Source organism: Mercenaria mercenaria, chromosome 3 (assembly GCF_021730395.1).
Source record: "Mercenaria mercenaria strain notata chromosome 3, MADL_Memer_1, whole genome shotgun sequence".
NCBI lineage: Eukaryota > Metazoa > Mollusca > Bivalvia > Venerida > Veneridae > Mercenaria > Mercenaria mercenaria.
In genome coordinates, this window is record NC_069363.1 from 4,240,967 (window position 1) to 4,313,055 (window position 72,089).

The window sequence follows — 72,089 nt, forward strand, 5'->3', positions numbered from 1 at the left end:
AGAAAGGTAACAGAAGGTTGGTTTCCAAGAAAGGAAACATGTCTCCTCCAGTGACCTAGCAACGGAATAGAATCTCCGAAGTTGGCAGAATTCCAATCTTTTAAAAAGCTGCATATATATAAGAAACAGGCAAAATACATTGTCCTGAGTCGCTCGCCCGCACCTAGTAATAGATCAAATTATTAATTCTAGAGTGTTCACAAGTAAAAAGCAATAATTTGACTTAGTGACCTACTTTTAGATGTCACGTGATCCAGTTTCTAATTTGGTCTAGATATTATTGAGTTAATTATTCTGACCAAGTTTGATGAAGATCATCGAACCACAATTACAACCGCTGGAGTGTTCATAAGCTTTTTTTTTTCACAAAACTGACCTAGTGATCTAGTTTTTGAGTTCACGTGACCAGGGTTCGAACTTGACCATCACCAAGATAAACATATTGACCAAGTCTGATGAAGACAAGACCAAAATTTACGACCTCGAAATTGGTAACAAGGTTTTATATGTTTTGACCTCCTGTCCTAGTTTTTGACCTAAAAAAAATCATTTTCCATATTGACATAGATATTCTTAAGATAATCATTGTGACCAAGTTTAATGAACATCCAACCAAAAATGTGACATCTTGCGAAAACCAAGTTTTTGTCCATAATTTCACCTCTTGGCCTAGTTTTTAATCAAACATAACCGAATTTCAAAGTTGACATAGATATAATCAAGATAAACATTGTGACCAAGCCTGATGAAGATACGACCAAAAATATTACATTTAGCGTTGTAACAAGGTTTTATCATTAATTGAACTTGTAAACTAGGTTTGACCCAACTTGACCCAGTTTCGAACTTGACCTAGATATCACCAAAATATTTATTGTGATGAAGATCTGATAAAAAATGTTACTACTAGAGTGGTAACAAGGAAATGTTGACGCACACACGGACAGACGGATGCTCAAACGGACGACGGACGAAAGGAGATCACAAACACTGACCTTGTCACTCTGTTACAGTTGAGCTTAAAAGCTCGTCTGAACATGACCCCCTACGGCCGGTCATCATACGCGCGGAAAGTTTGGAGATGACTTCAGTGAGACTAGGTATTTGCGTTCACCCACGTGGCTGTAGGCTAAGATGCACATCATTTACCTCGGCAATAAACTTCAGCGTGCAAGCGGCCTAAATCCGAGAGCCATCGGTGCTTTTAATTGTGCATTGGCAAAGCTCGTTAAGTTGTGTAAGTTTTCATTCATTGTACAAGAATCGGCATTAACACTTAAAGAACCACCAAGAATTATAAAAACGACTATCATCGAGGGATTCTCTGTAAGCATTTTAGAAAACCAAACTTAATAAAACTACCATATATGGACGTACAGTTTGACTTCAAACTCATTTGTCATAATATTTTTGTATAGGTTGAAGCGTTGTATTTTCAGCTGTGATCTACTCACGGGTTTGGCTGTTAAATAGTTATGACTTCTCTGACTTTGTTTGATTTCATACCAAACAAAAATGCCTATTGATGTCCTTAAGGTAGCTATCGATAAGTTTGTTTTACCAGCGATGAAAACTTACAAAAAGTTTATATCTTTAAAACTACTTGCAATAAGTGTATATGAGTATACATTTTCTGTAAGATCTTGAAAAGCCCTTTTACATGGTGATATTGAGAATATACCTAAATTATTGAACAAAAAATGTTGGTCAACCAGTTATTTTTGAACGGGCCTTGAAATTTCATCATACCCCTATAATGTAAATTCTTTTTGCTATTTGTAGCAATTAAATAGCTTGAGGGAATCTTGTTACATTTTTTGCATCTGCAATGTAACAAAATGTACAGGCTATTGAGTACAGAAATCTTGAAAAGTACTCTACTCTGTAACAAAAATGTGTTTATAATTGAATGTATCATTTTATCAAATAACTGTGTAACGATTCCCTAAAGCTATCTTTATGCAATATTTTGTAAAAGATTTTTTTAAATATGGAATAAGATGGACTTGCAAGCTATAAAGGAAGACCCGTCAACTGATATTTTGCAAATAGTTATTGCTCAATATTAATTTACCACTGCCTTAAAATAACTATATAAGCATGTCAAATGATAGAACTTTCAAAGACCTTTCCAACTATTTATACTTCGTATACTTGTTTAAAATACTTTTAAAGATTAGAACAATTTTCTGATTTCCAGTTGCCACTTTTCAAAACTTATCTGTATTACCCTTTTCAGTAGTTTTATTATCAAAGTACGCACATGAAGTATACATTAGTACAAAGACAGTTTTTGGTCTGTTTATGTTTAATCAATTCTCGAAATTAAATTGTTCAACTCAGTATATGTGTAGTCGTAGTGCTGATTCATCGTCCAATGGCATCTGTAGGTCTGGCTTCAAAAGATGTGCTAATTCTTTGAATTCCACACAGTGCCTATTTGGATATGAATACAAACTTTGCAAACTTTTACGTCACTCGAGTCTTTTGCAGTGCCGATGTCGTTAATTTCAAACAGATCTGGTATAAAGAACAGTGTATCAGGTTTTCCACCAATAACCTGAGAACTGGTTTGTTCCCTTATCTCGTGAACGTTCCATTACTGTGCAATCCGGTCTAACTCGGTTTGTATGAGATCCATAAAACAAATTTTAAATTCTCACATTGTATTGCGTCCAGTTCATTGAATGTCCCTGTATCGCGTAAGTCTTTCCAGATTTTATTTGAAAAGGTTAATCCACCAATGGACTCCATTTTGTCATAATGTACCGCCACCACTTCACACTGCGCTGGTTAGATGTGCTTTTTCCAACGACAACGCAAACGGATCAGCAGCATCATACCGGACGTATTGCTGCAAAAGTAAAGCAATGGAGTTTCCGGTACCACCATCAGAACTTGGTATTCGAGGGACTTTTTATGCTCATTCAATGCATCTAAAAGTATATTGCAAACAAGTGTGGGTCATTATTTAAGTCCAAAATCTCTAACCATATTATTTTTCTACTAAACCCATCCACCGCACCATGAATACAAAATCCATACGGTTTAGTTAGTCATAACCGTCTATATGCTATATAAAATTGGGTCCTTTGGCACAGTGGACGCACTGGTGGAGACGATGTGCTTTCTGCAGCTCCACACCAACTGGATCCAGCACTGTCATTATTTCCATGACGTCGTTCCTTTTGACGCACAGATCTTAAAGCCTTTCGTAAAGTACTCTGCAATGAACATAGTTTTGTCGGTTATAGATGTTGATGGTAGGTACCTGGGCTCAGTAGCCTGATAATACCGAGCAGTATTATGAAGCAGACACAAAACACCATCCAAGTTTTCATCTTCATATTTTTCAGTCTAGTAGATGAGTCTGAAATACATGTTTATCTATGATATTAATCTCTGCATGGTACAAAATAGGTACAATTATTAAGTCCAAAATATTCCAGATCACTGACACGTGGGGTTCGGACCCCCACATACCCTATTTACCTCCGCTCCCGGTTAAATTTAGCCAATATTTTTTAGCATTTTACCATGTATTGAGCGTAGGTGACGATCATTAAACGCATTTTGTAACATTTCAGCGTGTATTTTTTTTTAAAATTTATTTTTACCATCAATGCTCTCAATATGACAAAATTTGAAACATCGCACGAACAATGGGAACACTTGCTTGCGCTGGACCCTCGCTTTGTTAGCGAATGTCATAAACCGGATACCAAAATTGATTCTCGTACGGCTGTGTTAAACCAGATCATCACTTTTTTATGTAAACAAACCTCGTGTAACACGTGCTGAAGCGATAATCCGGTATAATGTACACATGTAGTCGAAACGGTATCAATTTTAGTATCCGGCAATCATATGCGCAGTTCAAAGCTGGGACATACGAGTATCAACACGAAGTATGTGCTGAAAAAACAATGCTGAGGTACTAAACTGAACAAACTAAGATGTAAAACAATTTTCTGAATTGATATTGTTGAATGAGCATGAACATCTATTACATAGAACATGGGTATAACAGTAATTGAACAACTCCCTCCTTGTGTACTGATATTGTTCTAATATGTCTTGGCCAATTAAGCTATAATAATGATAGCTGTTACAAAGGGAACGTGGACTTTCTGTGGTATTTCTGATATATGATAAATGCTTTGTTGAAATAGCGCATTGCAGTTTAACAGTGATAAATATTTGTCTAGATCTGTTATGACCTAGATTTAGAGTCTATTTAGTTACTGATAAAATATATTTAGTTATTTACAACCTAATATTCCTCCCATAGGAGAGTAGAATATGGTCTTTGTTGACAGGCGATCTCTCGACTCAGTGAACTTTACAGTTACTATGGTTCAACCGGGAGGAGAAAATAGCGGCTGTATATATACGAGCATCCTTTATTCAGGGAGTGATTTGATTGTATAACAAATGTTTTCAATTATCTTTAAAGTGCTTTAAAATATAAAATCGTAAACCACGTGTCCCTCATTTCTTTTCCACCAGTTGCACCGATAATAAAGTTACTACAGTTTTTCCTTTGTTCTTTCAAACATTTCATGGCCCTATAATTATTGGTTTCCATGTCTTTTTCTTCAAGTGTTTTGTACTTTAGCCCCTGTACATTATGCATAACATAACCAAACAGTAACACATCATCATAGGGATAAAAGGGAGTTTTAGTTGCTGATTTGTACAAAGACGGCATTATGTCATTTGTCATACTAACAAATTTCCCTTTGCAAAATGGTTTGTAGAATTTCTCACCCCTGAAATGATTCTCACTGACATACCACTTATCTTTTTTATTTCTGAAAATTCTACCGGCTTTATAGTCACAGTAAACATTTGTTGGCAAGATCGACGTGTAAAGATTCCGAAAATAGATGAATATATTCACTAAAAAGTCATCGTCACTTTTCACAATCAATTTTGCATTTCGACAACGTTCCGTTAGCCATTTATATCCCATTACAACCTTGTGTGTAAGATTTAAGTAAGCGTCAATAAAATCTCCCTGTAATACATCTTTGTATTTTTTAAACTCCTTTTCTACACCTGCTTGAACAGATGGGTTTACGTTTCTACCAAGAAGGAATAAAACCCTGACGGTGCCCAAATGAGAATAATACGTATCATTAGTCCAAGTTTTCCTTATAGCTTGCCTCTGATCAAAGTGGTCTGTTGCTGAATTCACTACCACAAGCACGGTCAAATTTTTCACAGATGAACAGAGTTCCTCATTCTCAGTTAGATATGTAACGTTCATAGGATACTCTGGATGTGTCCAGTTGATAAGTTCAGTCAAATTGGGTTGCATTTCGACAGGATACTTAAGTCCTTTTTTCACCTCTCCGTGTCTGTAGACAGCCGTTGTAGGTTTTGTTTTATTCGTTTCCTTTTCATAATATACTTTTTTACTTTCAAGATTTTCATTTTTAGACTCAATAAGTGTAGTCAGTGGCTTGCTAAGCAGATTCTGAGATATATCCAAATTAGAATAAAACATGAACATTAATACAAATACATGAACAGAGCACAAAAACAATAACCAGTTTTCTTGTGAAGATATTAACTCCCATCTTTCTATAAGTTTGTAAATATGAGCAGTCCGCATGTGTTGATACACATTGTATCCTGTTTCCAATATCAATACAGCACTAACATCTTTCTGATGTTTACACATCAAGAATCCTCCGTGAATTGTCGATATAATTTAAGTCTTTTAGCGAATTTATAATCTCACGCAAATCGAAAATCTAGACATAGTACTAGAGATCAATCAATGACACAAATAATAATCCTTCCCTGAATTAACCTGTATGACACCTGTATGATACCAGTTAATAAGAAAAAATGAAGTAACTACATTTGTATATGGTTTAAAACTTAGTGATAAGTCATTTCATTGTAATTTCAGATTTCATGGTAAATGCTGAAGAGTTTTTTCTTGTTTTTATATATGATGTGTGATATAGTAGAAATACCATTATATCTAAATTTCAGCTTAAATAGTGGATCTGAATTCTTCTATTAGACTTAAACCATTTTCCGATGTCATACAATAATCATGTATTTGACCACATTTTTGCATTGAGTTAAATTATTCCTGCAGTAATCCAAGTATAATTGGGAATTAGATATTGATGTATGATATTTCCTACCAACATGAAGCCCCTATCTCGAATTGAACATAGTCTCTTGGATGCATCAGAACATGCCGAAGCTCAATACTGACAAAACTGAGGTCATTTTGTTTCACACAAGTCACACAAAAATACCCGAAGATATCTGCGTGAAAGTAGGACCCTCTCAGATTAAACCATCAATTTGTGTGAAGAATCTAGGTACTAGAATGGATTCAAACATGGTCATGACACAGCATGTTAACTCTCTTTGTAGAGCTAGTTATGCACATTAGGCAGTACATCACAGCTGATTCTACCAAGTCTCTTGTGAACTCTCTGGTTACATTGAAAGTGGACTACTGTAATTCGCTGCTGTATGAAATTTCCAAAGACACACTGCAAAAACGTCAATGTGTACAAAACACAGCGGCCCGCATCATAACCAAAACTCCACGATACGATCACATCACGCCGGTCTTGAAGGAGTTGCAGTGGCTTCCGGTTCAGCACCGCATTGAGATCAAAATCTTGACACTTACATACAAAGTCATGCACAATGAATCTCCGAAGTACATTGTCGATATGCTGGACATGTACAAGACTCGTAGAGACTTAAGGTCGGCGAATGGCCCGGTATCTTTGGTTGTACCGAGGAGTCGAACAGTAAAGTATGGTGACAGAAGTTTCAAGCATGTAGCTCCAAAGCTTTGGATTGCCCTACCAGCAAGCATCAGAGATTCAAGCTCACTGTCCGCATTTAAAAAATCTTTAAAAACGTATCTCTTCACACATGTTATATAAAATAACAAAATCTGAAATACTGTTGAAAATGGCGTTAAACCCAAAACAAACCATGACATGTTTGTTTCGTGTTGGGAAACGGATTGCTCTCGTATGTAATTTAACGTTGAACATAGTTTATGGATGATCTTGTTTTAAACTTTTTACTATTCCTTTTAATCTTTTACCAATATATTTACATGTATGTATATGTATGTATGTGTTCTTTATGTTTTTGTAAAGCACTTTTGAACGTACATATTTTGTATGAAAAGAGTGCTATATAAGTGTGATATAATAATAATAATAATTATGCTTCAAAATGATTAAATCAAGACTTATGTATTGTATTCCATTTTAAACAACCAAAGTTATTTTTTAATTGCGTTCCATAATTTAAAATTTTAGGTACTTTGTCTAGTAAATCGTAATCGATCCTTGTACGCAAACACCGAGATATTTCAGATATCAAAGTATCTTGTAAATGAAAAAGATGGAGCTTTGGTTTAAACAATGGTCATGTGCCAACCTCAGTGAAATTTGGGATATGCATGAACACACTTGCTTTTATTTATTTGCAGAAGGCCAAACTTAACACTTGTATCATCGGATTTATTTACGACATGAAACATTTTAGAATTTTATGAAACGGTGTATAAACACTGTCAGAATAATTTGCATTTTGAAGATGCATAAGCAGTAATTAAGCACAGATAGTGCATGACTCAATCTGCATTTTATTATTGCTTTAATTATAGTGGATTTGTTGTAAATAATAGAATTGGGGTCATTTAAATGGCTAATGTGGGTTAATTATGGTGATAGCGATCACTGCATCACGCATCATGTTATAAACTATTTGTTAGAGCAAGTACTCATCGTAAAATAATTTGTACTTTGACCAACAAGAAACAAGTTTTAAATAGCACCAATCAAGGTGCACTTCTACTAGGGTATAAATAGACAAACGGATGACAATGAATTCATTAAATCAGACGCAGTGGTCCAGTAGTAACAATGTTTGACTACGAAACCAGGGGTCGTGAGTTCGAGTCACCGCTCCTCCAACTAAATTACTTACACTGGGATAAGGGTCCCGTGTTGCTAGCAGGCTAAAGAACCAGGGAAGCTTCTGGAATTGGAGTGTCTTCTGTATCTTGCACTATCCTCCGACTAACATTACTATAGATAGATAGATTTATTCAGGTATAAGATCATATATACAATTTAAAATTACAAATATCGCATGAAGTAAGATAAGTTTTGTACCATAACAGTCTTCTGGATTTGAAAAATAGCGTTCATTGCCTGGCCTGCAATTATATTCTGTGCTTCAGAAAACCTCCTGTTAAAAATACTATACCTAAATATGTAAACTTGTTAACAATGTCTATAACGAAATCTTTATATATAATATGAGTACCTGCAGGTAATATGTCACCTTTCCTAAAATCATTATTTTTGTTTTAGTAGCGTTAACACTAAGCTTCCACCTATCGCAGTAGTCTGAAAGAATATTAAGACTCTTTCGTAAATCTTCTTTGGTACTAGCAAAAACTACAATATCATCAGCCTGTAGTGTGTCAAATGGTCTACTGATGCGTCTAGTGTGGTGTGCTGTGTGTTGTGTGCTTGTCACCTTCCGCTTTCAGCCTCTGCCGCTGGCTAGCCCCTTGGGCAAAAAGGGGGCCGAGTGCGTAAGTCTTCCCTGCCAGTACATAGCCTCTCTGTAGACAAGCCCTATGCAGTGCCTTCTCGTGGCGACACACGGATACTGAGCACTCTGCGGCCTCAGGCAGAACTGTATAGGACTTGGAGGAGGTCTGGCCCCAGACATGCTGCATGCAAGGCCCACCGGTGCGTGGATATGTCCTGCTGCCCATGAACAGATTCCCTGTGATTCCAGGGTAGGTTTTTTTTGGCCAGAATCTAAGGGAGAGGTAACCCCGACAAATTACCTAGACAACTGAAGACAGATGTACCAGGCCAGTTGGCGCTCTCTAACAAACCATGGTACAATGCGTTTACTACACCATGACTACACAATCACCTAGATTTAGTTGTGATGGCGCTGGTTCTTTGAGATCCTTCCAGGCAGAATCAGTGCCGGGCTCTGAGCCTCGACAGAGCCCACCTCATACTACTGGAGGTAACTCCCATCGCCTTAGAACTAGAAGACGAGGGAGGAAATCTACTGACCACACGGGAACAAAAAAGAAGCCAGTGCAACCTTTCAAGGCTATGCATTGGAATGCAGAAGGACTCCTCAATAAGAAAATTGACTTAGAGAATATCTGATTGATGAGGACATTCAGGTCTGCTGCATCCAAGAGACTCACCTTAGAGAGGAAACATCCTTCAAGGTTAGAGGCTACCAGTGCTTCCGTTGTGACAGGTTGGGTAGGAGCAAGGGAGGAATCCTAACACTGGTGAGAAACAACATAGCAGCAACGCAGATCACCGTGCACATTGATGACTCCGAGTATCAGGTGTTACGCCTAAAACTTAAAGATGTGGAGTTAAATGTTGTCAGCCTCTACTCCCTAAATGACAAACCTCTATCCCTTGACACGATCCCAGTGGAGGACTCAAACTTCCTAGTCATTGGCGATTTCAACAGCCAGTCACAGAGCTGGGGATATGACCACATAGACATGCGGGGAGAAGAGGTAGAGTCCTGGCAAGATGATCACAACTTGTTGCTGATCAACAACCCCGACGACCAGGACACTTTCTATTCCAGACGTTGGCACACCACTTCCACTCCTGATCTTGGTTTCTGCACTGAAGACATCCACAAGAACATTGCAAGAGAAGTAGGACGGCAACTAGGCGGTAGCGATCACCGTCCTGTTTACCTCACCTTGCAATACAGGACCATACAGGAACCAAGCTTACCTCGCTGGAACTACAAAAAGGCTAATTGGAAAAATACAGAGAGCTTACAGATGAAACCTGCAGACAGATTCGAACTGAAGGCAGGGACATCAACAAAGTCACAAAGGACTTCAATGCAGCCCTACTCCAGGCAGCCAAAAATGTATTCCTAGAGGTTCCAGGAGAGATTACAAGCCATACTGGAACAAGGATCTAGAGGGCCTTCAGGAGGAGTTGTCAGAAGCCAGACGAGAGGCTGAAACACAACCGTCCCAAACCAACAACATAAAACTCTAAAAGGTAAGGGCCAAGTTTCTGAGAGCAAAGATCCAGGCCAGAAGGGAGAGCTGGAAAGAAAAAACTGCCTCACTCAATTTAGAAAGAGAGTACAAAGCTTTGGAAACTTACACGGCAACTGAATGATGAAGGCGGAAGCGAACAAGGCACTACATCTGTAGATGAAAATGGTTCTCTGCTGACTGGAAAACAGGCTGCAAATAAGTTTGCCTAAAAACTACGAAAAAGTAATTAACATCACAGTCAACAGAGGACGGCAAAGAGAAGTTAGAAGGGAGGAAAGAGAGAGAAGATCCAAAAAGTCCAAGGAAGAAGTGATGGAAACAAGCCTCACACTAAATGAGCTACTTACAGCACTGAAGAAGCTCAAGGCCAAGAAATCACCAGGACCAGACCACATCACCAATGAGATGCTGACCCATATGGGAAGTTTTGCTACGAAAACACTTCTAGATGTCTTCAATCTGAGCTGGAAGGAGGGGAAACCTCCACAGGTCTGGAAAGAGGCGATCATTGCACCTATCCTAAAACGTGGAAAGGACCAAAAGGCAAGTAGCCAGCTATCGCCCTATTAGTCTCACCAGCACAGTGGGGAAGACTATGGAAATCATCATAAACCAACGCATGAAGTGGTACTTGGAAAGTAACAATATCTTGGCCCACCAACAGGCTGGCTTCAGGTCATTCCGGTCAACAGAGGATCAAACAACATACCTTGCACAAGAAATCGAAAATGCCTTTCAGGCAAAAATGGTTACTCTAGTGACATGGGTAGACCTTCAGAGAGCATTTGACAAGGTACGGGTGGATGGTCTTCTGATGAAACTACAGAGGAATGGTGTTGGAGGCACCATGTACAGATGGATAAAGTCCTATCTCTTCAACCGAAGGGCTAGAGTGAACCTTGATGGAACCTCTAGTCATAAGTTTCTGCAGAGAAATTGAGTTCCCCAAGGAGCAATACTCTCTCCTACTCTCTTTCTTCTCTTCATCAACGATATGGTGGCTGAACTTCCAAGAGGAGTCAAAGCTGCTCTCTACGCGGATGATTTGGTGCTTTGGTGCTCAGAGGAATATGCAACAACTGCTAACTACAGGATGCAAGAAGCCACATACAGGCTTTCAGCCTGGGCAGAAGAATGGTGTGTTCAGATCAACACTGAGAAGTCCTGCACAACCCTGTTTTCACTGTCACCAAAGCAGACAGATGCTGGCTATATTAAGATTTGTGACACCCCACTTGCAGAAGTGGAGGAGGCAACATATCTGGGAGTAACGTTCGACAGGCGCCTTACATGGAAGGCACATCTAACCAACGCAGAAAGCAAGGCACGAAAAAAGCTTCCCATTCTACGGAAACTTGCTGGTACAAACTGGGGAGCACACGAAAACATACTCAAGACAGTATACCTTGGGACCATCAGACCCATCCTAGAGTATGGCTCCTCGGTTTGGATAACAGCAGCCAAGACAAATCAGCAGAGGTTAGACAAGGTGCAAAATCAGGCTCTTAGGATCATTACGGGAGCACTGAAATCAACACCCATTAAGGCCATGGAAGACGCTACCGCCATCCCTCCACTTGCCAAGAGAAGAGAGTCCAAAACTCTGGTACAAACCAGCAAATACCAATACCTTCCAGATCATCCCATGAAAGCCAAATTAGAAGGGCTTACCAAAAATCGTTTAAAAAGAAGCAGCTTTGCACATGAAGCCAAGAAGCTCAACAAAACCTTTGCAGAGCATCTTGGACAACCCACTACTCCCTTCACTGTTCAAAATCTACCAGAGCCATGGAATTATGACCAATCCAACTAGACTATACGTACCAATGTTCCTGGTCTTCCCCCAGGTACTTCAGATGAAATGACCAACTTGTCCTTTACACAGGCCATGATCCAAGACTCATATCCGTCAGAGACATGGACACATGTGTACACAGACGGCTCAGCCTCAGCTGCAATAAAAGGCGGAGGAGCTCGCATCTTCATACTGTATACCTCGGGAAGATCAGAGACAAGTAGTATCCCAACCGGGAGGCACTGTACCAACTATAGAGCAGAGGTTGAGGCCATCAAACAAGCTATTATACTCATTGAGGAGTCTCCAGAGAGCTGCACTAACGTGGTTATCTTCACAGATGCTCTGTCAGTACTTCAAGCACTGGAAAATTCCAAACAAACATCCATCTCCAGGGCACTGTTCAGTCTATGCAAAACAAGAGTTGTGTCCTTACAATGGATACCTGCACACTGTGGTGTACCTGGAAATGAGAATGCAGACAGATTAGCCAAGCTTGGAGCTACAGACAACCAGCCACAAAATGCCATTACTCACGAGGAGAAGGTGACAATGATCAAAGCACTTACAAAGCCAAGGCCAACCAAGGATGACTACCACCTACTAGAAAGATGGGAACAAGTCATCATCTTTAGGCTCCGCACAGGACATAACAGGTTAAATGCCCACATGTGCACAAAGCTTAAATTGTCTCCCTCTCCGATGTGCCCCTGTGGTCTGGAACAGCAAACTGCTGAGCACATTCTGCAGAGATGCCCACGTCTGGAAAACCAAAGAAAAAATGTGTGGCCAAACAGCACCCCAATGAAAACCAAGGTGCACGGCAAGAAGGAGGACCTGAATAAGACAGCATCCTTCATTGCTGGATCAGGGGTGACAGTGTAGGCGGTGAACGCCAAGAAGAAGAAGAAGAAGATCAGCCTGTAAAATCAAAAACATTTTGAACATATCAATATCTATTCCAGGCATATCGCGGCTGATAAAACTATCTTCTAAGTCATTGAGGAACATTGGCAAAAGAAAGGGAGATAAGCACTCCCCGTCTTACGCCGAGTGTACATATATACTCATAACTAAGTTCATTACAATATTTTACTCTTGTTTTTACTGATGTATACATTGAACGTATAGTATTCAAAATTTGACCACGTGTTCCAAGCTTAATCATTTTATACCACATATTGTCTCTAACAATGTAAAAGCCTTTGTGAAAATCAATAAAGACACTAGAGTTGTCTCAACATTATTAATCATATGGCTAATCAAACCATGTAGCAAAAAATGTTATCATACTCGGCCTAAAACCTGCTTGTGCTTCAACGTATACACTGTATTTTTCTGCCTAATTAGATAGTCTGATATTTATTATGCGGGTAAATAATATTCCCAGAACGATAAGTAATACCCTTTTTTGGTTAAATAATAGAAGTAAAGATGGGATAAGCACCTATTTGCCGTGTATGATAAATTCATTTAATAAGCTGGTTAATTGCTTTTGTTACTTCTAACTTACTTATTTGGGTATTCAGTTCATCAAACATAATACTAAATCTTCCTTTTCATATTTCTCTATAAGATATATAACATCTTCATCTGGTGAATAAAAAGGATATTCTGGGTTGTTCACTGACTTAAAATATTGAGCAAAAATATCTAACTGTACATTTGACTGCTTTATGCATGCATTTCCTTTCAACATATTCCAGTAGAGTTTTGCATTTTTGAATTCAGATTCGGTAAGTTTCAAAGATTCAGCTTTGTCATAATCAAACCTACATTTCCTTAAACATGTTTTACTTTTAGATCAAGCATTACCTAAATTGAATCTATTTTCTTCATTTTTGTTTAAACTGTAGTCATTCAAAATTCTGTTAATTAAAAATATTTTTCTTCTCATAGCATTCTTCGTTAAACCATGACTGGTCAGAAATTATTACACTTTTTTGTTATCACTAATATTTCTTTTAAATAAAGGGGACGCAACTTCATCTATTATATTTGAAAAACTATCAATAAAAGCGTCAATATCCTGACTATCAACGGCTGACATTATTTTAACATTTAAACTGTTCAGTTTTTGTTCACAATTTTCATACAGCAGTTGATCTATATAATCAGATTTTATATCACCTGACCATTTATACTTATAATTAACACGTGAGAAAGAGGTTTTTATCAAAAGATGTATTTAGAACTGTATAAATCGCGACTTCAGTGCGAAATGATTTCAATGCTGAATGTATAACAGAAGTCAATGCGACAATTGTGCTTAACATACTGATCATATCATTTTTTTAAATTCGATTTGAATATAGCTTTTCAATATAATAAAGGTTATGCTTTCATCTTTTTCTCATTCAAATAAACACGTTTTCCGTTTAGTACATTGCAAAATAAAAGAATTAATGCATATATAGTCATATGGGGAAATTAGACCATCAATTATTCCCGCACCAGTGAAAATATCTTACACAGCGCAAAGAAGGATTCAGGCTCTTTAATCATATTTATGGAAAAAGTGTTATAGGTATTATAGCTTTGCAAACGGATGATATTCAAAAAGATATTGTGTTTGTAATGAATATTTAACTTTTAAAAAGAAAATGGCCTTTTTATGGTATAATTTATGTCTGTCTATCTACAATTAGATATGTAGTAAAATACGGATAATTTGCTGAAATTAGTTCTGTTTGACAAGGAATGTATAGTTTATTATTTGCCCTTTAAGATCACTGCGAAAGGCTTGATTATCTATATTCATTTTTGCGTTTTGTAGACGAGTATAGTAGGATTTAGTGGACTCTCCATAATATGACTTTGATTACAATGAGAAGCCAATTCTAAACAGCAGCTTGAGGATCGAAATTCAAATATTCAAAAAAAAAATGAACTTGAGTTAGCTTCGACTCTGGATCTGAATGGAAGCTCCAAACTAGAATTTTCATTGACAATTCGAGCCAACATTGAACTTACAGTCTGCCGAAAATGTATTTTAAAATGAGAGATTTTAAATATTTGAATTTTGATCTTTAATCTATGGTTAGCTTGGGGTCGAAATTTTGCAATGATATTAAAATGAATTTCGATAGGCAGTGTCAAGGCTAACGACTTGATTATAAATGTGCAACCATAGTATAAAGACGCGCCACAAAATAACTGTTTTTCCATGATGGTAATTATACATGATATACATGGAAAAATATAGGGAAAATATGTACCAAGCTACAAATTGACAGGGACATATATAAGGCCAAGACAATATGTTTAATGCCTATATATATTATAAAATAAATGTAGCAGTATGTTTTACCAGAGGATTTACTCATATTTGCGATACGAATATGTTTCTATAGTGTGTCTTTGCATACAAATATAGCCTTTCTTAACACACATCTCTTTGCAAAGTATGGTCTTTCCATCTAGCCAAGTTGTTAAATAAAGTAACCTCTTCACAGCAGCAGTCTCCTTACAACAAACATACTCAGTTTCACCGCGGTACTTCCTAGAGGATGCCCTTTATTTGAAATCGGGGTGTCCGACTACTCTCCAAAATGTAAATTTTGTATTAAAGTTAAATAAATCAATAGTGTTTATTCGAACATGATTACAAAAGGTCTTTCAAATTTTCTGAAGTTTTGATAAATTCGGCAAATAACTTTTTTCCGCGTTGAGTTATGTTAAAATGAATATTTCTCATTTTAACGTTTCATATGTGCCGATGTCGGTTAGGTTCTGTATACCCCAGTTTCATTTTTTGAAGACTGATTGTCGCTCGTATCCGCTTTCTTAAGAAGATATTATGGCATTCAGACCTATACGTATTTGCCTCAGTGCTATTATATGCACAAAATATAAGATTTTTATGTAGCCATTTTTAACGTTGCTTCGGGTTATTCAAATATCTATACATATTTGAGTTTGTCAGTTCACTTCCCAAACTGTAAACAGTCAGATTGTGTCGCTGCCTTGGCTGTCGGTTAATACAGGTTTGAATGTAGTTTACCGAGATAGTAAAAGAAAATTACAAAGATAATAAATAAAATGTGATGTATGTCCATACGCTCACTTCTTTTAACTACATGTATATGGTAATATGATACTTGTTGAAAATGCAAGACTAGATGGGCTTTCTTATTGCCTTGTGTTGGGTGTTGGGGTGCACATTATCATGGGGAGGGTGTATGCATACTACAAAACATGATCAAGAAACACAAGATAATAGAAACTGAAAGAGTAAACAATTGTTTTTTATTAAGGTTTGAAGGGTGGTGGAGGGTGTAAATCCCATATAAAACCCAAGGTGCACAACTTCACAACACTCCTGTAAAGTTTGATGATTCAAGGTCTGATATTTGGACATATGTGTGACAAAACAAAGTTAAGGGCCATGACTTTGGTCTGGCAGAGTGAAATATCAAACAAAACTCCACATGCTATATAAAAATCCTTTAATGTTTAAAGATTTTAGGTCAAACACATTTTAGATATATGCCACACAAAATTTTAGGCCCTTTATGCATGTTTTGACTGAGTCAATTGTCATTCGTCGGGTCTGCAAGGGTAAAATACCAAACATTACCTCAGGTGCACAAATACACTACACTTATATGTGCTATGTAATAATTTTCTAAGGTTTTAAGATGTTAAAACAAATATTTTCTGAGATCTGTGCGAAACTAACATTTAGGACAGACGCAAAGACAAGGGGAAATCTAAGTGCACCCATCCCTAAGAGAAAAATAGGGAATGGCAAAACAAAACAGATAATGTTGTCGGTAGCCAGAAAACCCCAACAGCTATAACATGTCAGGATCAGGTCTTCTTTCGTGAAATGTATCTAGATAGTTATAATATTTGTACTATTGGTAAAGGCTACACAGAGACGTTTGTGTGATATTATATTGCTTGCACAAATCACCATTGCCTGACCCCTTTGCAGTGCTTCATATAGGGAGTCATTAATATCATTATAACACACTTTGTAAGACAAAGTTTTATGCTCCCGCACTCAAAACATCACCCCCTTCCCCTTCCCTCCCCCTCAATAAAATTTTCGGATGCACTTAGTTTTACACTTGTCTATATGTCTGTTCGTCCAAACTTGTAGTATCCGTTTACCCTCACTACCCCTCCGCCTAACCACTCCCAACGTTTAGCATTGCATTGTCAACAATTCAAACAGGCTAATATCTGGTAGATGTCGTCAAGGATATACATAACAATCCTTGATTTTGTTTTAGAATAAAAAGATTATGTTTCAATCAGTGCAGCTCTAGGACAAGGGTAGCTAGAGAATCAATTTTGATTTGGAATTTTCAGGCTTGTTGTCTTGTCAGTATGATGCCCATTAGGAATCAGATAATGTGTATTAATGGCACTGACCATCTGATAAGCTTGGAATATGTTCTAATTGCATGTGGTTTGAGAACATGTTTAATGATTGTAAAACTTTAGTCAATGTTAAATTGTGTCTCATAACAAAAATCAATGTGATAACTCAATAGCTGTTTTATTTTGAGATGTGTTTATTAAATAGAGTATGTGTTGAAGTGTATTGTAACTTAAGGAGGTAGGTTACCTTTATATTTGTATGTGCGCATGTCCAACCGGAAGCTAACGTGACGATTTACGACGACGTTTACGACAAACTAAATGTGTTTGTATATTCATTCTTCTGAAAACAAATCATAGACCTGTCTTCGATCTGACGCTTTATGGTTTAATAATGCAGAAATAATGAATAAATTGCGCAGAAACGCTTCAAAACAATGTTGCCTTAAAATGACGTCATTGACGTCATGACGTTACGTGTCAGTTACCGCGCAAAATTGATAGCTTTTATCTTGAAAGTACGTAATTCTGTGCATTTTCTTTATCCAAACTATTTTCAAATAACCATTATTTGCTGAAATACTTTTTATGAGTCTTTTGCTCTGAATAATAATCAATATTTTGCTTCTTTTATGTAGTTACATTGAAATGTTATGCGGAATGTACGAAAATGGATGATGGTAACCAATGTTATTTGGAATATAGTTAGGTGAGATGTTACTTGTTACGGCCATTTTCAAATAAAAAATCTAGCAGTCTGATTTGAAAATACCTATTTTTCAGGTTCCGTTGATAATTGTTACTTATATACTAAAACTAAGATCTAAAATTGTTCAAATTTCAGTAGAAAATTGTGGTTTCTTGAATTGAAATGATGTTACCATGGAAACGAAGCCCGTGACCTATGTATCTAAAGGTAAAATTCAAAAACGTTGACACTAGTCTATTTAAGAAACACAGCTTCGGCTTTTTATTTTCATTTCATCAATATCCATGAGAATAATAGTAGCATGCTGAACGATTTTTCCATGAACAATACCAGACGAGGGGTACTGCTGTAAGTATTCTAAGCTTAGAAATGTGTTTGAAATAAATGCAGATAACACGAAAATATAACTTACGTTAGAAATAATATGTTTTAAAGCTACATCAACTAGAAAGATAATCTTATTCAATATTATTTTATAAGAAATTACGACAAAAAGCAAGATATAAGCCATTTTAAACATCTCTGTTGTCATGGTTGCTTTAAACTTTAAGAAAAATAGGGTACCATGTATAGTGCTTGGTATTTTGCTAATAATATTACCCAAATATTCCATGTTGTTCATTAACAGAATGGCACTGAAGCCGTCGAAAACCCCTATTTTTATACATAGCTTTCTAAAAATGAGAGAAAATGCGTTACCATGGAAACACGAGCCCCGCGACATATACATTTTAAGCTTATATTAGAAAGCTAACGTGCATACTAGTAAAATTATAGATTATGCTGACTTCTACGGATATCAATGAAACTAAAATACACTGAAAAGTGTTAAATATCCGTATTTTCCTTCTTCTTTCCATATGAAATACCTTTGGAGGGTCATGTTCTTCAAACCTGAATAAAAACTGAACTTGAAGGAACAGAGACAAACGAAACTGAGATTTTAGCAATTAAAACTTCATATAACACGAACTACAAAAAGACGTTGCGGTTCAACGAATTTGAATTTACCCTTGTAACAAGGTAACCTACCTCCTTAAAATGAAATAACAAGTTTTACTGTTATTATGCAACAATGATGTTTTCATCAATTTGATGAGAATGGAATTATTAGCTATTTGTTGTTAACAATGATATGTGAAAGTTTAATTGCCACAGCCCCTGAACAGAGTAAGATCCAGCCAAGTAAAGATTATTTATTTGCCAAGCAGAATATTTATATATCACAATGTCACAAAGGACCAGCATTTGCAGGATATTGGTTTACATTGTAAATGGCAATATGTTTTAAAATACTATAATAGGAAATGCAACTTTGCAGCTTGAAATTTATAATGCAGGGGCGTAGCTAGGCCAAAATGGAAGGGTAGGCCACTGTCCTAGGAGGGTATGTTCCCCTAGAAAATTTTCACATTATACATGCAAAATGGTGATTTTTGGTTTATATCTGGACTTTTATGTTTTTCATTTTTCAAAATGAAGCGTTGACCCGGGGGAGCTATTGTACATTTAGAAAGTACACCAGTATCAAAGGCGTAGCTGGACCATAATGGAAGTGTAAGCTAATGTTCTAGGGGGTTTGGGGGATGCTTCCCAGGAAAAAAATATGTCAACCCCCCCCCCCCCCCAACCCCCCTCCCCCACGCCCCCACTGGGGGAGACATATTGCTTTTGCCCTGTCTGTCCGTCCGTCCATCATTCCGTCCGTCCGTCACACTTCATTTCCGGTCAATAACTGGAGAACCATTTGACCTAGAACCTTCACACTTCATTTGGTGGCAGGGCTTATGGAGTGGACGACCCCCATTGTTTTGGGGGTCACTCCATCAAAGGTCAAGGTCACAGAAGCCTGAACATGGAAAAATATTTCCGATCAATAACTTGAGAACGACACGACCCAGAATATCAAAACTTCATAGGATGATTGGACATGCAGAACAGATGGCTCCTATTGATTTTGGGGTCACTCTGTTAAAGGTCAAGGTCACAGGGGCCTGATCATGGAAAACCGTTTCCGATCAATAACTTGAGAACCTTTTGACCCAGAATATTGAAACTTCAAAGGATGATTGGACATGCAAAGTAGGTGACCCCTATTGATTTTGGGGTCACTATATTAAAGGTCAAGGTCACGACAGCCAGAACATGGAAATCCATTTCCGTTCAGTAACTGGAGAACCATTTGACCTAGAACCTTCAAACTTCATAGAGTGATAGGACTTACGAAGTAGATGACCCCTGTAGTTCTTAGAGTCACTCCACCAAAGGTCAAGGTCACAGGGGCCATTCATCCGCCACACTTCATTTTTGATAATAACTGGAGGATCATTTGACCTAGAAACTTCAAACATCATAGTTTGATAGGGCTTACAGTGTAGATGATCCCTATTATTTTGGGGGTTACTAGATCAAAGGTCAATGTCACTGGGGCCTGAACATGGAAAACGGTATATGATCAATAACTTTAGAACCACTTGACCAAGAATGTTGAAACTTCATAGGATGGTTGGACATGTAGAGTAGATGACCCCTATTGGTTTTTGGGTCATTTGTTTAAAGGTCAAGGACCAGGGACCAGATCATGGAACACGGTTTCCGATCAATAACTTGAGAATCATTTGAACCAGAACCTTCAAACTTCATAGAATGATAGGACTTACAGAGAAAATGACCCTTACCATTAGTGGGGTCATTTGAGCGAAGGTCTAGGTCACAGGGGCCTGAACATGGAAAAATCTTTTCGATCAATTACTTGAGAACCACTTGACCCAGAATGTTGAAACTTCATAGGATGGTTGGACATGCAGAGTAGATGACCCCTATTGGTTTTGGGGTCCCTAGATCAAAGATCAAGTCAAAGGTGCATGAACATGGAAATCAGTTTCCAATAAATAACTTGAGAACCACTTGACCCGGAATGTTGAAACTTCATAGGATGATTGGACATGCGAGGTAGATGATCCATATTCAGCCAACTATCAGTGACTCTTTGACTTTCGCCCCTGTCCCCTATTGACTTCTTGCCTATTACGACTATGCATTGGGGGAGACATGCGCTTTTCTACAAAAGCATCTTCTAGTTACATTCTAGATGTAAAATCGTGCGTTCTGGCGAAATTCATAATTCAGGGGCGTTGCTAGGCTAAAATGGAAGTGTATGCCACTGTCCTAGGGGGTACTGGGGCATGCTACAATTGCACATTATAGATGCAAGATAGTGTGTTTTAGCAAAATTCATAATTCCGGGGCGTAGCTAGGCTAAAATGGAAGTGTAGGCCGCTGACCTAGAGGGGTCGGGAAAAATTGCACATTATAGATGCAAACTGGTGCATGTTTTTTTTGTATATCTGGACCTTTAAACTTTTTCATAATGAAGTGTAGGCCCGTGGGGACTACTGTACCTTATAGAAAGTACACCAGTGTCAGGTGCGTAGCAGGGCCAAAATGGAAGTGTTAGCCACTGTTCTAGGGTGTTTGGTGGTGGTGGGGCTGGGGGTGGGAGTGGGCATGTTCCCCAGGAAGATTTTTACATTCTAAATGCAAAATATGGTGCGTTCTGGCGAAATTCATAATTCTGGGACGTAGCTAGGCCAAAATGGAAGTGTAGGCTAGTGTCTTAGAAGGGTTTGAGAGCATGCTATCTGGAAAATTCTTACAGTCAAAATGGTGCATTTTTGATGTATGTCAGGACCTTAAAAATGTTTCTAATGAAGTGTAGGTCGGGGGCAATCGCTGTACCTCATAGAAAGTACACCAGAATGGAAGTGTAAGCCATTGTTCTAAGGGGTAAGGGGCATGCTCCCATGGAAAAAGTTTACATTCTTAATGCAAAATGGTGCGTTTTGGCGCATTTCGTAACCTTTCCGGTGTTTAAGTCGTCGATGCTGCAGACTAAAACACTGGAAACGGAATGCACGGCCAGTGTATAATAGTGATATACAGTTGAACTTCAATGGCTCGAACTCGGATCTTTCGAACACCCGGGATCGTTCGAACTCATTTGGCGATCCCTTTGGCTCAATTACAGTGATAATTACACCTATTCAGTCGAACAGACAATTTGTCGCCGGAATGACTTGTTTTTACCAAGTTTTTCACATTTCTGCCTGACATTTGCCAAGCGTCCCCTTTAACCGACGCTTGCGTAATTTTCACACGCTTATGTAATTAGCTACGGTATACGACAAACAAATAAAACAAAGTGAATTTCGTTCACTGCAATGCTTTAATAGGTTTTGACTATTACGAATAAATTTATTCAAAATAATTGAGCAATGTTTGTCTTTATATTTTCTGCATAAAAACGGGAAGTCCGATGTCAATTTTAATACTGCTTTAGCATGGCTGAAAACTTAGTAAAGGACGCGGAAATGGAAGAATAGCTAAGTCGGCTACTGGAAAGCAAGGAACAAAATGAAAATTAGATCCAAAAACTATAGAAACAAAATATAACGCCAATGTTTGATGTTCCAAAAAACACGTTCTCTGGCTGTATAAGAAAAGTCAGGGTCGATCAAAGAGGGTTACGCTTAAATGCCCTCGAATTCCCAGATTCAAAATGGCCGCCATTTGGATGGCTCGAACAACGGAAAACTCGAACTAATTTCCACGGGACCCTCGAGTTCGAGCCACCGAAGTTCGACTGTATTTTTCAATTATCAATATTATTGTGTGAGCCTAGCGAGGGAGAAAAAATGCAATCAGAAAAAAAAAAACACCAAATACATATGTTTAAGCAATTTTATTCATTTTCTGTTACTTTGAGGATAGATTATCTATTTTCAGTTACATTGGGGATAGATTATTTATTTCCAAATTCACCCTAGCCCCACTCAGTATTAAATGATCGTCCCCTTAAGTCAAGTACTTGAAGCATTCTTGCTCTACATGATTAATACTGATATGATTTAGAATTTATATTCACTTAGAATTAATTTTTACAAAGGGTGACAAAATTGCAAAGTATATTTCATGAGAAAGGAACATTTTAAAATGGTCACAAAAAGGTCACACTGGCTCTTTTTACGCCAATGTTATCTTTAGTACACATGTATACTTCCCCTTTTTCTATAAAACTGCATGTACATTTAGTGAAGAAATAGTATAGGTACTTTAATATTCAAGTTCTTTTAAAGGTCCCGTAACACTTTGAATTTACTTACAGAATATAACATTTTGTTGACTCTACTTGACAATAATTCATAATACCTATGCTCTTAAGTCAGTGATTGCGATCTTAAATCACCTTCAGTCAGATTGACTGAGCTTTATTCAGAATAACTGCGACTAATAATTTCAGAATGCCTATAACAATGACTGCGATCACAAGTCAGAATGACTGTGACCTTTATTCAGAATGTCTTTGAATCAAGTTCAGAATGCCTATGCCCTTAAGTCAAAATGAAAATGCGATCACAAGTCAGAATGACTGTAACCTTTATTCAAAATGACTTTGAATCAAGTAACTATGATGAATGACAGTGACATTAATTCAGAATCAGAATAACTTTCATGAATGACTGATAAAAATGAGACTAATTTTCAGTGCAAAGAATAACTCTTAAGCGAAGTTTGGTAAATAAAGATGTGTCGACCATACAATGACAAAGTGTGTAGCAGTTGTCAGTCTAAAGATGAGAAGACTATTTTTCAGTGCAAAGAATAACTCTTAGCGAAGTGTAGTAAATGATATTTACCTCCACAAACATGTAAATTCATAGGAATAATTCAGGAAATCAGACACTGAACTTGTTGAAAAAGAGTCGTGTGATTTTCATTAATTATAAAAACGAATAAGTGCTTTTGCTGTATATAGTTACATTGTGAACATAGTTGATTGCGACACACATTTTTGATAGAAAAATGTATTTCACTGCATTTTATACATTAATAAAAGTATGCAACATTGAGACTAGAAATAGAAAGCTAAGCCATCAAAACTGTGTACTTAAAGAGTCAGTGTTGTGGCCATATACATGTATAGTGAGGTATACTTTGTACATAATGTTAAAATTCTAAAGAAATAATGAGAATTTAATAATAGAAACACTTTGACTATTTATAGGTAAGCTTTATAATCACAGTAGTTTTTTTTCAACAGACTGTAAGCTGTAAACATTATGCTGCACTGTTCTTTTAAAATTTAAAACAATCATGTTTTGATGTGTTCTAATGTTAAATCAGTTTGTTTACTGCACAAACTATAATAAGAAAAAATGACATGTTTAAGTAACTACAGTTATGATGTATCAAAGTATTATGCATGTTTCGTGTTTTTTTTCGTAATTTTAGAGCTCAAAAATAATCAATTGATTTAGTATCTGAATTACACTTGAATCTATATGACACGTTTTAAGCTACTAGTTCTTTTCTGTATGTCTATTTCAAATTTTTTAGTTTACATTTTTAATGCAATTTAATTCACAAGTTTTTGTTTCGTTTATATCATGATAACTTTGATTTTTTTAATGACTTCATTGATGCTTGAACAGAGTTGTTTCAAATTCATGAGCTATATATTTTATACTGTATTGTATCATAATGTTTTTGTTTTACACATTCCTTCTTATCATTTCACACATTGTCCAAAGCTGACCACTGTCGTAATCTATAGCCCCGCTGCTGAGTGTCAGTGTCCATTTTATTGACTTGGGGGTTATTATTAATTACATGCATCATCTTAGCAATCTAGGAGAACTTCCCTCTCTACCCTTGTCCTATAATTGAGTGATTGTCTCTTGAATAAAATCATTGCTTTTCGTTTAAATGCGTATTATTATATCACTTGGACTGCGCCCTATTGATTTAGTTCCTTTGCATCTGAACTCAAAATTATTCATCGACAGGGCACAAGAAGAACAATTGTATTTGGAAAGGGCCAGTTTTGTTTTTCAATATTTTGTGTAAGTGCTGAAAGGATATTAAGTAAACACACCAGTATCAAGTTGATTTTGGGAAAATCGCCATAATCAATGAATTTGTCAGATTGAAACATATTAAAACACATTTTAATACAAAATGACCTTGGTTTTTTCACGAGAAAATTCTAATTTGTACTTAATAACTCACAATTTAGAAGTTTGACCATGAATTTGACTTTGATCTATAACTCTTTTATAATAATTAATGACAAGATCTTAATAATAAAAGATCTTAAGTGGGCCGGTGGTCTAGTGGTAACACGCTTGACTGTCAATCCAGACGTCCGGGATTCGAATCCCGGCCCAGGCACTGGAAATTTCTGAGATGCTCTTGAGTGTCACCCACCTAACTAAGACGGCTTCGCGTGTATCGGTGCTATACACCGGGCACGTTAAAGAACCAGACTGTCTATTCGCAAAGAGCTAGGCTAAGTTAGCCGGACAGGTCTGTATCTATAAAGGATTTCTCTCTATCTGTTCTGGGGGCTTTATCTCGCTCTGTCCCTCTGGTCAGATCGCTCTGTGTCTGTACTAGTAGAGGATGGACTTTGCGCCAGGTGTGGCTGCGTTTGCTATATGTAAAGCGCCTTTGAACGTGTTTATCATGAAAAGGGCGCTATATAAATCTGGTATAATAATAATGATAATAATAATTCTACTTATTTGCAGTTTTAACAAAAATGTTTGAACGTTAATGAATAAAAAACAACATAATTTACTATATTTTAATATCTCCGTAATAGTTTACGAAAATGTCGGTCATCTTGGACGCCATCTAAGATTGTTCAGAATTTTGTTTTGGCAGAACATTAAACTTGAGATATTTGCAAGCATATTGATACATAACATACTTTGTTATACTTTTGTGTCCAGTTTTGCCCTGAAAGGCCTCCCTGCTATATCTAGCATTACATCTAATTATTTTATTAACCTTTTATTGGGTTAAAATACCATTCCATTTGAAACCATCAAATATTTTAATAATGATATATATTCAATTATCAATTAATCAGGTTTGTTTCGGTGAAAAGTATTTTAGAATCGTAAACCACGTGGTCTCCATTTCTTTTTTACCGTTAGCACCGATAACAAACTTGCTACAATAATTCTTTTTTACTTTCAAACATTCCATAGCCACATTGTTCTTAGTTTCCATGTATTTTTCTCTGAGTGTTTTATATCCGAGTCCCTGTACGTTACGCATAACGTAGCCAAATAATAACACATCATCGTAAGGGAAGAATGGTGTTTGAGTTGCTGATTTATATAAAGATGGAATTATATCATTTGTCATACTAACAAACTTCCCTTTGCAGAATCTTTTGTAGAATTTCTTACCCCTGAAATGATTTCTACTGACATACCACTTGCTTGTTTTATTTCTGAAAATTGCGCCAACCTTATAGTCACAGTAAACGTTTGTTGACAGCATCAGCTTTTCGAGTTTCCGAAAGTAGATGAACATGTTCACTAAAAAGTCATCGTCAACTTTCAAAATGATCCTTGCATTTCGACAACGTTCCGTTAGCCATTTGTAACCCATTACACCCTTGTGTGTAAGATTTAAGTAAGTATCAATAAAATCACCCTGTAAAATATCTCTATAATTGTCAGATTCCTTTTCTATACCTTTTTGAACAGACGAATTTACGTTCCTGCCAAGAAGAAATAAAACCCTGACGGTGCCTAAATACGAATAATACGAGTCATTTGTCCATGTTTTCCTTATAGCTTGCCTCCGAACAAAGTGGTCTGTTGCTGAATTCACTACCACAAGCACGGTTAAATTTTTCACTGCTGAGCAAAGTCTTTTATTCTCCATTAGATATTTAACGTCCATAGGATACTTTGGGTTTTTCCAGTTGATAAGTTTTGTCAAGTTTGGCTGCATTTTGACGGGATACTTAAGTGTTTTTACTGTATTTCCAAGGCTTTTATTTTTTGATTTAATAATCTCTAAATTTGATGCGCTATTAATGTTCTGTGTTAGATCAGAAATGTAATAAAACACGAGTATTAACACAAAATTTAATACATGAATGAAACATAAAACACGAAAAAGTCTCTTATTGAAGCGACTAAATTTCATCATAGAATAACCATGTAATCGGTTTCTTAAAAAAAGTTTGAGCAGTTCACACTTTCATAAACGCGTTTACTTCAGAATTGTTCCATAATGATATATTATCAAACACTCAAATGCAATTTTGAGGTTAACACATAGTTCTAGTCTTTAGCGAAGTTATAGCCGATATTGATAACAAGTTTATACTCTATAATATTTACAAAAAATCTTTTGTTATTGAACAATCAAAGATACAGTACCCAAGATATTACCTTACACAACTACATAGCATACCCTATTGATCGTATTGCCCGACAAGACAGTATATTGATTCCTAATTAACGTTGAACTGTGATTTATTCTGTGTTAAAGCGATTCGTTCACAATTCAATAGTTTGATTACAGCATTTTTTTTCAAATTATTGTTACGAACATGTATGCTATACATGATTGTTTACAATTTTCTAGGCATTAAAACTAACAGTTATATTTAGCGTATAGGTTATTCCTTTGTGAAGAAAGCACGTAACTTTATATACAAGTATTTTGAAGTTTGCTGAATCGAAAAGAAAAAAATGACACGCGGTTCGCTGACCTTTTTTTAGCATTAAATGGGAATCCAATTATTGTTTTAATTTTGAATCATATATTTTTGAAAGCAATTTCCAAAATGTTAATTAAGTTTCTTAATCAGAAATTATTCTTGACACAAGAATTTTTAATTTTTATCTATTTTTAACGCGTAGCAATCAGTCTGAAGAGAGCAAATAGACAGTCACGCAATTCATCGGATTTTTCATTGCGTTTTACTTGTCAGGAGTTGTTGTTCTTCAACAAAAGACTTTGTTTGTTAGATTTCTGAATGAGTATTAGAAAAGTTTATTTTACATACATTATTTCAGGTTCAGCACTGCTGAGACCATTTATTTTTAATCTTTGAAACATACCACATAGCGTCAAACACTGTGTCATAAAGATGCTTCTATTGCTCTGTATGAATTTTCAACTTTCCTTTAAGATTCCTTGCATTCAATTAATTTCTGTAGTACATTGTTGAACCAGTTTAAACAGTATTAAATTATTATTATTAATATTTCTATTCTGCGCTTATTCCGTTCACTTCAGATCCAAAATGGTAACTGACACAATCACGCTGTTACTGCCCTATCACACGCCGTAATTAGGTCACTTATCAAAGGAAACATGCACTGATCACGCAGAGGTTCCATACAATCTTCACACCGTGATAAATAGCACCCGACTAAAAGGGATGTTCAGTAAGTACGACACATGAGGGTAGACTGAATTGTTTAACTGTCCAACAGGTCAACCCAAACAACTTTTTCTTCGCAGAAAGTACCATAGTTGGACAGGGCATTACTCAGATGTTCACATATTCTCAATAAAAACAATAGGCAATTACTAACAATGGCTGCATCGAGTATGTTCATTTGCTTTGGATGCAGTAAAACCGAGTAACACAATGTGAGTGAAAACTGTCATTTTTAATTTCTTAAAATGACGTGCATTAATATCAGACAACAAAAGAAGTGTTGTTCAAATTTTCACAGTTAAATGGTGTCTATCTAATACAAATTAATTGAAAGCAAAGGTGGGTCAATAAAAACCGCCAAAGATGCAACATTATTGCATCGACCCACCCAAACTCCTCAAGTGAATTCAGATTGCTATTCAACACTAATAAAACTAAATGGCACACAATTTACAAATGACTAGAGCAATAAAACTAATAAATATATACCAACACTTTCGAAAATCCCAAAATAATTTTAATCGGTGAACTAATATTTACAAACTGGAACAATTAGTTTTAAACACAGAATCTTGTAAAAAAGTATTTACAACACTATCTTTATAGCAGCCTTGTACTGAACTACGATAAATGTCCTATGAGCTAACACAAATGAATTATAACCAGTTCAACATCTAGCAAGGGCAATTTTCGGCTCTCGTTTATATATTTTTTAATAGCTTGCGATTTCCAACGACTCGTTTTCATGATTGCATCATCAGAGAAACCTCTTAAAGAAACGTATGTTGCAGCACCAATCCTAAAAGAATGTATTTTGTAGTGAGGGGGATTATAACCAAGAAATCTGATAACATTAATTAAGCTCCTGTTAAAAAGGCATATATTGCTATCTTTCAATTTGGGAATTGAAAAAGTGGACATTCAGTGTTAGAAATACTGAAAAATATGCGTAACGCATGAACATAAGTCCTTATTTTCCGTGTTGTTTGGAATGAACAATGTAACTTAACCAGAGCTGTGTTTAAACTTTTTCAATGTAAGTTCTATTCCTCTTAGAGTTGAGTCATGTGATACAAACTTCACGTCGGGTCGCTGGATTACAAAACAGGAATTATTAAGCGATTTAACACAAAATTCGCCTATGCGTAAAAACCCGTAAAATGCTAACAAACACATAGCTGCAAATGTTACACGCTCGCAGTAAATTGACTTTGTATATTTAATAGCATTTTTTTTGCTTAGAATTGAGTACGTTACAGGCAATCTAGTGTCTGCCTGCACCACTGAAATATTGTCGGCACCTTTTACAAACTGCTTAAGCAAGAAATTTTGAGAAAAAAAATAATCGTGAAAAGCAAATATTTTGTGGACATACGTTAAAGCTGACACATGTGACAAAATAGTACTGACTTTATACCCGGAATCATATAAATAAGCCAAAATATTTATCAAAGTAGAAGCATGAATGGGAAAGGTTACTATCAAACCTTGAGAATTACAGTAACGTAAAACGCGCTCCAATAATTAAGATAAAGGCATTTTGTCCGATCCGCTAATGCACAAGTTATAAAACTTGATGTGTTGTCCTGCTTAAATGATTAACAGATCCGTTGGCAGTTTGGCTGGCATTGGTGACAGTGTTGGCAAGCATTGCAACGCTTCCTTGTGGTAATACTGGACTTCGCACCATAGCATGAATACGATTAGCCACACTAGCCTCTGTTGTTTGATTTCCAGCTGAACTTCCAGGATTTAACGATGGCATGGGGAAATCCACCGCACTGTTCAGAAGCTCGTTCTAAGCTTCACAACTGGCATCGTTAGAGGGGCCTGGGTTATTTGTCACAGTTAACGGCGAGCCTGAATTGTTTGTTTCCTTAACTACATTGACTACTTGTGTTGTTTGTGTTTCTGTTGTTATTGTTCGACTGTTTGCATGTAGCCCTCTCTCAGACAGTTTTAAATAACCCCTGAAACTATGTCAGCTGTTTGTTCTGGCCGCAGTGATGTAACCCTGTTTTGATTTGCAGGCATTACTTGATTGCATACACCTGTCCCTGAATTGTGTTTTGGAACAACGGTTTTATTTGATGTTGTCTTTTTTTTCTTTGTAATGCTATTGTCTTTACAACCCAAATCATCGTCCGTACGCTTTCTGAATTGGTCGCTGTGAAATCAATATGTTGAATTTTTTGCAGGCATCACCACTGGAAAGAAACGATGTTTGTTAATGTATATATTTTACCTTATTCAAACACAACATTTTTAACTAACCAGACTAACCAGAAATCCACTTGATTGCAAGGAATGCCCAACATCACAGATGTCTGTAAACAACTCATATTCAAAATGACAAAAAATTAATGTCTAAAATAAATCACACCAGCACTTTAATTTCTAAACTCAGGTAATTTACTTAATCGTGTTGGCTTCCGTGGATGAAATCCAGCCAAAGTAATAAATTAAACCTATTCTTTACTTGATCAGAGCGTTAAATATCATTAAATTAATATTATTCTAAATCCATGTTGATACTAATCTGCCATTTTTGTTTAAATTATTCAAATAAATATGGCTATCAATTGACAATATTTACAAAATCATCCAACCATTCAGAATTTTCGCAACACTTGCACCAATCATTTTCATATTGTTGAAAACGCAGGTTCTTATAACGGCTAACACAGATAACATAATATTATCTCGCAAATTTTATAAAATGCACACTCAAGGCTATCAAGGATAACTCGATTTATTCCTATCTTCACGTCAATAATCTTAAAATATATCTCATTCAATATATATGCCTTTAAAATAGACGTACTCCTTTTATTTAGAAAAGGTGCCCGGGCCAAATACGAAACCATAATTTATCATACATGTATCTATCTAGAAAAGCGCGCGTTTTTCTACTTTCATTTTCATAACGAACAAATCAAGGGAATTAATTACATCAAACTTGTTGAAACTACTTTACCATAGGCGTAGGAGCAAGGAAGGAGGAGGGGTGGGGGTGGAGGGGGGTAGGTAGCGCACCTCTCTCTCCAATTTTGTGCTTGAAATAACAGTACAAAAACAAAACATTTAGATGCACTGAATGTACTTATATAGGGATTTACTTAATGTGATGTATATTGCAAAGAAGGTGAAGGTTTTTATTTACACAAAATACTTGATGTCAGCAATATCATCAAATTAGTGTAACAGCTTATTAACTGCTATAACTGCTAGCAGTGGGAGCAGTTAACTGCTGTAACTGTTGGCAGTAGGAGCAGTTGACTGCTGTAACTGCTGGCAGTAGCAGCAGTTAACTGCTCCTACTGCTGCTACTGCTGTACTGCCAACTTCACGCCGATAGATGGCGGAGGAACAAAAAACACAAAATAAATAATTTAAAAGTGGGTAACATTCAAACAAGATAATGTGTCAGATATCAATTTGATTAACATATTAAAGGTATGGAATACGTAATTTTCTCGCGACCTGTTATTGAGATGCCATCAAACTGCGTAGACACTGCAAAATGACCGATGATTTTATTTTGAACCGGAAATACATTTCTCTCCGGCCTTCACTGGTCAAATTGATTGTTAGGAGTCATATTATTTTGGAATCATCTACTCTCTTTTCCCGAAAACCGAATTACATTACGTTGTTAAGTGTTTAAGAAATTGCTTTAAACATGAAATGTAGAAAATTAATACGCAAAAGAGGTCGATGATATGATACAAATCTCGAAATATGACCTGCGCATTTGCTCAAAATGTCAGGGGCGCAGTTCCTAAATGTCAGTGGAAATTTCAATGTGCCAGTTGCTGATGCAGAGTATCATAAATGCTTTGGTAGTGTAATGTGTGAGAAGAATGAAGCGTCATATTATATGTCTCGAAATGTCACCGACATGATTTCATTGTACAATTGCACAATTGTAAATACATACTGTTAATAAATGTATATTGTTACATTTCAAATTTCATAAGTGGACCTGTGGTGACATCTTTAAGTACCGCTGTCTAGAGCCATTCTCCAGTTCTAGAATTTCATAGACCACACGTAGCAAAGAAGATTCCGTGCGTTCGTAGGTTAGTCAAGTAAATACTAAAAATCTATATGAACTGTATAATAATAGATACTAGTTTTAAAAGAGTCTGATGCAGTAAGGTACTTAGCAATAATCATCTAAACATTTTTAATGAACATTTAAAAATAAAAATAGACATTTTGGTTCATTAATTTTTATTTACATACGTCTGGATAAGAATGATGGCATACACATTGATTAAAACATATACTAATATTCAAAGACTGAGTATTTATCACACAATAAATTATAGAAATAAAATTATTTTATGACTTTCAGTTTCAGAAAAAAAGACACTTGTTTTATACAATTAGATTTGAACAAATACTACACTTTTGTTACCCGGCATATCACAGAATAAAATCAGTGTTAATAAAAAATATCCTAAAGACGATTTTAACAGTTTTCTTTTCTTTTACGAAATTTTCTGGAATTTGTTCGTTTCTAGACCTTGACCATTCAACAGATTTTTAAAAAATCAAAAAGTGTTCACGTGGTCAGTAGCTAAATTTAGAAACATTGAATTAAACTTATTTTTGACCTTTTATTGTGTGAAAAAGTCCAAATCAACTTTTTAAAAAGGTTCTTCGTAAAATATCTCTAAACGATTGCCAGATGCAAAACACATAGGTCACAAATTTCATTTTAGAAAAAAAGGACATTTTATGAGAACTATGTTTACAGTATGGTTACAGTGCTTTTTGGCATAACTCTTAACCCTTATCATGCTGGACACGACTGAGTCTGCCTTTGCCACCAGTGTAGATCATGATCAGCCTGCACATCCGTGCAATCTGACCATGATCTGCACTGTTCGCCTTTCAGTCAGTATCTGTTTGGTAAGCACCCCTTTTGAAAGATGGATAAGTTCATTATAGAAATATAGCAGGATAAGTGTTAAAGGTTTATCTATACTATGACATTCTATTTATACTAATGATTGTTTACAAACAACTGTTTTATGAAAATGGTAGGAAAGGAAACAGTACAAATAGTCGACTTGGCTTAGCTGTTTCATGTCAACGCCAGACTAAAACAGGACTAGTCCACATGTATAATCAAATAAATGATTTCTCCTTGATTTGTATCTAGCATGTGACATCATAAAATACATAACAATGCGATGCATGGTAATGCTATTTATTATATATTGTTATAAACATTGACCAAGTTTTAAAAATAGTTTTTTAATAGACATAAAGATACAAAAATATCAAGTGTTACGTTCAAAGATTGATTCGTGTAAAAGCCGCAAAAACAAGTTCTTATTAAAACAAATAAAGTATTTGAGGCCGACGGATAAAGATAATGTTTACTGATTGATCTTAGTTTTTAATTCTGTACTGATTTTAGTAATCCATGTGTCTGCTATGCTATGAGACATTGCGAAAGATATTTGTTTTTTCAGGATAAATTTGATATATATTACAGAGTATAATACTTAATATGACATTTAGATATATTCGCCAGAAGGCCAAGGTATATTTGTGTGTTGAAAGCCTGAAAGCCTATATCTAATGTCTAATGAATTGTGCACACATTCACCTTTCTACAGGTTATAATAAGAAGAAATTTATTGATTAATTGCTACTTTCTATGTGGCACCAATATCAATTTTATCTTTTGTATAAGCAGTAATATCAGCAACTGCTGTCAATGGTATGGCATGAAATACTGAACGAGTATCCGTACAGATCAATGGAGTCTTAGATTCTAAAGTATTCTACTTGTTGTCAAGCATCACATATGTGTGTAAAGTATAATTCCATTCAAAACCATCTCATACACAGTTAACAAATTTTCTAATGTTACACATAGCTAATGAATATGGAAGGGTCAAGCTTCAGTTTGTTTACAAAATGACGTAGTAATATGCATAGTTAAAAAGTAGAAACACTTCAAGCATACTATGCGCAACTGTTTCATATGATTAACAAAGTAGCCGACAGATTTGTGTCACCTCGCAACAATAGCATAGTATATACAACTGTTTCATATAAACAACGAAGTGTCTGGCACAAGACCACATTTATTTGCCCTTGGTTGACACAGTTTTGAAGCGGTTACGCGAAAAATAGTACCTTAATTTGGTGGTAAAAATTGATCACGTTTTGAGTAAAAAGATCTCAATAAATGGCATGATTTAACAGAGATGTGAAATAGTAGGTGCATGTACAATTTGAAAGAATGAGAATGTGTGTGTGTGTGTTCGGGTTTAACGACTTTTTCTACATTTTTTTCAGTCATATAAACGACGGTGTCTACTTGTAGCAGTGAGCACAATGCCAAACTTTATAATGCTGCCTCACTGGAATATCACGCCGTAGACACGTGGCATGATAACCCACCCAGTCACATTATACTGACACCGGGCTGACCAGTCCTAGCACTATCCTCTTAATGCTGAGTGCCAAGCGAGGAAACTAAGGGTACCATTTTTTACGTCTTTGGTATGACGCGGCCGGGGATCGAACCCATGAGAATGTCAAAATATGCATAACGTGACGCTTTGAAATTGCTAGTTTCAATAGAGACTATTACCTACACTCATGTGATTTGATTCAAGATGGTGGAAACAAAGAGCTGGCCAAACCCATGTTTACAGTGGCTATTATTTTTTTTCTTGAATAGTTATGTAAAGTGCGGCATTTTGGTTTAGAATGGAAGCAAAACTGCAATATTGTACAACATCTACATGTATATAATGAAAATTACTGTCTTAGACCGACTAACAAATGTGTGTAACCCAAACAATAATATGATATGCACAACTGTTTTGGCTGAAAATGAATTATCGCCTTGTTTATCTTCCAGGTTTGCAGGGAACATTTGCATATCAAGTTCAAATGTATCAAGAGAGCAAGAGAGTACGGGGCACGTTTAACATCTGAACAGAAAATAAAGCATTAATTTTGCTAACATTTAGATTATGACTTAAAGGAGCTCCAAATTAAATTTATCAGTTTAAACCTTAACAAGAATTGTAATAGAGTTACCAACGTCCCCCGCCTAGGGACATCTTTCACAAAACATACCAACAGTGTACATACGTCATAACTATATATCATATACTTAATTCATGAAGACATTATAAAGTTTGAAAGCGTCTGGAATTCTGTAAGTGGTGGATGCTTTCAAATGCTAATATCTGTATTTTAAAGTTAATGTTATTTCATTTTTAAATTGGTAAGGAAAAGTAAATAAAAATATGATGAAATATTTTATCATATTAAAGGGAGATAATTAATAAACAAATGAAATGCATGACATTTACATGATACTAAAATAACTTGCTTTAAATAACACACCAGAAAAAGTTAATTCTACTTTTGATGTAGTTCTGCACTGCATATCATCCTAATGTGTTGTAACCACAGTAATGCTGCATTTACCTATATATACCATTAACTTATAACTTGTGCCTGCGTTTGCATTCTACAAGTCTACAATTGTTAACAACTTTTTAAATCATAATTATGGGTATTTATGTAGCTACTCTTTCATTCTTTCTATTGTTCTTTTAGCCACGTAAAAGAAAAAAAGCCACATAAAATCTTACGGAATGAATGACATCAAAGAAAAAGTACAGTTATCTATTGTTCCTATAGCCACATAAGTATGCAAATGTAAGATCAGAAGGACGGACGACGGGAGGACGCAGCCTGTTTCTTCGAAAATGAGGGACAAAAAGGAATATGATAAACTGTTGAACAGCAAACATCCTTCAGTTATTGTACACAATGCATTTTTCTTCTTATATTTATTATATTTTATTCGATAGCAAATGAAAAAGATTTCAATGTAGATCATTGTGCATTTTTAAACACAAGGAGGGTTGGGGTAATCAATATAAAAAACCTAATTACTTCTAAATAAACCATTATGGAGCGCAGGTGTGTTTATTGTCACAAGCAGTTAGACACAAGGATAACCTTCAAAGACTTTTGCGTTATTATTCATGGAATATTGGATAATGCTTCTTCTGTAGAGGAAAGTGAATATGAAATTAGTACAGAAGAAGAAGATGAACACTTTGAAATACTGAGATACTGTTTTGAACTTACATATGGATCAATGGCAAATGGCATGAAAAGAGTTAGCCGGACAGTTACCTAAGCACGACTCAGACACAACAGCTGAAGATTTGTTGGATGAAGCATTTGATAAGTTAAAGTCTCAGTACATCAAACAGTTTACTTAAATTCTAATGATAGGAAAATCACGAAGACTGCAAAGCGTTTGAGGGAAGATGAAGAATTTTCAACCGATTAAATATCAACTGGAAATTATTACGGATCAATATGTATTGTCAGAAATATCGGATGACGAGATACCCAAAGACAGTGAAGATAAATGTGATTATCAAAGTGGACACACAAATATCAGTGGGGGAAACTTCCCGATCGTGAAATCGGGACTTCCCCACTTTTTATAACTATATTCAGACATTTTTTCCCGTTCGGGAAACAAAAACACAGTTTTTTAATAGGGTCAGAAAAACTGATCAGTGCATAAGGATTTTCAAGTTACAGATATATTGATGGTACCATTGTACAGAAGAAACGTAGTTCTAAAATTCTACCGTTCAGAATTTGTTTTAATGTTCTTGTTATATTTTTATTGTCCTCGAAAGTTAACACTTCTACTTAGATTTAGTGCAAAATACTAGTATGCATTTCCCTAATTAGAAATGCATTTCCCGTTTGGGAAAGGTAAATGGCTTCCAAAAGTGCTGGATATAATTTTGCTAAAAAAAAGTGGAACCCGTCTCATTTATTCTCTCTGAAATATTAGCAATGCGGGAATTATTGGAATACGGAGAAACATACAAGTGAAATATACAAAGTCGTTGATGCCATTGGATAGAATTTGCAAAGATGAACAATACTCAACAACAGCAGCATAGAAACACAAACAGAGGCTTGGTATGATGGGCAAATATAATTAATAGCAATGTAACTACTGATATAAAGATCACTGTCATATCAGAATTACATACATTGCAAATGCTGTGATGAAGTTGCCATAGTTGCAGCTTATATACAATTTACCATAATTTTCTCAAGTCCGAACTGCTGTTCTTTAAATAATTGGGTGATCTTATAATTGAGTTTCCTTTTCCAATGATGCAGAAATGTAAATTTTATTTTAAAGCCATTAGTACGGGTCTATTGCCATCATACTGAGTATGTTTTTCTAATGTATGAAGTGAAATCATTATTTGCATTTTGAGAACTTTTCAGTCTGTTTGTGCATTGATTATTAACCTGTTTTAAACTAGAGCACTCTGAGCTAAAAACTTCAGCAAAAAATTCCTATTAAAGTTGCAAAATAGACGTAATTTTGTAACAAAGCAAGAGTTACAAAACCTGTACAGTGAACAAGTGTGTGAAGTTTCAATTCATTCCAACCAGTTGTTATAGAGACACAAATTTACATAGGACTAGAATTGTGTCCATAGGACACAGATGACCCACATACTGTCTGCAAAAACTATCGAAGGGCCATAACTGCAGTAAAACATTCATAAAAACAAGCCTTCTTTTACAGACATCTGCACATCAAATTTGTTCATCTGTGAACATTTGATGCAAATCAGGCTAATAGCATGGAAGAGGTTGGACACACAAGACTTTTCTCTACATTCCATGTAGCAAAAAAAAAACAAACATCAAAGGGCTATAACTGCAGTAAAAATAGCCGCAGAAAAAAATAAATCCTTTATTGACAGCTGCACATCTAGCTTGTTCATCTGTGAAAGTATGAAGCAAAAAAGCAAATCAGGCTTATATTGGGAGAGGAGTTGGACACACAAGATTTCGGGACGGACGGTCCGACGGACGGACATACGTACGGACAGCAGCAACATTATATGCCCTGTACATAAATGTGTGGGGGTATAGAAAATGTAGATCGTACTATTGTAACCTGAAATAAGAAGTTTGTTTTCTGTATGACTGTTTTTGTTATATATTATCTTCTAGAGAAAAACAAACCGTAATTTACTAGGGTCTGTTCGTATTGCCTCAGAACGTTTTATTGATTGAATTCTATTTCAAATCTGTTTAATTCATGAATACTAGGTGTTGATATCTGCGATGAAAAATCATTCAGGTTTGATCAAATCAATATGAAACAATTGTTTCCATCTAGAATATTTAATTGTTATGAATTTTGCAGAAATGACAGATGTACATGGTACTTTATGGTGTGTGGTATTATGTACATTTTGGACTGAAACAGGTGGTCTTATAAGCGAATAAAAGGACTTTGCGACCACAGAAATATAAAAATAACATTTTAATGGGATTGTTTTAGTATTGAGTAAAATATTTAAGGTATTTTGTTCCAGTTGATGATGTCTAAAACTATTAAACCTTTTTCTATCTAGATTTCTATCTGCTCTGGAAAAAGAAAATCTTGCCTCCCCATTGGAAAAACAGAAGCAAAATCTGTAACATATGACTCTAAAATACTATCTTCCATGTACAAAGATGTGTGTTTGTTAAGGCAGCTCAACTTGAAAGTATATAAATGGAAACGGAGTAAGCTATTATTGCCCATTTAGAGGGCATTACTTCAGAAATTAGCACTAAGACTTGTTTACTTAACAAGTGCATTGCAATTGAACATATTTACAGTAAATACTCGTATACAGTTGTTGTAACTCTTACTTAGTAGCACCTTTGTCTGTTTTTTGGAACCTTATTCAGTATGAAGCTGCACAGAGTATTTGTCATAAATCTGAATGCAAAATAAGGTCCTTCTGTCATTTATCCAACAACTGTCTCAGAACAGAAAATCTTACAAGAAGATGAATGCTTCATGGAGACATGTTACTTATATTATAAACAGTATATATGACATTAATTATCATTATGTTATTTAACATTGTTCTGTACAATACGGAGATATATTTGGACGAGTACCTAGCTGAGAAAACCATACTGGATGAGCCGCTAGGCGAGTTCAATATGGTTTTCTCAGCTGGGTACGAGTCCAAATATATCTCGTATTGTACAGTACAATGTTTAATAACTTTTTTATTCTATACCTATTTTATCTTACTATAATATTAGTTTAAATTAAAAATGTTTCACTGAATATTGTATTCCTGCCTTTTCTAGTTTTTCCCAGCTTGGTATGAATGCAAATATATATTATACAGAACAATGTTAGGCCTTAAATAACCTTTTTATTCTAAATTTATTTCACTTCATACGTAATATACGTAATTCATCGAATGTTGATTTTTCTGCGTATCATTATTAAAAAAGTATATGATGCAACCTCCCTACAACAGCCATTTGGCGATTTGGGTGGTAATAATATTTGGCTGAGATATTATACCCACAAACATTGTCAGCAAGTTTGGTGAAGATCGGATGAAAACTGTTCGATTTAAGAGAGCGGACAAGGCTAAATTCCCCGTTTTTCGAGTAATTCAATGACTATAATCAAAGAGTGCCTGGTACAATTTAGCTGGTTATCGAAATTGGCCGAGATGTTATGCCCACAAACATTGTCAGCAAGTTTGGTGAAGATCCGATGAAAACTGAATTAGAGAGCAGACATGTTTTGGATGCTGACCACCCGTCCGCTGCCATTCATAATCTTCTCCATTTTGTTTCTTAACCATTAATTAAAAACTGCTGAGGTAGCTATTCAGACAGTCAGGGCTGAACTCTTCGAATTTCTAGGTTTCGTCCGGAACGGCTTCTTTTAGCGACTTTTCAAATATTCCAATATCTGATGATCTTTTTACTGTATTTTTAAGTTTTTGATTATTAACGAACGTTTTAATATCTAAATCAGATAGCATTGTAATCACTTGAATCGTTTTTGTTTGTTGTAAACAAAAACATCAAATTAAATCCAGATTTCAAGACGCATAATCAAACTCTGTACATGGAGCGCCTACTTCATCCGATTTACATTCGGAACATTTTCACGTGTTTCGGGCTTTATCGTATGTTTAACATGGGACTGTTGAACCGTCCAAATACCGAAAATACAGGACTTTTGTACTAACGTGCATCCAAATACCGTAATATATTGTACGGTCATGTGTTTCAAATGAACGTTCGCGATTGGATAGATAAAATAGATATAGAGTAAAGGGAGTTATATAAAAGTTTGGACAAATTTATAAGAAAAGGTTTATGAAGAGCAAATGCAGGCACACAGTCATGTCACTGGTATTAGTGACTGCATCGATCAATCGTTTTACAGATTTTATCAAATTGACAAAAATTTGCAAACAAAAAATAACACGTTTTATATGCTTTACCTTTGAACCCAAACTCATACGATTTAGTTAGACTTGTTCTTAATCGTAGAAATGGTTTAGAAGCTGGTGTTGAAAGGTATTCTATGTCACAAGAAACCAAAATAGAATCGGCAATGGGTATTTTTCGGTATTTTGTATACATGACAAAATGTAAGCGAGACAAAATGTAAACGACTCCATTCGTGGTATTATAAAGGTTTTAAACAGCACACCTTAAAGGGACGACACGTACTAAATATATCTCTGAATTTGATTGGGTTGTTTTACCTTTAAGTCACTTTGAAATGAACATGATTTTTTAACTAAACTTTGAACCCAGTTCAAAAAGTCTTGCTGTTTTGATTATGTGTAGGTCAGAAAAAGTTTCAAATTGTGCCAAACTCTGTCGTGATAATCACAAATCTTGGCAGATGCTGACAATATTTCATTTTGGATCAATACCATATGTCAGGGAGGTCATTAAGAACAATAACGTCAATTCTGCAGAGGGATACATACATTGATGTATAAGGTGAAAAAATCCAAATCAGTTGTATATGCACGATCAAGTGTTAAGTATGCAACCTAATGATCATTATCAAACCTGCATGGATACAAAAACTAACTAGTCTGACAATGAATTTTTTATATGGAGACAGTTTTTAAGGAAGAAAGATTATCTGTAACAACCAAACGTGAACGGATAGCACGAGCCAGTTACACGAGATTAATTAGATTCTGGTCTCATATCTCGTAACTTTTACCACCTTTGCAACAGTTAAAGAGGCACCACAAAATAACTGTATTCTTTTGTGTTTCCATGATGGTAATTATACATGCTTTGCATGAAGAAAATGAGAAAAAATAAGTATATCTAGTTACAAATTGACAGTTGGCCAGTTTTTCAACTCTAGCACTAAGAAAGGCTCAAACCAGTATTAGTTAAGCCATCGCTCAACCTTGTTTTCTAACGGATTTTCACTAATACTCGGCGGGTATATTTGTGATGTATTAGCTTAGCCTTGGTCACACACTAGAACATGTAAATACAGTCATCGGACCGTTTCGCTGTATTTTTTTCATATATAAAACATGTTACTTTGGTGATTTACTCCTTTCGAAAAAGAAATTCTCCTAGAAATCATAGAAAAATACAAAGACATATTAAAACACAAAAGCACTAGCGCCCGTCTAATGAATGAAAAACAGTTTGCTGGGAAAAAAGGTGAATTTATTACAAGGTAAGACTACAAACATTCCTATATTTGCTCATTGTCTACTTGTTTTCATTATTCCTAAACGTTCCACCTTTTATGTACAAAACAGGTGCAATTTGCACTTGTAATTAGGAATGCATTTGTAAATTTAAATTAATATTATAGGTACTCGAATGGCACTTGCAAATGCATGAATTTCAAAATCCACACGTCATTGAAAGGAGATGTATATATACAGACGTGCGTATCCATATTATATACGTTCACCTACATATTTTGCGTTACATGTACTTATAATTAATTACATGCACTTATATATTTATGCTTGCACGTATATTTTGAAACGTGTACAAACGTAGTGAATTTAGTAAAGTTAAAATTGAAGAGTTGAATCTGTTACATTTCTAGCTCGACTTTTCGAATAAAAAAAATAAAGCTTTTGCACTCGCCCCATCGTCGGCGTCGGCGTCACCGTTGGTTTAACTGGTCTTTTTTTATATAAAGTAATACATTTCTATACTAGCTTTACTGAGACGAACTCTATCCAAAAGTCCAAATCGCCATACATAACGAAAGAGTTTGCTCAGTCCCGTATCATTCCCTCCCTCCTTAACATTTCTGGTTCAACTTCATACTGGAATTTAAATCCATGTCTTAATATTCCGCTTCCATCTTTTCTTAAACCACCTATGCCCAAGGTTTAAAATAACAATAGAAAGATAAGCCATTGCTGACACCGCTCAAAGTAGAAAAATCCGATCGAAGGTTTAACTTTTGTCGAGCCCCGTTATTCACGTGATGACTTAATCGTTGTAAATATATCCGACACGGCTTAAGTCAGAGCTTAAGTCATTACTTAATAGTTGAAAAACTGGCCAAGTGCCATATATTAGGCCAAGACAATGTGTGTAATGCCTTAACATTTTATTGAATAACTGTAGCAATATGTACAGAAATCAGTGTATTTAGTGAAATTTCAATCACATTTTGTTTCTACAGTGTAAGATAGTTATTCATCTATGGTTTTGAAACTATGCTGAAAAGATGTGAATAAGACTGAATAAGTTTGCAGATGAAGTTGTCAAAACACATTTATTCAGGAATGGCCTAAATTATCCACCTGAAAACTTGTAGTGTAACTGTATATTACATGTATTTCAAGAATGATTTTCATGAAGTTTTTGTGGGTGAAAAAAGTAGGTCACTAGGTTATGGTAGGTCTTCAATCACCAAGTTTTCTTTGACAATGTAATATCCTCATGTAATGTGGCAGAGGTTCTGTGTATGTTACATCCACTGAAAGACTAACTCAAGAGAGCATAAATAATCAGTCTAAAGAAGCAGTTTACAAATTAATTGGGAGTTGTTTGTACAGGCTTGAGAATGAAGATATGCAACAGTATTATACGTAGAATACACGCCTTGAGTTTTGTGTAAATATTTTGTCTCCAGAATTTCAATAAAAATAGTTACTATTACTCGTATTTGTTTAAACATTTCCTGAATGGTAAATCAAGAGTAAAACAGTAAACTGCTACATTTCCCCATCGGGAAATTGCATTTCTAATTCGGGAAATGCAGACTTTGAGAAAAGATTGAGCAAATATGCTTATTTCGGATGACAAATAAAAAATAACAAGCCCATTTAAAAATATTCTGAACGGTAGAATTTTAGAACAACATTTCTTGTGTACATTGATATTATCATTATCTCTGTAACTTGAATATCCTTATGCACTGATCAATTTTTCTGACCCTATTAAAAAACAGCAATTTTGTTTCCCGAACGGGAAAAAATGTCTTAATATAGTAACAAAAAAGGGGAAGTCCCGATTTCCCGATCGGGTAGTTTCCCCCACTGAATATAGCTGTTTTTATTTATAATGCGGTCGATGTTAAATGAAATTTTCAATTTTCTTTTTAATATTTTTTGATTATCTTTTTTTTTATATTGATTAATATGATACTCTTTGTTAACATCTAAATATGATACATAAACAAGTCAATTTTTGTGCATAAATACATATTTTTGTTTTATAAAACACATAATTATGTGTATAGTTAACTTTTTTCATACAGCATTATTTTCTTAATTTGCAAACATCATAAAAGAAAGAAAATGGCCGCTGTATGATTTAAAGTGCGTAAAACCTTTCATATAGAAAATGCATTTACTTTTACATTTGGATGTCACTATGCTATAAATAAAGGTTAAACTACAACAAGAACTGATTGAACCACCAAAAGCTTTCTAGGGGTACAAAATGGCGCATTATTTTGATATAGAAATATTTTTCAAAATGAAAAAGGTAAATATTAAGTTATACATACTGTAGTTTTGCCTGGCTATAAACAACAGCTTTGCATCTATTTCTGCTACATTAAATTGTTTTTAAAATGTAGTAAATGTTAAAAAGGTTACAATTTAAAGCAATGCCAAGTTTAACTACATGTATGTAAAATATAAACAAATTTTTGTTATAAGCATTGCCTGAGATTGTATTCAACAAATTTCTGTGCAATTCATTTTAAAAAGAGTATAATGCTACTGCTGAAATTAGAAGGGAGAGCTTTTAGGATACAAAATATATTACTGGAGATAACAAAGCTATTTTATTAATATAGACAATACGGTTACAATAATATACTGAGCTATAACAAGAGGGCCAAGATGGCCCTAGGTCGCTCACCTGAGAAACACACTATAAGAGTGTATTTTGGTCAGTTTTCATTAAGATTGGACTAAAATTGTGGTATCTTGAGTTTAAACAAGTATTTTCTTAGATATGACCTAGTGATCTAGTTTTTGACCCCAGATGACCCATTTTCGAACTCGGCCTAGATTTCATCAAAATACTCAGTCTGACCAATATTCATGAAGATCAATTGAAAACTACAGCCTCTATCTCATACACAAGGTTTTTCCTTGATTTGACCTAGTGACCTAGTTTTTGACCCCGGATGATCCATTTTCGAACTCGGCCTAGATTTCATCAAGGTAATCATTCTGACCAATATTCATGAAGATCAATTGAAAAATACAGCCTCTATCGCATACACGAGGTTTTTCCTTGATTTGACCTAGTGACATAGTTTTTGTCCCCAGATAATCCATTTTCGAACTTGACCTAGATTTCATCAAGTTAATCATTCTGACCAATCTTCATGAAGATCAGTTGAAAAATACAGCCTCTATCGCATACACAAGGTTTTTCCTTGATTTGACCTAGTGACCTAGTTTTTGACCCTAGATGACCCTTTTTCAAACTTGACTAGATTTCATCAAGGTAATCATTCTGACCAATATTCATGAAGATCAATTGAAAAATACAGCCTCTATCGCATACACAAGGTTTTTCCTTGATTTGACTTAGTGACCTAGTTTTTGACCCCAGATGACCCATTTTCAAACTCGGCCTAGATTTCTTCAAGGTTATTATTCTGACAAAATTTCATGAAGATCAGTCGAAAAATACAGCCTCTATCGCATACACAAGCTAAAGGTTGACGGACGACAGACGACAGACAGCCGGACATTGAGCGATCAGAAAAAACTCACCTGAGCATTGCTCAGGTGAGCTAAAAAAGCAGGCAACAAAATGGGGGCTTAATAAACAAAACACTTTCAACAAATAGATTCTGTTCCTGCTTTTATTAACAACGTTAATCTGATAAAATGTAATGGCCATCATAAAATAACCTTGGGATTTAGTTAAATGAATAGAATCTTATCTGACAATGTGCATGTTGATTCAACGCACAACAAAATAAATCTTATCTGTTATCAAAGCTGATATATATCAGTGAAGTAAGATTATGTTACCATAGCGATGAAAGTGATACTATGGGCACATTTAATTTACATCTCATTAAATTCTAGTTAAACATCATACACAGATACTAGCAGTGTATTTCTCTATAAAAAATAATTAACTATTTAAGATATGGAAGTATACTGATTGCAGTGTTTTTTAAAAACAATACTTTAAATAAAAAGACACCCATGTCTGAATTTTGTTTATTTGTTTAAGAACAAAATAGACTCCTACTAAATGTCTTTTTTTTTTGAAATTCAATTATCTTTTTAGAATAAAAGGTCTTATTTCCTGTAGAATAAGAAATATTCCGTTTTGCTTTTTAAAAAAAATAATATATACAACTTTTGTAAAATGAATCGATGGCTTCAAAAATAAATACAATCCTCCAAAGTGTGTTGTCAATTTTTTCATTTAGACACCGCAAATAACGATTAGATGTGATAAAATTGCACTTATAATATATATATATAACAGAACAGAACATAACTGTTATTTTATAGACTTAAACTCATCAGTTTCTCATCTTAAAAAATACATTTCATATACATAAATGCATTTGCACGAAGTACTTTCATCAATATATTTGGTAATTTAATTAAAGGCCATTATTCCGAAGTGCCTGAGCCGATTTGGCTAGTTATCGAACTTGGCCGAGTACTTATTGGCAAACACATTTAATTCAAGTTTGGTGAAGAATGGATGAGAAATGTTTGACTTAGAGCGCGGACAAGATTTGTGACAGACTGACTGACTGACGGACGGACGGACATACAGACAGACAGGACTAAATCAATATGCCTCCCACCACACAGTGGTGTGGGAGACATAACTATATTTACAGTAACTGGAGCAAAAGCAATGTTGAACATTAAACAGTGCTTTTCTTTTAAATTCTCGGAATCAAGGGTAATTTTAAATAATATGTCACAAAATATATTAACTTTATTACATAAAATATAACAATGTATTGTTTACAATAACAGAACCATGTTTGTTGTTTAATGATTTATCATAAACGATTAACAGATAATAGTTTAATATTGCTACATTCAGTTGGGGGCTCCTTTCAGGCAACCATTATGCCAATGTAGACAAAAATTAATACTCTATTTTCTATTCGGAAATTTAACACGCCCTCTATTCTAGTTCTACATTCGATATGAACACTTTTTCCACAAAACTGGAAGATAAACAAAAGAACGATCCGTTTTGTACATATTATTCTATTGTTTCTCTTGTTCTTATGAAACAGTTGTATTAATCATATGAAAGTATGATATTGTTTTATGTTTTACCATTTGGGTCGAAAGTATGCTTTGCGTGCGCGCAGATTTCGAAATATACGTGCACGTATAAAAATATGCGTGAACTTGTAAATATATGTCTACATGTATATCTTTATATATGAACGGGTAAATATATAGGTGCAAGCTGATATGGACGTACCCGTATATATATATACGCGCACTTGTAATTACGCGTGCACGTATGAATGACGCATACACGTCCACATATTCGTGTACACGTAAATATACGTGCACTTATAATTACAAGTGCGTGAATAAATTTACACGTGCGCGCATATTTGTGCGCACACGTGTAAAAATATACGTCGTCGTATATGTTTACGCGTATACTTTAAATATATAGGTGTACGCGTGTATATTTATTAAGTGCTGCTAGAACATGAGTAATAATGCAAATGCAGTCGTAACATTATATACGTCTTGTGTATATTTTCATTCGTGCACGCGTAAATAAGTGGACGTACATGCATAAATTTATACGTGCATACATATTTACAAGTACACGTGTATATATATACCCGCACACGTCCATGTAAGCGTGAACCTGCACATCAACGCGTGCACGTATAAAATTATACACATGGACGTATATATTTATTCGTACACACAAATTTATTTAATTGCACGCATATTTTGAAATGTGAGCGCACGCAAAGAAGACTTTCGATCTATATGGTACACCATATTGTTTAGGTGACAAAAGTGTGTTAAACATTCATTTTCATTTATTTTGCACACTATTCTGTCATTGTGTAAAGAAGTTGAAAATGGATCCCATTTGCCATTACCGTAAACGTTACCAGAAGTACATTCCTGAAGTTTGGCATACGTTTAGAAAACGTTTTGTGAATGTAAAAAGCAGTTGCAATAGAAAAAAAATCTTACTCATCTTGTAATAGTACTCATTTTACGACAACACCCCATTGCTAAAAAGTCACAAAAGCACATATATTTTAACATGTATTTTACACTATCGCGCAAACCTACAATAACACAATGTTTATTCAAATATATTCCACTGCGCTTTAAACCCATGGTGGCAAACATTTACACAATATATGACGAACAGTGAAATATATATCAGTTGAAAAGGTATGACATTGTTTTTGTCAAATCTGTAAAGAAAATTAAATTCTGTCAAAATGTATGTATAGATATATGTCCATTTAATAGAGTTTCACTCATTTTTAGCTACTCGTAAACGTATTGTTCAAAAATCTTCATACACTCATAAACAAATGTTAGAAGTATCCCTTACACCGAAAAAAAAAATGTAACAAAAGAAGTGAAATTCCGAAATAAATTCTTGTCAAACATGTGCTTTCATTAACTTTCATTTAAATTATCCTTTCAAATGTTACTTCCCTATTTTGATCTTAAAAGATCAAATTGTAGAATTACGCCGTATGTCACTTCCAAAATTGCGTTTTAAAAGAAATATTTTAGATAATTTCTATTTACCATTTAAATGTGAACGATTTACTTTAAATAAATGTAATTTATATAGTTATTCGTATTTTACGGCTGAGATATAAAAATCAATAAAATTAAACGATAATATCAATTTTTGTAATGTTTATTAACATGTTTTCCTAAAGGTCTGTAAAATTTAAAAATTGTTCATTAAGTTATTCATAACATATGTGAAACATGCGTTGCGATAGAAGATTAAAGTTTATATTCAATTATTCAGCTACTTAACGATGAAAAGTGTCTTAAAATCATAACCCACGTGGTCTCCATTTCTTTTACACCATTTGCACCGATAATAAACTTGCTACAATAGTTCTGCTTTACTTTCAAACAGCTCAAGGCTTTGCTGTTTCTAAATTCAAAGTCCTTTTCTTCGATAGTTTCATACCCGAGTCCCTGTACGTTGCGCATAACATAGCCAAATAATAACACATCATCGTAGGGGAAAAACGGAGTTTTAGTTGCAGATATATATAAAGAAGGAATTATGTCATTTGTCATACTAACAAACTTCCCTGTGCAATATCGATCATAGAATTTCTCACCCCTGAAATGATCTTCACTGACATACCACTTGTTTTTATTATTTCTAAAAATTCTACTTGGTTGATACTCACAGTAGACGTTCGTCGACGGCAAAAGTTCACCGAGTTTACGAAAATATACGAACATATTCACTAAAAAGTCATCGTCACTTTTCAATATCATTTTTGCATTTCGACAACGTTCTGTAAGCCATTTATAACCCATTACGCCCTTGTGTGTAAGATTAAAATAGGCATCAATAAAATCACCCTGTAAAATATCTCCATATTCTTTAAACTCTTTTTCTACACGTACTTGAACAGATGGGTTTACGTTTCTACCAAGAAGGAATAAAACTCTGACGGTGCCCAAATGAGAATAATACGTATCATTAGTCCATGTTTTCCTGATAGCTTGCCTTCGTTTAAAGTGGTCAGTTGCAGAATTCACCACTACAAGCACAGTTAAATTTTTCACAGACGCACATAGTTCTTTATTCTCTATTACATATTCTGAGTTCATAGGGTACTTTGGATATGTCCAGTTTATAAGCCGATCCAAATTTGGTTGCATTTTTATAGGATACTTGAGTTCTTCTCCAGCTTCTCCCTGTCCATGAAAAGTTGAAATATGTTTAGTCTTATCCGACCCATTTTGATAAGTTATTAATTTACTTTCATATCTTGAATTGGTTGATTTAATTACCATAAAGTGCCTCTTCCTATAAACTCGCTGAGTAAGATCCGATATAGAATAACACACAAACAATATTACAAATACACAAAGAGAACAGATGGCAAATAAAAGCTTCCGCTTCCTGTTGAAGGGGTTAATCCTCATCTCTATCAAATATTAAACAGGACGGGGTTAATCCTCATCTCTATCAAATATTAAACAGGAAGGGGTTAATCCTCATCTCTATCAAATATTAAACAGGACGGGGTTAATCCTCATCTCTATCAAATATTAAAGGGTATTTACCATACTCATATATATATATTTCTTTCTCTTCTATTGAAATAAGCACCAAAACAAACACAGTAATTGTTCCGTAACCACTTAAAAAGTGAACTATATCCGATTTTTATTCGTGTAAACTCACACTTTTCTGATGTTTAGCTTATTCATAGTTTAGCAGTGTTTAGCACAAGTGTTGGTATAACGATATCGTTATCTTCTAAAGTGTAGCTTCTACACGTGCTGTATAATATGGCTGCATATTTCTGCTAACCAAATATTCGCTTATGCATGTAGACAGTTATTATCTAAAAATGTCACATATCTAGTTATTATCTGATAAGTGGAAAAGTTTCGTGTTATCCATATAATTATCTTAACAGGACAAAGTCTGCAAGTGCCCAGTACTGCCATCACATAATCACATAAATTAGCAGGTTATCTAAATATAGATTAAACAAGCGCGTAGCTTGGGCATTTTACGCAGAGGCTGTGTATATCCTCCCTTGTTAGGACAGCAGATAGTGTATTTCGGCGTTTTTAAGCAAAAACAGTGAACGAATTACTTATCATTTCTTCTAAACGTATGTGAAATATAAAGCAGATCTGCAGACCGAAATGGATTTTTTTTTCAAACTTACAATAGTAGCCTACACGTCTCACTTTTCAACTGGTACCTTAAGACTTATATATGAATTAAACAAATCCTATGACACACAAGTTTCTGAAGCGTTGAATAGTTGTGCAAAAACATTTCATTTTCACAAATTTAATAAAGATAAAATCAGCGATACGTTACAGGTTACAACACACCAAATAGCTATTCTTCTTTATTCTATATAAAATTGACATATTTCTAATGGCTGCAGCACACATCAGTACCCATTTTAAATGTCTGTAACTTACATTTTCTTCAAGAAAATTGTCAGTGCTGAATAAAAATCATGTTTAATGCAAGAACAATATTTATAGTCAAACACACAAACTGCAAAATCAGCTAAAGACTGAGACCCCGAATTGTAGTGGTTGTGTAAGATCTAAGTATCCATGACAAATTATGTCATGTTATTATTTCATTATGAAAATGCCACCTACATGTCACGCATAGAACTGTCATGAGATTTCAGCAAAAAATTGCAAAGAAAAATAAGAAAAATAGCTCTACAGAGCAAAATATCTGAGTACTATTTGAATCCGCCTCTATGCGATACCATTTAGTTTCGCGCCATTTTCCTATTTAGTGTTTGTATAACTATAGCAGACTCCTGCAGCAAAAAAAGTGAAATACTGGTTACCATTGTACGTTTTATTATTAACATCTAACGTTTAATAGTGTGCGTGACCGCCAGTTATATCTAATAACATGTTGCTTTGTGTCATTCTCTGGACTCGGTATAACTGCCTTATTCAGAAACAGAAATAGTAGTGACGCTGTTTCAAGCCATTCGCACAAACAAAAGAATACTTTTCTAGAAATAATGAGCAAACGTGTAATTAAACGTGTGAATCATTTTAATATAAAGGAATTCCAAATTACGTAACAGTTCTTTCTTGACTGTATTTCAGCTTTGGTCATGTTAACGATTTGCTATTGAGATATTTTCTTTTTGGAGCGTTTTTTTTTTTGCTTACAAATCAGCACAGTATAAGTTAAAGTTAAACATGTTATAATGTAATACAGCTGACTGCTAGAATGTTTGCACAATAGATAATTTTGTACTCATTGACTGTATTTATACAGAACATATGGTTGGTTGTTAAAAAAGTCAAAGTATCACTATGACGGGATATATAATTCAAAGAGCTGTTTTACAGTTTGAGACAACTATCTAATGCTTCCAAAAACATAAAAAATTGACAAGTTGGAAAAACTCCACAAGTATATATACGATTGCCGCTAAAATATTTCTGCCATTACTTCGATCTTGGAAGTCAACTAAGATAAACTAAGTTTCATCATTTTGAAAAGTAATGCATCTGTATCATATATATAATACTAAATATGACCGAGCCGCAAAAATCTCGAGATGACGATAACGGCACACGCGAACTTATTGATTGTATTTAGTAGACGTCTGCGTAGAAGAAATGCTAACAACAAAAATCAAAGCCTTGAAATGTCTAATGGTTGCGGGTTTTTTGGTAGATTTATTTTCTGTTAAATGCTAGTCTATGAATATACATGAATGAGAAACAAGTATACATTTAATGTGCCTCATATCTAAGATGAACTCTGCTTGACCTAGCTTGCTTAGCTCAGTAGGTAAGAGCGTTGGTCTACGGATCGCGGGGTCGTGAGTTCGATCCTCGGGCGGGGCGTATGTTCTCCGTGACTATTTGATAAACGACATTGTGTCTAACATCATTAGTCCTCCACCTCTGATTCATGTGGGGAAGTTGGCAGTTACTTGCGGAGAACAGGTTTGTACTGGTACAGAATCCAGAAAAACTGGTTATGTAAACTGCCCGCCGTTACATAACTGAAATACTGTTGAAAAATGGCGTTAAACCCAAAACAAACAAACAAACAAACAAATTGACCTAGCTTGTGATGTAACCATGGGCTCGAATACCTTATCATTGATAGATCTTATATAATCTAAATGGTCAGTGTGAGTGGATACAGGTTGACTAAGAACTGCTTGTTCATTGATAATTCATCCGCATTGTTCATAAATGGGACTATTTTGTGTAGAACATGAACATCCTTTGGATGTGATTCGGAATAAAATAAAGATGCTATGATTGTCAGAAATACACTTTAAGTTTGGTAACGGGATAAACCCGCAACCAAAAACCATTTCATATTTTCACGCAATGACTCTAACTTGAGTATTGATTACTTTTTAAAGTTAAGGTAGTTTCTAATGTAGAATTTGATTAAACTCTGATTTTTCAAAACCTCAGAATGTTCTTAGAAAAATCAGCAAGAAAAAAAAATGAGGTCGTTTGCTTGATTGTTTGCTAGACTGATTTGAAAAATTTGGACCTCACGCATTGTAATCAATTACTCACAGGTTGCCATTAATTAATAAAATGATTTTCATTTCCGGACGCTGAATCCAGGCTTTTTTCTACGTTTTCCTAAAAAATGACGTCACACCATCACTTCCGGTTTATCCAACGTGCACAACAACCTTAACTTCAAAAAGCACAAGAAATGAAAAAGAGTACACCAGTATTATCTATTTACCTATTTACCGATTTCAGACCATGTTTCGCCCCATGTGGTTCTGGGACGATCTGTGTATGAACATAATTGGAACCACTGCCTTACCCTTGCATGATCGTTAAGAGGCGACTAATAGGGTCTTAACACTTGGTTTTGCTGTAACTCAGTGATTCCAGCAGGTAAGCAAATTTTGATTCCATACCTCATGTTTTTATTTCGATGTAAATGAGATGTAAAACCAAAATTTGTAGTCCAGTTTGGTGCCATATAACCTATACTGTGTTGGTGCGCCGTAAAACCCAAATAAACATATAAATAAATCAGACCATGATTCAGTCTCAATGAAAATAAATCCATCTTTGAAAGAGGCTCGGGGATATGTGGATATGGGGATTGAAGTATACTAATGACAACGATTTTATAGAATTGATCGATCAGTTTTGAGATATCTAGCTTATAACGTTAAAGAACTTGAAGATTTGATTTCTAACTTTTTACAGAACGGAAAAAGTCTTGTTGCAAAACTGACATTGAAAAAAGGGAAATGGCAAGGGGATGAATTTGTACAGCATTTCAGATATACAGGAATCACCTATCATTAAGATCATCTACAAAATTATACATTTAAACTAAGATAACTGGAAATCAAATGGTAGATATTAATTACAGTCGTTAGATAACATCTGTTTGTACACATTTTCTATGCAGATGTTCATACTTAAATATCGGTATCTCCTATTATGCATTCAAAAATTAAACCAGACAGTGTTGAAGACATTTTAGATACTTCTTTATTTAACAATAGTAGTTTTTCATACGAAACCGATTCTCATAGAAAGCAATATTACATGTTCTAGACATATATCGGATATGGAATGAAGCAAATAATAACAAGCAGTCAGATTATTCAAAAGCTAACACTAAAGGCAAACTGGATATCTGAATGGTCACATGTAAGAAGCAGTATTATAGCAAAGTATTTATCACTTTTAAAGTCAAATGAAGATCACAAAATAAACCATAGTTTAAGTTAAGAAAATCTAAAAAGGTGGGTGTAAATTCGTACATTACTTGAACCTGCATGTACATGATATGATAAAACAGTATTCTGTGACAATGATCCCTTTAGAAAATAGAGCTAAAATGGGAATAAGATTTAGGGCTTTTCTCTCAAAGTTAGGACCAAACTTGGGTGAACATTCATAAATCATATTGTCTTTCGAGCACGAAATACTTTCAGCTGAGAACCAGTGTGGGGAATCACGTGACATACAAAGACAGATTACACTGAAAAATGGCCGATAATTTCTCCGATTCGTCAGGAAAATCCAGGTATTTCTATTGATAAACATTTGTTTTAGATGTTCTAATATATCCTTTCATATGCCCCTTACCTTCCGATTTTCTCCGGTACCCATACTTTGTTCTCTTCACCTATATTTTCCAAGAACACTTTGGAAGTTTGAATACATTCGCAGTTTTTTTGGATGACGATATCCACGGACCGACACAATTTTGTCCAAAAATACAAATTACTGAAGTAAATGACAGTATAATCACATGAAAAGTTAATCAATTATCTAGTCAATCATAAATATGTAACGAACTGGCAAAAAGCAATGCTGCCAAAAAGAGAATGTCGAAATCCATGAAGTGGCGCTGAACACGTACACAGTCTTCAAAGGCGCTGTGCACGTACAGGAACAACTTTTCTATTTTATGCTATAGAAATACTTATGTTACTACAAGGTATCTGTAATTAAACGTGTTTATACATATTTATACTAAACAGATGTGTAAGTATTACTTTAAGAAGTTATTTTTCTGCCACTGTGTACTTCACTTTTTGTTCAATGTTTTGGTACACTTTACGGAATGACATTCATATAAATGATAATTTTAGATAAACTGGATACATGTATTTATCATGCTATGCTCATAGATCTTATAAGATTTAATGCATAATAAAGATTCTGTTTCTTATTATTCTTCTTCTTTTTCTTCTATTTGTAAGTACTATTTTTATAAATTGTATTTGTATTTCTATGCATGCAAGAAATTTGAGAAAAGTGAACACCGTTGAAGTTTATTTACGTTGTATAACTATTGTGTCAAAGGATAAAATCGTTTCTAAAAGGCAGGATCTGCGGAAGTTCATGCATGAACGGCACTGAATCAGACATGCTCTATTTGTTCCTATAATTTAATTCTGAACGTTCATGAAAGAACACGCAAATGAAAATAAAAAAAAAAACCTTTTTCAATGTCTTTATAAGTTGACTGCATTTTTATCCCATTTTATTATATAAAAGCGGTAGTTAGAATAATATCAACGGTTACACTTGATGACGCTACGTAATCAAGTTAGATACTGTTATATGACGCCTTAGAGACACTGACGTAGCTTCCTATAGGCACTTAAGACACGTGCCTACACGTTTTCTTCAAATATGAGTAAATAAACGAAAATTCCAAAATGCAATAAAAATACGAGGGGGTATGGGATGATGGGTGTTACATATACATGTAGTTCTTAGTTTCTGTAAATTTATATGAAACTCATGTTTTTATTTACATATTTTCTGAATGTTTGGTGATTGATAAACAGCGAACATTCAATGCAAAATGGCTGTCCGGGTACAAGTGGCTTCGTTTATCTATCACAAAAGATGAAGTATATTTTGCTTACTGCGTTTTGTTTTGGTGCATTGGCGGCAGGGAGAAAACCTTCATATTAATTAGAGCTACCAGTGACAGATTCGAAGAATTTTTTCCTGACTCAAAAGACGTTATGAAGAACCTTGTCACCACGATGTGTCGGTTCTAGAGGGAAATTATGCGACTATCAAGACAGGAAAAAATGATTCGATCAACAAGAACATATCTTAAACTACAAAGAATTCAGTACAAAGAAATAGACACATACTAAGGGAAATAATAAATGTCACTGCTGTTTGTACGGAGCAGAATATAGCAACACGCGGCCATACGGAAGAGGGTAGTAACTTCATCACAATGTTAAACACATTTGCGAAGGATGTTGATATATTAAGAAAGCACTTGAGCAATGCACAGTATTATTAAAAAAAAAACACATGTCCTGACAATGCATATGTAGAGATCTAATTCAAAATACGCATCTCCTGACATTCAACATGAGATAATAGGAATTTACTCTAATCAAATAATAGAAAAATTGTAAGCGGACTGTATAAGTGCTCCTTTCTTTGCCATCATTGATGACGAAGCAACTGACAAATCAACCAAGAAAACAACTCTCGCTATGCGTTAGGATTAGGCCTACCGATGATAAATGTGTCTCTGTAAAGAGTTCCTATAGGATTTATTGAGTGCAAATCTTTCATAGGTGTTAGAATTAATCGCAATATCTTAAATTTCTTGCAAGAAGCTGATCTAGATATTTTAAAATTAAGAGCGCAATGCTATGATGAGGCATTAAACATAACAAGAGGACTATGATGGTCCTGAATCACTCACCTCTTACCACATGATCCAGTTTTGAGTATGACGTCGTTTTTTCTATTATTTGACATAGTGACCTAGTTTTTGAACTTGACCTAGATATTATCAAGATAAAAATTCTGACCAATTTTCATGAAGATCCATTGAAAAATATGGTCTCTAGAGAGGTCACAAGGTTTTTCTATTATTTGACCTTTTGACCTAGTTTTTTAAGGCACGTGACCCAGTTTCAAACTTGACCTAGATATCGCCAAGGTGAACATTCTGACAAATTTTCATGAAGATCCATTCAAGGGTATGGCCTCTAGAGAGGTCACAAGGTTTTTCTATTTCAAGACCTACTGACCTAGTTTTTGATCGCAGTTGACCCAGTTTCAAACATGACCTAGATATAATCAAGATAAACATTCAGGCCAACTTTCATACAGATCCCATGAAAAATATGGCCTCTAGAGAGGTCACAACGTTTTTACATTATTTGATCTACTGACCTACTTTTTGATGGCACGTGACTCACTTTCGAACTTGACCTAGATATCATCAGGATGAACATTCTGACCAATTTTTATGGAGATCTATTCATAAGTATGGCCTCTAGAGAGGTCACAAGGTTTTTCTATTTTTAGACCTACTGACCTAGTTTTTAACTGCACATGACCCACTTTCGAACTTGACCTAGATATCATCAAGATGAACATTCAGACCAACTTTTATGAAGATCCATTGAAAAAAATGGCCTTTAGAGAGGCCACAAGGTTTTTCTATTATTTGACCTACTGACCTAGTTTTTGATGGCACGTGACCCACTTTCGAACTTGATCTAGATATCATTAAGATGAACATTCAGACCAATTTTCATACAGATCTCATGGAAAATATGGCCTCTAGAGAGGTCACAAGGTTTTTCTATTATTTGACCTACTGACCTAGTTTTTGACGGCACGTAATCCACTTTCTAACTTAACTTAGATATCATCAAAGTGAACATTCTGACCAATTTTCATGAAGATTTCATGAGATATATGGCCTCTAGAGAGGTCACAAGGTTTTTCTATTTTTAGACCTACTGACCTAGTTTTTGACCGCACGTGACCCAGTTTCAAACTTAACCTAGATATCATCAAGATGAACATTCAATCCCCATGAAAAATATGGCCTTTAGAGAGGTCACAAGGTTTTCCTATTATTTGACCTACTGACCTAGTTTTTGATGGCACATGACCCACTTTCGAACTTGACCTAGATATCATCAAGGTGAACGTTCTGACCAATTTTCATGAAAATCTTGTGAAATATATGGCCTCTAGAAAGGTCACAAGGTTTTTCTATTTTTAGACCTACTGACCTAGTTTTTGACCGCACGTGACCCAGTTTCGAACTTTATCTAGATTTCATCAAGTTGAACATTCTGACCAATTTTTATGAAGATCCATTGAAAATAGTGGCCTCTAGAGAGGTCACAGGGTTTTTCTATTTTTAGACCTACTGACCTAGTTTTTGACGGCACGTAACCCAGTTTCAAACTTGACCTAGAATTTACCAAGATGAACATTCTGACCCATTTTCTTAAAGATCCCATGAAAAATGTGACCTCTAGAGATGTCACAAGGAAAAGTTTACACACGCACGGACGGACGCACGGACGACGGACGACGGACACCGCGCGATCACAAAAGCTCACCTTGTCACTTTGTGACAGGTGAGCTAAAAATACCGTGATGTGCAAACGCTTATTAAAAAACTATCTCTACATGGAAATGATATACATGTTTACATTGCAAGGCTCACTGTTTGAATTTAGCCTTAGTACATAGCTCTAAAATCCCATGTGTCAGAACCATGATGGCAATTGTGCAAGTTGTAAGCTTTCTGTTCGATTACTCAGCTAACGATCGGTAGCGTTTAACGAGGAACTGGCAAAGGACACAGTTTCAAAGGACGAAATGGAGCAACGCACTAAAATGTAAACCCTTCTGAGACTCGGTGGTCAAGTCGAGCTGATGCCCTCTGCACGTACATGAGCACGTTTCAAGTGGTAATCCATGCTCTGGAAACACTGAGTGAAGATGGAGATGAGAAGGCAGGCTAGTATTTTGCTGCGGTTCTTAGATTTTACTTTATCATTTCTCTTGTATCTGTAAATGTGTTGAGTATCATTTTAGCGCTGACGAGCCTTTTGCAGAAGGAAGATATGGACTTACTAAATGCCGTTACAGAGATACAAGTTCTCTCGAATTAGCGGAATGACTCTGCAGAGTGACTTGTCCAATACGAAAAGGCCATGCGTATGATCAGAGACTTCTGTACTAAAATATCTTAACCAAGGCGTGTTGGAAGGCAAATGCATAGAGACAACCATGATGCAGAATCTGTCTTGGATTACTGGCAGTTTACGGTATACAATGTATTTGTCGACCATTTTGTCTAGAAATGGCAATAAAAGCTGTAAAAAGATCTTTTAGAAGCAAAAAAACTGCAACCAACAAGGATAATAGCAGACTCGATTTGATTGAGTCTGTTCATGAGAGGTAATGAAATGTACAACACCTCTCACTCCCCTAGAACCGGCTTGGAACTCTTTTACACATATGTTGAATGTACTCCATGATCCCAATGGACCAGAAAATATAACAACACTGAATCTAAGTACTAAGAGACTTTTTACAGCCGCCACACGGCACTTAAAGATTGCTGTTGTGATAGTTAGCTCGCATTCTACAAAATGAAGACCGTTTTGCCGCCGAAAAGCGCCAGTGCCTATTTACACCGCATATGCACCAGATCTTCACAGCACATTTCTATTCAGACCAAAAGTGCGAAAAGCGCCAAGAAACAGGATTTACATGTTATAGTCAGTTTCTATACATATTATGAAAGTGCAAAGTCTTGAGGATCAGAAAAATCGGGCCTGCAAAACAAAAGCTCTTGCAAAATTCGAAAATATCAAGGGGAGATAACTCTGTATGTTTGCAGTTTTTTAAGATTCAAATCGTTTTTTTACTAACAAAACCTGGCATCATGTTTCTAAAATCAGTTCAAATATATATATTTCAACATTGCTTTTACGCAAAAGGCTTGTGGTTTAAAATTATGCAAAATGTACTTATTTTATTACATTTTATTATAAAATTTGACACCTAAAATACCAGAGAATAAATTAAAAATAGTTAACCTAAAATTTACAGTATGAAGAAGTAACCTTTAAAATGGTCTTATTTCTCGAAGTAATTTATCAATACCGTTGCGAAACAGCCCGTAAGAATAGAAAATCATCTAGATACTCTAGTTCAGGTTTGGCCAAGAAATACACGAATTCGGGGTATTTTATGTACCCCACCCACTTTATATAATGTAGACTGGCATCAGTCGTTAGAGTCATTAAATGTAAAGCACTTGGCCATAAATCCTCTCTAATACCACTTTCTGATAAAATTTACAATTTCTAGCCTCTGTCTGTTGAGATAAGCCACAGTAAAAGGGAGCTACAGAAAAGTTGATATATATTTTTAAAAAAATAAATAAATAGAATGGGAAATGTTTAATCTCAACAGACTGTGTAAGTCTATATATAATGCAAAAAATGTTTAATAGAAATATTCGACCAACAACCAAGAAGATAGATTCTTTTTATCACGTATACAATAAAGTCTATATTTTTGACCATATAAAGCTGGATGAGGGGTGTTTAAAAAAAATTAAATAGAAAAGGGGGTAGGAAAACCTATGTCTTTTATAACCGATAATTAGAATAAACAACCCGTTATTAAATAAGAGCAACACTAATGGAAGTCGAAGAAATCTTTACTTTCAAACTTTTCATTTGGAAAGTAATTTGTTTAGATACTCTACAGTGCAATCTAGTTCAGGTTTGACTAAAAAATATGCAAATCCGGGGTATTTTATGTACCCCACCCACTTTATATAATGCCAAAATGTATAATAAAAATATTTGACCAAAAATAAATGAGACATATTCTTTTTTATCACGTATACAATATAATCTATAATTTGAACATATAAAGCTGGATGAGGGGTATTTAAAAGAGTTTAAATAGAAAAAGGGTGTAGGAAAACCTATGTATTTTACAACCAATAATTAGAATTAACAACCCGTTATTAAATAAGAGCAACACTAATGGAAGTCGAAGAAACCTTTACTTGCAAACTTTTCGTTTGGAAAGTAATTTATTTAGATACTCTATAGTGCAATCTAGTTCAGGTTTGGCTGAAAAAATACTCAAATTCGGGGTATTTTATGTACCCCACCCACTTTATATATTGCAAAAAATGTATAACAAAATATTCGACCGAAATAAAGGAGATATATACTTTTTATCCCGCATACAATGAAATATATATTCTTGACAATTTAAAGATGGATGAGGGGTATTTAAAAGATTTTAACAGAAAATAGCGGTATGGTAATGGTGTCTTTTACAACATATAGTTAGAATTAACAACCTTTTTATTTACCATCAGATAAATACCAGCAACACTAATTAAAGGGATGATACCTTTACTTGCAAATTATTCATCTGAAAAGAAATTCATTTTAATACTCTTTCTTGCAATCTAGTTTAGGGATGGTGACAAAAAGCGCAAATCCCTGCTATTTTATGTATCCCACCCACTTTTTATAATACAAAAAATGTATAATAAAAATATTCGACCATCAATCAAGGAGATATACTCGTTTTGTCACGTATACAATATAATCTATATTTTGACAACTTAAAGATTGATTCGGAGTATTTAAGAGATTTTTAGATTAAAAACGGTAGCCGATAATTAGAATTAAAAACCTGTTCATTATGATGTGATAAAATGCAAGCAACGCTACCGAAAAGTACTGAAACCTTTACATTCAAACTTAAATTTTTTACTATCTCATTTGCATTAATACTAACTTTCATTTTGCAAGTTTGTGAAAACCCAAAAACAGAAGTAATTGATTCACCAACCCACCTTGAATAAGGCAAATGATTATACCATAGGGACAAAAAAATAGAAGCGAAAAATGCACGGAAAGCGGTATTGCTAGTCCGATGTTCTCTTCCAATGATTATAGTTAAATGTTGATTCATTTGGAAAATTAATGACTGCAAAACTTATCCAACTGCTAAATGAAAAGTCAAGGGCAGTTACTCCTCACTAATTTTAAAACACATCTTAGCTTTATTATTAAGGTGATTTGCACTAAATATGAGCCGCGCCATGAGAAAACCAACATAGTGCATAAATTTGCGACCAGCATCGATCCAGAACAGGTTGCGCATCCGCACAGTCTGGTCGGGATCAATGCTGTTCGCTCACGGTTTCTCTAATTGCAATAGGCTTTGAAAGCGAACAGCATGGGTCCTGACCAGACAGGGCGGATGCGCAGGCTAGTCTTGATCGATGCCAGTCACAAATACCCTATGTTTGTTTTCTCATGGTGCGGCTCATATAACGATGCAGGCTATCTGAAGTTATATAAAATATGATGACGAAAACATTTCGTGGAAGTACAGATGAACACAGAGCTCATGTATTTGCCCTTAACGAAAGGAGACCTTAGATGTCTTCCACAAACAGAAGATTCCTTTAGACATCATGTTTTACGAGCGACATATCAGACATCCGTTTACAAGTCTGTATATGTATCGAGTTTCATATTACCCGACCAAATACAACTTAGACATCATCTATGCAGTGGCCAGTTTGTCTTAACAATGATGGTTACTTTCAAAGCCAGACTTTATTCTGTAAAGGCACGAAAGGAAAGTGCTTAAGAAATTGTATCTGCGCCAAATCCAATATGAAATACACTGTATCCTGCTTGTGCAATGCAATGCCTGAAAAGTGTCGCAGAATAAAACACAGTCTGTTTGACACAGAATTAGATGAATTTGATTAATAATACTGTATAAGTTGCGAAAAAGACATATTGAACTGTTGCAATCTAAAATCACATATTTAAAGTTGAAACAATATAACGTATTACCATTTACACTGGCAGTGCAAGTTATATTTATTCAATGCGAGATAAAATCATTTTTGTGGTGTAACCGTAAAGTTTAAATTGATACAAGTATTTTCTATATACAGATCGTAAAACATAGTTACGCATGATATTAAAAAGTATTGTGTTAATGTCTACTTAAATTACATGTACAGATGTACCTATTTGTCGTTAGTACTGCAGGAATAAGGAATATGTAACTAAAATTGTGCTCCAAATACAGCAAATGCTTAATTCTAATATCATGTAATAAAACATTAATCGAAGGGCTTGCCTATCAATAATCAAAATTATTTGTTGCTTGTCATCCTGACATACAGCAATATACTAGGAATTTATAAGCAATGACAAACAAGCCATTCAACAAGTTTATAATTTAGATTATCTAAGACTTATACGAGCATTTTCTGAGAAAAGAGGGTCATGCTGACCCTATTTCGTTAACCTGTTACACTTGGCCTAGGGATCATCAAGATAAACATTTTGACCAATTTTCATGAAGATAAGGTAATAAATATGACCTCGAGAGTGTTAACAGACTTTCCGTTTGATTTCAGCGAGTAACCTAGATTTTAATCCCATATGGCTTAGTTTCAAACTTGGCATAGGTATCATCAAGACCAAATTTCATGAAGATAGCGTCATTAATGTGGCCTCTGCGGTGTTATCAATCTTTTCCTTTGATTTGACCTGGTAACCTAGTTTTTGACCCCACATAACCCAGTTTCAAGCTTGGCCTAAAGATTATCAAGTTTGCAAGTTTATGTCAGATCAAAGCATAAAGTAAATCTCTTTATGGCTGAAAGGTCAATCATACCGGTTTTCGAACTGAACCGAGATCGTATTGTGACTTAAGTTGTAAGTGTGGTTAATGTCAAACGTAAAATGTCATTTCTAGCGTGTTTATAATGTAACAATTAACAAATTTTGGCACTATCAGGGTTCAAATATGGGCCATTATTATGGAACCTATGAGTTGATCTGATGAAGTCACCATGGAATGCAAGATCTATTGCTGTTAAAGATATTTTGCAAGTTTGTTTCAAATCAAACTATAAGTGAAGTGTCTGTGTGGCTACAAAAGCCAGCATGGCAAAGTTTGGCCCTTTAAGGGGCCACCACTCCAGAACACATCATGGGATCTCGCCAGTTTTCGACAGGAACCGAGATATTATGCAAATAGAATTTTGTGTGCAAGTTTGATTAAAATCAATTGCAAAATGTCGTCTCTACCCTGTTCACAAGCCAAAACAGAAACTTTTGGCTCTTTAAGGGGCCCTAACTCTGGAACCCATTATGGGATATGGCCAGTTTTCAAAGGGAGATTTTATGCCAATACAAGTTATGTTGTTTTTCATCAGTGTTAGGATTCCTTCCTTGCTCCTACCCAACCTGTCACAACAGAAGCACTGGTAGCCTCTAACCTTGAAGGATTTGTCCTCGTTAAGGTGAGTCTCTTTGATGCAGCAGACCTGAATGTTCTTATCAAACAATATGTTCTCCAAGCCTATTTTCTTATTGAGGAGTCCTTCTGCATTCCAATGCATCACCTTGAAAGGTTGGTTGCATTGGCTTCTTTTTTGTTCCCGTGTGACCAGTAGATTTTCTCCCTCGTCTCCTAGCTCTTATACAAGTTGTGTGCAAGTTTGATTAAACTCAAGAGTAAAATGCGGTCTCTATCGTGTTCATAAGTACTTGTGGACGGACTTACGGACGGACGAAGGCGATCACAAAAGCTTACCTTGTGTCACTACGTGACAGGTGAGCTAAAACACTGATATAATCTATTTGAATTATAGATGTTTGAGGGATATAATTGCAACTGTTTTTGTACATTTTGTAAATTATCTTGAATAGTGATATAATGAATTAATATTACATCAATTTTTTTTAAAATTACAATCATTTATTCTTCTGAATAGCAAAGATTATTCAAAATGTCACATTTTATAAACATTAAAGTTACACAAACGGTCAAATTCTACATTACATACAACATATTAGAACTACATTCCATCTATCTGTTTATTATAAGAAAGGTAAAAACAGATGTGTGCAACACCAAAGCAAGCATTTATACTTTGTAAATTTGTGAAAACTGTATGGATCGATCAATCACATTTTATACATAGTTTTACATAGGTGGGGTAATGTTCATACCCCTACATTTTCTCAATTTTGACAAAATTGCACAAAAGAGTATTTAAATCATTTACTTTCAAATGGATAGTTTGCAAGTAAAGATTTCGTCGCCTCTTCTTATTTTTGCTTGTATTTATTAAATGGTAAATAACGGGTTGTTTGTTCTAATTATAGGTCGTAAAATACATAGGTTTTCCTACCCCATTTTTCTATTTAAAATCTTTTAAATACCACTCATCCATCTTTAAATTGTCGTAAATATAATTATATTGTATATGTGATAAAAGTAATATATCTCATTGATTTTTGGTCGAGTATTTGTATTATACAAATTTGTGCATTATATAAAGTGGGTGGGGTACATGAAATACCTCGGATTTGCGTATTTCTTGGCCACGCCTGAAGTAGATTGCACGAAAGAGTATTTAAATAAATTACTTTCCAACTGAATAGATTGTAAGTAAAGGTTTCATCGCCTTTCATTAGTGTTGCTCTTATTTAATAACGGGTTGTTAATTCTAATTATCGGTTGTGAAATACACAGGTTTTCCTACACCCTTTTTTCTATGTAAAATCTTTTAAATACCCCACCTCCAGCTTTGTTTGGTCAAAAATATAGATAATATTATATACCTGATAAAAAGAAAATATCTCCTTTGTTGTTGGTCGAATATTTTTATTATACAGTTTTTGCATTATATAAAGTGGGTGGGGTAAATAAAATACCCCGGATTAGCGTATTTCTTAGCCAAAACTAAACTTGATTGCACGAAAGAGTACTTAAATAAATTACTTTCCAAATGAATAGTTTGCAAGTAAAGGTGCCATCGCCTTTCATTAGTGTTGCTCTTATTTAATAACGGGTTGTTTATTCTAATTATCGGTTTTAAAATACATGGGTTTTCCTACTCCCCTTTTCTGTTTAAAATCTTTCAAATACTCCTCATCTAGCTTTATATGGTCAAAATATAGATTATATTGTATACGTGGTAAAAAGAATATATCTTCTTGGTTGTTGGTCGGATATTTCTATTATACATTTTTTTCCATTATATAAAGTGGGTGGGGTACATAAAATACCCCGAATTCGTGTATTTCTAGGCCAACCTGAACTAGAGTATCTAGATGATTTTCTATTTTTACGGACTGTTTCGCAGCGGTATAAATAAATTACTTTGAGAAATAAGACCATTTTAAAGGTTACTTCTTCATACTGTAAATTTTAGGTTAACTATTTTTTTTTTTATTCTCTGGTATTTTTGGCACCAAATCTTATAATAAAATGTACTTAAAATGAGTACATTTTGCGTATTTTTCAACCATAAGCCTTATGCGTAAAAGCAATGTTGAAATAAATATATTTGAACTGATTTTAGAAACATGATGCTAGGTTATGTAAGTAAAAAAAAAAAAACGATTTGAGTCTTAAAAAACTGTAAATATACAAAGTTATCTGCTCTTGATATTCTCAAATTTTGCCAGAGCTTTTGTTTTGCAGGCCCGATTTTTCTGATCCGCGAGACTTTGTACTTTCATAATATGTATAGAAACTGACTATAGTATGACCGGACAGGTAAATCCATTTGTTCATGCCTTGGCTCCCCGGCTATACAGAGTAAACTAACTATAATAGATATCACATTTGACGTTGCTTGAAGAAAATCCAAACAAAGTAAACTAACCGTAGTAGATATCACATTAGACGTTGCTTGAAAAAAATCCAAACAAAGTAAACTAACTTTAGTATATATCACATTTGACATTACTTGAAGAAAATTCAAACAGAGTAAACTAACTGTAGCGGATATCACATTTGGCATTACTTAATGAAAATTCAAACAGAGTAAACTATTTGTAGTAGTTATCACATTTGACGTTGCTTGAAGAAATCCAAACAGGGTAAACTAACTGTAATAGATATTACATTACACGTTACTTGAAGAAAATGAAAACAAAGTAAACTAACTGTAGTAGATTTCATGTTAGACGTTGCGTGAAAAAAATCCAATCAAAGTAAACTAACTTTAGAAGATATCACATTTGACGTTACTTGAAGAAATCCAAACAGAGTAAACTTACTGTAGCGGATTTCACATTAGACGTTACTTGAAGAAGATCCAAACAAAGTAAACTGACTATAGCAAATATCACATTTCATGTTACTTGAAGAAAATCGAAACATGGCACTAAATATGATACGTATTGTACAATTTATTTGAACTGTCAAAACATGTTCCCGGCTTTCATTATATTCTGTTCACACCTATATCAGATTAACAATGAAAGCAAGAAACATGTTTTGTCAGAAAACGAACCGATATGTGTATATTGGGCATCCCTATGTTAAAGTTTTCAATAGAAGAAATTACGCACATAAATGTCTCACAAGAACCAAAATGTCCAGGTGGCGGACTTAAGTAGAAACATTCGAACAATGCTAGTGAAGCAAGTGTATAATGCCATCCATGGAAAAATATGCAGGTAAGTCTGAAATGTTTAGAAAGTTTATTAATAAAAAGTGATCATTTAAAGTAATCTTGCAATGTTTTACAAATTCGTGTTTGTGTCCAGCCTTTAACAGTGTTTAATGTTAGGAGGAAAAACCCGGGTGCCTCCTTTGGACATAACTTTAGCCATGAACTGGTACTTGGATAAAGCCATGAATTGTTCACAAAGCTTATGGGGTATATATTTCTCAATTAATTCGGTTTGCCAGAGCGTGTAGTCATGTCAAGCATTTCAATGAACGTAATCAATATATTACAAGTAAACTCCTTCAGCAAGGCTACCTTATTACAAATTGCGTAAATATTTTACTAAATTTTATTATCGTAATTCTGATTTAGTTTTAAAATTCAATAGTAATTTAAAGACACGTCTGCGAGAAGGTATTTCTAAACCCGTTTTTTATGGGGATGTGGTTTACAAACTTCGTTAGATCTTGGGTCATGGTAATTTTCCAAATGTATTTGGAAAAATTATCAAACGTTTTATTAAAAGAGGTTACGACCCAACTGTTTTGAGACATACCGCATGTTTAGTGTTCAACCCGTTTACAGTTGGACACTACGCTTCCCTCTTTGATTGCGTCTGACGGAAGAGGGGGAGGACTCTATGATGAGCAGTTTTTAAATCCTACCAGGACTGAACTGTTTTGATATTTGTCTTCTAACCTGTTTCGTCGGGCCCTTAAGGGTGTTTCTCTTGTTGCTCTGTCTTCTGAAAAGGCATTGAGTACATACGTTTTTGGTTCTTAAGGTTTGCTTTTTATATATTTATACACGAGCATTTTTGTGTTTTACATGTCATGCCTTTTTGTTTCCATTACGTGTGTTAGAGATTCACCTGGAGGGGATTACTTTTATTTACACTGTCCCATGTCTTTGGAACATGGTGGGGGTAAGAGTGAGGTTGGGTGCGCACCATAAACCGGTTTAAGCTCCCCAGTGGTGTTTTTGCCACTGACCGTTTCCAAGGTGGTGCTCCACTGTGTTCCTTTGTTTGTTCGTTTTGTCCTTGTGTGTTGACTTTGTGTGCGCGCGTGTGTGTATGCTTATTGTTCGTCTTGTCCTTATGTGTTGGCTTTGAGTGTGTGTGTGTGTGTGTGTGTGTGTGTGTGTGTGTGTGTGTGTTGGTCGTTTTGTCCTGATGTGTAAGCTTTGAGTGTGTGTGTGTGTGTGGTGCACGCGTTTGCGTGCTGGGGGTTTCGTTTTGAGAAGGCTGCGCTTTTGGTGCGTGGCATTCCCTGTTTGATATTTCTCTTTGTTTTTACTCGTATTAAAAATAGACACCTCGTGCGGTGTTTCGAACATACAAAGATCCGAATTTTGCATTTGAAAATATGAACAATTACTACGTTTACGTTTAGTTTACGTAAACATACAGGTACAATTAATAGTACTATGCAACAGAAAATGAATGTATAGCTAAACTATGCCGGTATAAATATTCATAACTAGTTCAAAAAGTCTAGCCAATGATTTATATTTAATATACGAGTACATGTATACTAACTGAATGTTTTAGTTTTAGAGCATCACTTCAGGGGAATCATTTTACGATATTGTTTTCATGGTTAATCTGGATACCGAAATACCATTTAACAATTTACGTAGTCTGAATTTGCGTTTGCAAATATTAGATGTTGTTTACAAACTTTACAGTAACTAGAAAAAAGTTACGTTTTGCGTAAAAAAAAAACTTAAAATATTTGCAATGTGTGGGTAAATACATTTATTAAAAACCTGTCAAAGTTCGGATGCTGAAATCATGCATATAACAATGATGAAGATTTCAAAAACGATAACAACAACTAAAAAAAACCTAGTACATCCCGAATGTGTGCGTTAACGTTCCATCCATTGCCTAAGTATGCAATCTTTACATTGTAGAGGATATTAAATAATAAATAATGAGAATAACAGCTTTGCGCACGATTCGAATATGCAATTTGTTCACATGTGTAGCAGCTGAGATTAGATAAGAGCTTAGATGCAGTTACCCTAACAGATACATTGTTAGGTCCATTTGGCAATACACAATATGCATGCGTGGGTATTGACAGTTGTGCAATAAAATATATCATAGAACGACACAGTGTTTCAGTGACGGAAATATTTGGAACATAACTATATGTCTACTGGTACTGTTGATTTAAAGTTGTTTTGTTTTGGAGTGTATTGTATAGAGCAATTCACAGAACTCTGACTTTTCAACATATTGAGTTTGGCATACTTCTTTGTTATTTATGTGTGGTTTAATGGTCATAAAATGACCTTGTTTATATTTACAAAGAAAAAACATATAACATGTTTAATGTTTGGCAGAAACAGGTTTGTGAAATTTTTTACCTAGTAAAATAAAATTATAAAAGTAAATAAAGTAAATAAAATGTGGAGGTTTCTTTAGAAATGGCCGAATGGCCAGAAATGGCATTGGCCGAATGGAAACTTGGGATACCTCTCTTACTGAATTTACACTAGTGTGGAGATGGGGTAGGTGGTGGGTAAAATCAAAATTGTCTTTGTTTTTGCAACCCACGCTGAAGAGAACTGGATCAAACCGGTTCCAGCGCGGTATAAATTCCGTGAAGCCGTTCCTCCCACTGCCCGTCATAAATTTCGCTGATGCTACCTACGTAAGCATAGCTTGTATTTATCGTTGTATTGAAGTTAATCAAGGAAAACTCTGCGAAATACATAATAAACATCTAAGATTTAATAATGAATACTAGTATGGGGCAAGTATCGTGCCAGAGCGATCGAGCTATTGAAGCACACACTTTCCAGCGTAACGTTGCAAAGGACTCTATACGAAAAATGATTATATTCCTCAAAGCATATGGGGCTGCTCCTGTTGCAATCTTAGACACTGTCGCGATCCCTACAAGTAAGCATGAGCGGCGTGATAGACTATGAATTTAAATGATTATCTTTGTGATACATAGAACAAATGTGACAACCAAAATATATCAACGCTGGAATATAGCAAGAGAATGCATCGCTTGCCAAACATTTTTCAACATCTTCAAGGGGAGACCCCAAAGAAACCCAATCCGCCGGGAGATGGAGACCTCCTCCCTCACCTACCCCGTATTCGCAGCATTTCTGCTTGGTTCGTAGCTATGCTGCTCGTATCTGGCGTACAGTTCAAAATCACCCAGGTACGCCCCATAAGTCAATGACGTACACATTATATTAATAATCTTTGATAAATTAACGTGTTAGAATCTCAAACGGTGATTTACGCGTGGATAAAATCATTGTTTGCCGTTAAGTTGCGTATTACTAAATCACTCGGTCTGCGCCCTCTTGATATACTTCCTTCGCATCAAAACACCAATGACTTTATTCAATGAAAAGTCACTGTTTGGGATATATTATTTCTTAAAAAAAACACTGATACTTATCTTGTACAATTCGACAAAAAATATTAATTAAATAAAATACTTATTCTGTACTTTTTTTCACAAAGCGATGATAGCATGGTAAAATATTAATATAACCTTTGTAAAGGTTCACTCAACAACATTTTTATTATAAATGAAATATGATTATAGAGTATATTGTCGCTTATCAATGAAAACCTTATATGACACTTTTTGCGTGAAAACATTTCTTCATGAATTTTAATGGCATTACTTCCTTTGCATATTTGCGAATACCCAAGTTGATATTCGATCTGTAGGTTGCTTACATATCGTGTGAGAAAATACAAAATTTAGTATGTAAGTATTTAGTTTAGTCTTTCCAAATTTAAGCATAAAACAGTTGTTGTTCAAGTTCAGCACCAGTTGAAATATATAATTCTGTCCTGAATACTACTTAACTTGTATAGAATTAAAGTACATGTATAATTCGTTTTACTTTTAAAATCATTTTCATATGCGAACATCATGACCCTAATTCATTTTTAAGTGAAAATCTCATACATGCGTTTCTTAAAAGCATTTTTTTGGATAAAACCATTGATATGTAAGCTTAGGTGCAAATGATTTCCTACTCTCAATAAATTTATCTTTTGAATGATATCTATTTCATTTTTGTAAAATAAAAATTTGATTCGTTCTCAGACGGTTAATTTTCACTGATTTTGAAGAATATTTAACTTCAGTGCGAAGTTGTTGTTGTAGCGTTATGTGCAGACGACATATCAATGTCCCGTGAACATGCTGTATCGTGATCAATAGGTTAAAGTAAATGATTTTATCAGTTTAGTAAATTTCACTTTGGGGAATCACATGATCAAAATAATCTCAAAACCAAAGTTATATTTTGAAGAACATGAAGAAATTTCCTGTCATGATAAGATATGAAATTTAAACATAGCCTATCATATGACTACTGAAAATTGTTAAATTATCATGGAGTTGACAATAATAATAGATATCCTGTAATTACAAACACTAAGGAAAATAAGAAGTATCAGCTTCTTGAAGTGTTCCAGATAATCAGAAGGTGATTGTGATTGAAATCTATGTAGTTTTAGGATACATGTATGTTGGCATATGATAGGCTATATTTTAGATTTACAGCAAAAGATTCTTCAATATTATCCGACATTATTCATAAATTTATTTTGGTTTAGAGATTATCTTTATCATGTGATTCCCCGCAGTGAATTTGTGATTGAATGTTTTATTCGACACAATGAGTGTAAGTTTTAAATCAAATTTATTTCGCGAATAATTCCTTCTGTGTTAATATCACAAATTTTACATGAGAAATTCAATTAAATATTGCAGTTAATATCCTAGTTCTAAAAAGAAAGAGATGCGCATTTCTTCTTATGTTGTTTTTCTTACCTTTTTTAATTTTCATTTAAACATCTGTGTCAGTTATGCCAATTACAATGTATGTCAATTAATTATGAAACGAGAAAGGATAATGACAGATAAATTTTCCATGAATGCAAGATAAATATAAAAATATGTTTATGTCAGTGCTGCAAAAACTGCATCAG

The 72,089-nt window shown here is 34.9% G+C and overlaps 4 protein-coding genes across 4 annotated transcripts; 2 read left to right on the forward strand and 2 right to left on the reverse strand.

Moving 5' to 3' along the window:
• Positions 1–4,450: 4,450 nt before the first annotated feature.
• Positions 4,451–5,689, reverse strand: LOC123525950 (beta-1,3-galactosyltransferase 1-like). Its single transcript, XM_045305111.1, has one exon. The coding sequence runs from the start codon at positions 5,687–5,689 to the stop codon at positions 4,451–4,453; it is 1,239 nt and encodes a 412-aa protein (XP_045161046.1).
• Positions 5,690–10,685: 4,996 nt separating this feature from the next.
• Positions 10,686–11,030, forward strand: LOC128555444 (uncharacterized). Its single transcript, XM_053537721.1, has one exon. It carries the CDS (start codon positions 10,686–10,688, stop codon positions 11,028–11,030), a length of 345 nt encoding a protein of 114 aa, XP_053393696.1.
• A 921-nt stretch (positions 11,031–11,951) lies between these two features.
• LOC123525949 (uncharacterized) lies at positions 11,952–12,770 on the forward strand. Its single transcript, XM_045305110.2, has one exon. The coding sequence runs from the start codon at positions 11,952–11,954 to the stop codon at positions 12,768–12,770; it is 819 nt and encodes a 272-aa protein (XP_045161045.2).
• A 9,923-nt stretch (positions 12,771–22,693) lies between these two features.
• Positions 22,694–27,540, reverse strand: LOC128555469 (beta-1,3-galactosyltransferase 1-like). Its single transcript, XM_053537768.1, has one exon. It carries the CDS (start codon positions 26,935–26,937, stop codon positions 25,855–25,857), a length of 1,083 nt encoding a protein of 360 aa, XP_053393743.1. The 5' UTR covers positions 26,938–27,540; the 3' UTR covers positions 22,694–25,854.
• Positions 27,541–72,089: the final 44,549 nt, after the last annotated feature.

What these genes read in the sequence shown, in the direction of transcription:
- LOC128555444 (XM_053537721.1), top strand. Translation starts at nt 10,686, where the DNA reads ATGGAAATCATCATAAACCAACGCATGAAGTGGTACTTGGAAAGTAAC.
- LOC123525949 (XM_045305110.2), top strand. Translation starts at nt 11,952, where the DNA reads ATGACCAACTTGTCCTTTACACAGGCCATGATCCAAGACTCATATCCG.
- LOC128555469 (XM_053537768.1), bottom strand. Translation starts at nt 26,937, where the DNA reads ATGATGAAATTTAGTCGCTTCAATAAGAGACTTTTTCGTGTTTTATGT.
- LOC123525950 (XM_045305111.1), bottom strand. Translation starts at nt 5,689, where the DNA reads ATGTGTAAACATCAGAAAGATGTTAGTGCTGTATTGATATTGGAAACA.